Genomic DNA, 72089 nt, shown 5'->3' on the forward strand with positions numbered 1-72089 from the left:
ATTGGTTGTGATCCCTTGTTTTTCATTCCTGATTTTATTAATTAGAGTCTTTTCTCTTTTGTTGTTAATAAGGCTGGCTAATGGTTTATCTTATTCTTTCAAAGAACCAACTCCTGGTTTTATTGATCTGTTCTACAGTTCTTCTGGTCTCTATTTCATTAAGTTCTGCTCGAATCTTTATCAACTCACTTCTGCTTGGTGTAGGTTTTATTTGCTGTTCTTTCCCCAGTTTCTTTAGGTGCAAGGTTAGCTTGTGTATTTGAGTTTTTCCCAATTTTTTGAGGGATGCTTGTATTGCAATGTATTTCCCTCTTAGGACGGCTTTTGCTGTATCCCAAAGATTTTGAACAGTTGTATCTTCATTCTTATAGTTTCTATGAATATTTTTAATTCTTCTCTAATTTCATGATTGACCCATTCATCTTTTAGCAGGATGCTCTTTCACCTCCACGTGTTTGAGTTTCTTCCAAATTTCTTCTTGTGATTGAGTTCTAGTTTCAAAGCATTATGGTCTGAAAACATGCAGGGGACAATCCCAGTCTTTTGCTATAGGTTGAGACCTCATTTGTGACCCAGTATGTGGTCTATTCTGGAGAAAGTACCATGGGCACTTGAGAAGAATGTGTATTCAGTTGCGTTTGGATGTAAAGTTCTGTAAATATCTGTGAAATCCATTTGGTCCAGGGTATCATTTAAAGCTCTTGTTTCTTTGGAGATGTTGTGCTTAGAAGATCTCTCATTTGCAGAAGGCACCATGTTGAAGTCTCCTACTATTAGTATATTATTATCTAAGTATGTCTTTACTTTAGTTATTAATTGATTGATATACTTGGCAGCTCCCACATTTGGGGCATAAATATTCATGATTGTTAGGTCCTCTTGTTGGATAGATCCTTTAAGTATGATATAGTGTCCCTTTTCATCTGTTACTACAGTCTTTGGGATAAAATTTAATTTATCTGATATGAGGATTGCTACCCCAGCTTTCTTTTGAGGACCATTTGAATGGTAAATGGTTCTCCAACCTTTCATTTTCAGGCTGTAGGTGTCCTTAGATCTAAAACGAGTCTCTTGTAGACAGCAAATAGATGGGTCTTGCTTTTTTATCCAGTCTGAAACCCTGCATCTTTTGATGGGATCATTAAGCCCATTCACATTCAGAGTTACTATTGAAAGATATGAATTTAGTGTCATCGTAATACCTATTCAGTCCCTTTTTTTTGTGGATTGTTTCTTTGGGCTCCCTCTTTCTTTTATAGGGTTCCCCTTAATATTTCTTGCAGAGCTTGTTTGGTGGTCACATATTCTTTCAGTTTTTGCCTATCTTGGAAGCTCTTTATATCTCCTTCTATTCTGAATGAGAGCCTTGCTGGATAAAGTATTCTTGGCTGCATGTTCTTCTCATTTAGGACCCTGAATATATCCTGCCAGCCCTTTCTGGCCTGCCAGGTCTCTGTGGAGAGGTCTGCTGTTAATCTAATATTTCTCCCTATATAAGTTAGGGATCTCTTGTCTCTTGCTACTTTAAGGATTTTCTCTTTATCTTTGGAATTTGCAAGTTTCACTATTAAATGTTGGGGTGTTGAACAGTTTTTATTGATTTTAGGGGGGAATCTCTCTATCTCCTGGATCTGAATGCCTGTTTCCCTCCCCAAATTAGGGAAGTTCTCAGCTATGATTTGTTCAAATATGCTTTCTGGTCCTCTGTCCCTCTTCGGCACCCTCTGGAACCCCAATTAAACATAGATTTTTCCTTCTGAGGCTGTCATTTATTTCCCTTAACCTTTCCTCATGGTCTTTTTTGTCTTTTTTCCTCAGCTTCCTTCTTTGCCATCAACTTGTCTTCATGTCACTCACTCTTTCTTCTACCTCATTAACCCTCATTGTTAGGACCTCCAGTTTGGATTGCATCTCATTTAATTGATTTTTAATTTCAGCCTGATTAGATCTAAATTCTGCAGTCATGAAGTCTCTTGAATCCTTTATGCTTTTCTCCAGAGCCACCAGTAGCTTTATAATTGTGCTTCTGAATTGGCTTTCTGACATCAAATTGTAATCCAAATTCTGTAACTCTGTGGCAGAGAGTACTATTTCTGATTCTTTTGCGGTGAGTTCTTCTTTCTAGTCATTTTTCTCAGTGCAGAGTGGCTAAAAATGAATTGTACTTGTTAGGAGTACAAACTCTTCTCTCTTTAGCATTCCAGCTGTTCTCTCTTTAAATCTCAGGTCGAAGTCGTGGTTTTCAGGATGATTTGAAAGTTATCTAGGTAAGTTGGTGGGGACAGGTGACTTGGGGACCTATTCCTCTGCCATCTTGCCCCTAGAATCTCTTTGTTCATTCTTATTGTGGCATATAACTTAACACAATCTCCCTCTCCCTCTCCTGTTCCCTTGGCCTTTGGATTTTTGGTTCCCCTCTCCACTTTATTAGCAGTGTCTCAGCAGTGTGGCATGGCTGGCTTTATCATAGGTGCTCTTTTGTCTTGTAACTTCCATACCATGTTTCTAGTTAGATCATTAAACTTACTTTCCTCTCCTAAATGTATACTGTAGGAGACTGACCTGGCTTGTTCACCCTATGCCTTATTACTTCTCAGATGTCCTTATGCCTGAAAAAATACAGGCTCTAAGTCTACCCAAAGAACCAAGTTCGAATTTGTCTTAAAGAATAAACAGTTACATATTGTCAACATTATGAAATAGAACTGTAGATTCACTTTACTCACAGTTACACTGAAATTGTGCATGTGTGGAATAGTTTGAAAAGAAGATTTTTTTTAAAAAGTACCATAAATTTGTCTGTTTTTTTTGCAGAAAACATTATTTTTTAGGGTTTGTTCTTATGGGCATTATGATCATCATTGCCTTCAATTTTTAACTATGTAGTTAATCAGTAAAAGTATTCACAGGTTTAGACCAAAAATTGAAAGTTAAAGAATTAGTCCTCTGGGAGGATATTTTGGGGGAAAAATACAGTGACCACAAAGTAAGTATGAAAACATGAGAGGGGAATTTCTAATAGTGGGCCATATAAAGACCTTGGAATAATCTCAAATTTTCTTAGTTTGAATGTATATTTGCTGTTCACATTTGAGTTCCCCATTGCAACCTGATTAATATTGAGAAATAGAGTAACATGTGTCTCAGGAGAAGAGAAATATGCATATACTATATGTATATATATAAAATATATATTTTCATGATTTGGAGAAACATTAGGAAGATAGTCTTGATGAAAATATCTCTCAAAATTTAGCCACAAAATCCTGAAAATTCACCATTGGGGAACTCTTCTTGTGGGAGTTCCAGCTCTCCAGGAGGAAGACATTATTAAGCTGCTGTCAGTCAAGGACACATGTACAAGCCAGATAGGATTGTCACAAAACACAGGCTCTGGAGTCAGATGGAGCTAGATTGAATTTAGCTTTGACACTAGCTCTGAGATTCTGGGCAAACTTTTTACCTTCTCTGAGTCCCAATTGCTTCATCTGTAAAATAGGGTTAATAATGACTATGACATGAAAGACTCAATGTAAATGAGCTGGTATATTTAAAGACCCAATACAATACTTAAACTAGGCTCTTGATCAGGAGTGCCTGGGTGGCTCAATAGGTTAAGCATCCGACTCTTGATTTTGGCTCAGGTCATGATCTCAGGGTTGTGAGATGGAGCTCCTGTGTTAGGCTCCATGCTGAGAGTGGAGCCTGCTTAAGATCCTCTCTCTCCCTCTCCCTCTGCCTCTCCCTTCCCCCCATGCATGCTCTTTCTCTCTCAAAAAATTAAATAAACAAACAAAGTAGGTACATAGCAATGATAATTATTAGCGATAGCAGTAATATTTAATTCAGACTGGGTTTTGTTTAGTTTGGAGGTAAAGACATTAAAGAGGTAGACAGATTCAGATCATTTTAAGGAAGATAATTTCCAGATTCTACATTTCTATTCATCTGCTTGCAAATATGCCTGCATCAGGTTGCTTCTCCTTTTTCATCTTTCCTTTTATAATTTCCCCTCATCTGCCTTTCAAAAGAGAGACAAATTTCTCATCCAACTCAAATCATACTATGGTGCATTGCCATGGATATAGAAAGCCCTCGGATACAAAACAAAGGCAACTTAGTCTATAGAGATTTGGGAGCCTCCTTTATTCAAAATGACACCATGAACCAAACATAATAAGGCATCATCATGTCTTTCCTTGTCTTATGCGTATCTCTGTTGGGGCAAAGCATAACTAACTGTTAAGAACTGAATGTTTCTCTCTCCATTCATCCACTGAGTGAATTAATTCAATGAATGTCATTCATTGACACTTTAACATCCAAAGTTATTGTATTAGGAGGCAGGGATTTTGGGAGATAATTAGGTCATGAGAGTGGAATCCTCATGAATGGGATAAACACCTTGTAAGAAGAGATACATATGGGAGCCTGCTCCCTTTGGGCTGTCTGCCACATGGGGGATACAATGAGAAGATGGACATCTGGAAATCGAGAAGAGGACTCTCATCAGAAACCAGATCTTCCAGCACCTGATCACCTGATCTTGGACTTCCTGACCTTCAGGACTGTGAGAAATTAGTATTTGTTGTTTAAGCCAGCTGTCTGGTAATTTGTTATAGCATCCTGAACTAAGACAAATATGTAAACAGATGTGCTGACACATATTTAGATGTTTGGTTTTCAAGTATACTACGGATTAGGCAGGGGATGAGGTGAATAATGATAGCTCTGTGTGTGTGTGTGTGTGTGTGTCTTCACTACTAGCAAAGAAGATATTGTTCTTGAGGAAAGAATCCTTTGAGAACGGAGTTAAAAAGAACATCTCCTGAAAATATTGATGATAGCAGCACGTTATTCGACAAACTCATGGTAGGTTTCTGTACTTCAGCTGGCTAGCTATCTTGAAATGTTCAGGATTTTTAGAAGCATCCTGGAAAATGCCAGTCTGCCATGAGCTCTACTTTCTCTGCAATTTTACCATCCCAGTAATGAGGATGAGTTCTTTGAGTGCTTTCATTTATCTGCATTTTAGTCTCATCTCAGTGGTATAATTTGCATGATTTCAAGATGAAAAGACCCACAAGTTCTTCCAACATATCAATGTTGTATTTTATTTTATTTTATTTTATTTTTTTAATAATAAATTTATTTTTTTTGGTGTTCAATTTGCCAACATACAGAATAACACCCAGTGCTCATTCCGTCAAGTGCACCCCTCAGTGTCCACCACCCAGTCACCCCCAACCCCACCGTCCTCCCCTTCCACCACCCCTAGTTCGTTTCTCAGAGTTAGGAGTCTTCCATGTTCTGTCTCCCTTTCTGATATTTCCTACCCATTTCTTCTCCTTTCCCCTCTATTCCTTTTCACTATTATTTATATTCCCCAAATGAATGAGACCATATAATGTTTGTCCTTCTCCAATTGACTTATTTCACTCAGCATAATACCCTCCAGTTCCATCCACGTCGAAGCAAATGGTGGGTATTTGTCATTTCTAATGGCTGAGGAATATCCCATTGTATACATAGACCACATCTTCTTTATCCATCATCTTTCGATGGACACTGAGGCTCCTTCCACAGTTTGGCTATTGTGGACATTGCTGCTAGAAACATCGGGGTGCAGGTGTCCCAGCGTTTCATTGCATCTGAATCTTTGGGGTAAATCCCCAACAGTGCAATTGCTGGGTCATAGGGCAGATCTATTTTTAACTCTTTGAGGAACCTCCACACAGTTTTCCAGAGTGGCTGCACCAGTTCGCATTCCCACCAACAGTGTAAGAGGGTTCCCTTTTCTCCGCATCCTCTCCAATATTTGTGGTTTCCTGCCTTGTTAATTTTCCCCATTCTCACTGGTGAGAGATGGTATCTCACTGTGGTTTTGATTTGTATTTCCCTGATGGCAAGTGATGCAGAGTATTTTCTCATGTGCTTGTTGGCCATGTCTATGTCTTCCTCTGAATGGATGAAAGTTCTAAATGTGAGACAAGATTCCATCAAAGTCCTAGAGGAGAACACAGGCAACACTCTTTTTGAACTCGGCACAGCAACTTCTTGCAAGATACATCCACGAAGGCAAAAGAAACAAAAGCAAAAATGAACTATTGGGACTTCATCAAGATAAGAAGCTTTTGCAGAGCAAAGGATACAGTCCACAAAACTAAAAGACAACCTACAGAATGGGAGAAGATATTTGCAAATGACGTAGCAGATAAAGGGCTAGTTTCCAAGATCTATAAAGAACTTATTAAACTCAACAGCAAAGAAACAATCCAATCATGAAATGGGCAAAAGACATGAACAGAAATCTCACAATGTTGTATTTTATAATAAACATATATTAGAGGTAAGTTAATATTTTGCAGTTTTTCAGTATTTATTCAAATTTACAAGAGAAACCTTGCATTAATGTTTGCTAAAAGTTAGCAAAATATTAAATCCATGATCATTTTTGTGAAGGTACCAGTCTCCTGCTCACTGTCACTCACCAATGACTTTTCTGCTCAGATATCAAATCCTACCATGTGCTTATTAGGAGTATTAGACTGCTCTGACTGCTCTAACAAAATACCACATACAGGATGGCTTAGCCAACAGAAATTGGTTTTCTCACAGTTCTGGAAGCAAAGGTCAAGATCAGGGTTACAGGCATAGTTCTAATGAGGGCTCTTTCTGGCTTGCGGGCAGCCACCTCCTCTCAATGTCCTTACATGGTGGAAAGAACTCTGGGGTCTTTCTCTTTTCTTACAAAGGCACCCTTTGGGTTAGAACTCCACCTTTATGATGTCATTTAACTTTTATCACCTCCTCACAGGCCCTGTGTCTAAATATTGGCGGTTAGGGCTTTGATATAGGAATATTGAGGGCGGAGGACACAATTCAGTCCATAACATTGGGTTTAACTTAACACCAATGTGTTGCAAATTATACTCTAAATAATGTGCTCAACCATCCTTAATGTACTTTTTGTAAGCTTCTACTTATTAATGATTGGGTTTTTTCTCTTCCTATCAATTTACATAAGATATTTTAACTAGTTTTTTAAAATCAGAACACCTATTTAGTTTCAAAAACAAGTCACAATTTTTCCCAGGTGCAAAGCAAATATAGAATGACTTAAGATTTAGAAAACCTGTTTAATTAGCATTAATTTCTCCCTTTCAGATGTTAACATATTGCCAATTCTGTGACATGTATAATTATATAAACATAACTGACCTCAGCCAACTTTGGGAAGAAGTCACTAATATAGGCATAAATATCATCCAGCATCTGTGTCTGTCTTTTTGTTGTGTCTTTACTACATACTTTGAGATGTCCATAAAAAATGAAATGTGACATTAGGCATTGGTCTTTGTTCATAGTCAAGGAGAAAAGTCCTAACATGCACAATTTATATAATTTTGCTTTTAACCCTAGTTTTATCTATGTTAGCTCCATGAGCAAGATGCCTCTAAAAAAGATGAATAGTATAATCAATAGTCACGTGATAAGTTTTGGTTAAAATTTTTTTGGGGGATCCCTGGGTGGTGCAGCGGTTTGGCGCCTGCCTTTGGCCCAGGGCGCGATCCTGGAGACCCAGGATCAAATCCCACATCAGGCTCCCGGTGCATGGAGCCTGCTTCTCCCTCTGCCTATGTCTCTGCCTCTCTCTCTCTCTCTCTCTCTCTCTCTCTGTGACTATCATAAATAAATAAAAAAATGTTTAAAAAAATTTTTTTGGTCATACTTCCTAAAAACTGAAAAAATGCAGAACTCTAGAGACTGGATAGCAATGGTTTTGCTTGGTTTTGTTTTTTAATTAGGTGGTTTCCAGTTCTCCGTTTTCAAAAAAAATTAGAGGAGGACCTAACCAAGTTGACCACAGATAGATAATGAAAATACTTTTTTGATAATAGATTACTGTACATTTTTTGACTTATAATTATGAAGGTATTAAAATAGAAGAGTGACATTTCCATGAGAAAATGCCTAACATTCTCATTACTTATTTAATTGAACAAGATTTCTCAGGGCTTATGTATATAAAATTGAAAAATGGGAACAGAATTGCTGCCAAATCCTGTCTTATTCTAACACGATAACAGGTAACAGCCTAGATAAATGAACTTATTAAAAAATATTCACTTATTCATTTGTATTGATTTTCCGATAAAGCTTTACTTGATATGCTTGAGAATTATTTCTCAAAATATGCTATGTATGTATGCTACTTTGGTCAACTGTGTACTAAAAATCATTGTACAGATAACCCAGAAAACTTTAAAAATACTTAGAACATTATGGTCATACAAAATTACAATGTTTTAATTTCAACCCAAAGACAATTATTTTTGTAATGGTAGTGAAGTTAATAGAGTGATCAGACAAAATCTATCAAATATAAAAATATATTAAATTAATGAGATCCTTTTTTTGGGAAATATGAGATCAAGGAGAAAAAAGAATGATATACATTTTCCATTTGTCAAAAAAGAGTTTGTGAATTTTTTTTAACATTTTATTTATTTATTCATGAGGGATGAGAGAGAGAGAGAGAGACAGAGAGAGGCAGAGAGAGAAGCAGGCTTCATGGAGAGAGCCTGGCGTGGGACTCGATCCTGGGTCTCCAGGGTCACACCCTGGGCTGGAGGTGGTGCTAAACCGCGGAGCCTGTCTGTGAATTTTTTAAATGAGTGAGAATAGGTATCAAATTACTTTGGCATTTAGAATCCATTGGGTAGAAACTGTGATATAAGTTTTGTTTAAAAATCAATATTTAGAAGTGCGTGGATGGCTCAGTTGGTTAAGTGGCTGCCTTCAGCTCAGTTCATAATCCCAGGGTCCTGGGATCAAGCCCCATGCCAGGCTCACTGCTCAGTGGGGAGTCATCTTCTCCCTCTGCCCCTCTTTACCCCTTTTCATGCTCACTTGCACTCTCTCTCTCTTTCAAATAAATAAATAAAATATTTTTTTAAAAAATCGATATTTATAATGTGTCTGGGTGGCTCAGTCAGTTGAACATCCAATTCTTGATCTCCGCTCAGGTCTCAGTCTCGGGGTTGTGAGTTCGAGCCCCACATTGGGCTCCACACTGTGCATGGAGCCTGCTTAAAAGTAAAAATGAAAATAAAGAAATAAAATAAAAAAATCAATATTCCCAACATGATAGTACATATTTTAAAGATATTCAAGTTTGTGATGAAAAATTTTATGTGTCTACTTGAAAATGTGCAAGAGGATACACAACTTTTCAAAATTCTTTTAGGAGGTATGCGAGAAAAAAATTTGAAGACCACTGATTTGACGTGTCAAATCTTAACAATTGATGATGATGGACTTTATGGGGGAAAAGGGGACAGAGAAACCTAGAGCATAGAGAAAGGCAGACTTGGGTGTGCTGTTGATAGGAGCTCTTGTGACAGAAAAGTAGAGTTGGGGAAATAATTAAGAAAAAAACCCAAGATTATACACAATTCCCAAAGTTCTGAATTTTTGGCTGGCATCCTTAAGGCATGGCCTCATCCATTATTGATGAGCTTTTGCAAAGCAGATTTATGTTAAAATTGGTTCTCTTTTCTGATGGATTTAATTAGGTTGGAGACCAAGACTCCATTATCATATCCGTGATTCCTCCGTACCTGGCACTGTGCTAGGTGCTGGAGACACAAAGAAGGGCATGATGAGAAGATCTCTTGAGGAGTGTATGGCATAGAAGGAAACTGGAGGTTAATATAATCTTGAGTTGGAAGTCACTGAACATGTGCTCTGAGTACTTTTCATTTATATCCCATGTTTCTCTGCATAAAATCTTTGAAGTACATGCCATTTGAGTTATTTTTAAAGAAGGTGGTGATGGATTTGTCATAATTATAGCAGCTCCATATACATGTGTAGTGTTTTATAGTTTTTAAGGTGATTTCACATAAAATAGCTTATTTGGTCTCAACAACAATCCTTTGTGGCAGACAAGACCTGTGTTATTACTCTCACTTCAGAGATGAGAACATTATGGCCTAGAAGGATTCGGTAGGTTTGATCATATCATAGGGCTAAATGGCAGAATGGGATAGAACCCAGGATGACCTTGAAGCTCCTACTTTGAACTTTGCCCCTAAGACCGTGTTAGAGCTTGAGGCACTGAGTTTCCTCTCCCACGCGATGGGAAAGACAGCCCCGTTCGAGCCCCTTCTGTTCTGACACATCATGCCATTATACCAGTCTGCAAAGCCCTGACCACTCTTTCACCTGGACCATTTCTCAAGGTTGTTTATGGAGCTGGTAACCTCGAGAAGATCTGATACCAAGCACTCCGAGCTGTAAATCTACCTTACTGTTTGCTATAAAAGTATGGATCCTTCCAAGACAGTTATGATGGAAAGCCACTGCATGCCTATCATCGATCTGGGCCCATGACGTTGCCCTATGGGTTTTGAGGGTAATTGTAACCAAGGCAAGTATACTGATAAATATAAACTCAGATATAGATGGGCAAATAGGAACTCATGCTTCTGACTATGCTGAGAGTAATCAAGCCCTTTGTCTTTGGCCTACAAACCTCATGTCTTTTGCCAGCATCCGTGAATGGTAACAGAGTCACTGATTCACTTGTACACAGAGTAAAATCCAGTCTCAGACCTGACATGACAGTGACATGCACTGGTTAGGCATTTGAGGACAGTGTGTGAGGATGTGTAAGGTACGACAGGGCTCATATAGGGCTTCAGAGGACGTGTACTTCCAGAATCTGAATTCAGGAATCTGAGAGTCAGGAAAAGACCTCACGAAAGGAAGTTGGCAAAAATTGACATGCACTGGTCTAGAAACAGCCACACACTGAACCAACGAGGTCCAAGAAATCTGTTGCTTCTCTGGCAGGTTTGGTATTTTACATGTTACGGTGTCAGGCTGTGTGACCCCAGTGTGCAAAAACGTAATCGTATTATTCTGTAATGAAATTTAACTTTGCTTTCTGGTTCTAATCTCTGCCAATGGTAGATGATGGAAATTGACAAAGGTGACAATTGCTTCAAGTTTGAACGGATTCCTTTCCTCCTCGTTCTTCTTCAGCAAGGGGCTCTAGCATGAGGGTGGGGTGGAAAGAGGTAAATTTAGGCTAAGGTACTTTCTGTCTCTGCTGGCCTCTGCCAAGATATGACTCATCCTACTGGATCTTGGGCATTTTGTCTCTTGCTGCACGGATGGTGACATTACTGGCGCCATCATGGCCTTCAGTTGTTACGTTCATATATTCCATGTTCTTCTCTCTCAGGGACCACATCTGGTCCGAGAACCCTTTTCCAGCATGTAGTACCTCTTAATTCCATTTTTTTTTTTTGGTGCCCTGCTGGGGTATGCAAGGCTCTCTGAGACTCATCTGCTTGGCTATGTGCTTCCACCATTGTTCATCTATCATTCACATGCCATGTTGGTTCCTCTGGGAGGCTTGCATCTCACTAGGATGCCAGGCTCTGGCCTTTCTCCTTTAGAGTCCTCCATGAACTTATCTCGGGTTTCTATCTGCTTGTCTAACTTGCTATTCCTCACGTTCCCTTTAGAGCTTGCATGTTGGGGATGGAGAAGTAGGGACACTCTCAGGGCCTTACCAGTGTCTGAATTCCAGTTATATCTTCTGTGATATAGGCACATATCTCCCCATTTGTTAAATTTCTATCTACGTTTAATCTAATTTACATTCTTCTCCCATCAATGGTCCATGGCATAAGGTTCTCTGAATCCTCGGTGTTTGGATCTTGATATTTAGAGTTCAGGTTTGGGATGCCTGGGTGACTCAGTGGTTGAGCATCTGCCTTTAGCTCAGGTCATGATCCCAGAATCTTGGATCAAGTTCCACATTGGGCTTCCCATGGGGAGCCTGTTTCTCCTTCTGCCTCTGTCTCTTCCTCTCTCTCTGTGTCTCTCATGAATAAATAAATAAAATCTTTAAAGAAAAATAAAGTTAAGCCTTTTTTTTTTAAAGAAAAAAAAAAAGAAACCTTCTATTCTCTTGAACACCTGCCACTTACAATAGAAAGCCATGGCCTGCAGAACATAGTCTCTGCTATAGATTTAGCTCCTAACCCATGGTTCGTACTCTGCCTGGATTTTCCTACTCTGAGGGTGGCATGTACAGAAAGTGCCCACTGGCTGCTGAATAGTAGGTGAAAGAAAGGGTAACAGGAATTTAAAAGTACATAGCTTAATAATAATAATAAAAATTGCCACACTACAATTGGGAAACCATGCCTATTTCCAGGATCTTCATCAAGAGACCATGATGTTCCCAGGAAGTTGGCTAACTGCAACTGGTATGAAGAAGCTGCAACCTACTCAAATTACATTGCAACTTGCCAGGAATTAAGTAATGGTTTCCTGGAATTAGAGAGTACCATGTACGCAGCAATGTTTATCTAACACCATGCTGAAGAGTCTGGCCTCAGCTTCTGGAGGGCCAGCGAGGTTATTGAGATCGCAATGTCTCTAGAAGGGAGGGCAGTTTATCAGTTCATTCAGGGGCCCAGCTTTTGGGGGATAGAGTTGATGACTCAGCATGAAAGGCAGATTCCTTTGCTCTAACCTCTAGCTGTTTGGAAACTCCAGCTAGATAATCTGATTATAGGTCTGGATTGGGATTAAAGAATTTTTATATTATTATAAATTTATATATATAAATTTTAAAATATTTATTTATTGAGAGAGAGAGCGTGAGCAGGGGGAGTAGCAAAGGGGGAGGGGCAAGCAGATTCTGTGCTGAGCTTGGAGCCCCATGTGGGGCAAGCTTGATCTCATGACCCTGAGACCAAGACCTGAGCCGAAACAGTGTCAGGCACTTAACTGACTGAGCCACCCAGTTGCCCCAGGACTTTATATTTTAACAGGCTTCTTCTGGACCACATTTTGACAAGATTAGATGAATTGAAGTGCTTAAGATAAAAATTAAACATTCAGTGACAATACCATCCTTCGATCCAGGCCAGAGGATCTAATTTGGCCTCAGTTGGGTGGAGGACCTGCTCTGGTCACGTCCCTCCCCATGCGATGGGGTCTGTGGGCTCAAGGGGATATACCAACCTATAACCTGGGACTGAGCATTTAGATGATCATCAGGGTACTGGGCCCCTGGAAGATTCTGCTCAAATGGCCCTGAGCTGGCCAGGTTTGGCACAGGCTTTTACGCTACTGTAGACAGCCTTAGGCCTCAGCAGAGGCTGGGGGCAGCCGTTTGTGGGGATGGCGATGAAGCGCCACTGTTGGGAACTGCGGTGTCTACTAGTGGCTGGAGGAAGCCCCACTTGGAAGCCAGGCTGTAGGGGAGCTGGAGTGTAGACTTGGGGTCAGTCTCTCCCACTGTAGCCCTGCATTCTTACACCTGGTGTTCCAGGTGCCTTTTTTTTTTTTTTTTTAAATGAGAGACAGAGAGAGCGAGGCAGAGACACAGGCAGAGGGAGAAGCAGGCTCCATGCAGGGAGCCCTACATGGGACTCGATCCAGGGTCTCCAGGATCATGCCCTGGGCCGAAGGCAGTGCTAAACCGCCGAGCCACCCAGGGATCCCCTCCAGGTGCTTTTTTAAGGCACATTTATGAGGTAGGAGAACAGAACATGTTTCATTCAGAAGCTCTTTAGCTTTGATTTATAACTTCTAAATATGTAGACATCTGGTTTCTGGGCCTTCATCGTATTCTTGCCTCACGTCCCACAAATGTTTGGGGCAGATCTGATCAGTGTGTTCAATTATTAGTGTCTTAGAATTGATTTCTTCTGATTAAGAAATTGTCCTTCAAGCCCAGCCTGGGAGAAGGAAAAACAGATAAGAAGAAAAGAAAAATGTGGCCTTGGGCTCAGCCTTGCTGGGTGGCCCAGTGAGGGAGCGAATCAGGCCTGTAGGGCAGGGGGAGGCTCGGGGCAGCCTTTGCAAGCCTGTCTGCTATCCTCTCCTCTGGGGGGTGGGGCTGGGGGGCATAATTCTCTTCTGCTGAACTGACCATTTCAGCTATTTTCGATGGGCAAAAACTCTGATTGTCTAACCTCCTTCTTTCTGGGATTCCAGCCTCTCCCACATCAGTCAAGTGGCTCTGACTTATTCTTGGAGGAAGACAGGGTCGGGAAATGTGAACATTTTTCAGAATGACTTTAAAATATTTTGCACCAAAGTTGAATGTTAAAAAAAAGAAGAAGAAAAAAGACTTGTTCAGGGTTGTATCAACTACTTTATAAGTGGATTAACAAAGCAAATCTGATTTATTTTTTATGTTTGGAATAGACTAGAAGGTGTAAAAGGACTTGTTACATGACACTCACCCTTCTTGTTGTCATGTACCACATCCTTTTTAGGAAATATTCCTTTTTACACCCAATTACTTCTGTTTTAATTCTCTGCTTCCATTGGGTCTGCTATATACAGTTGTCCAGGTTGTTTACTGCATAAGAACACCAACCCTATAAATCGTGGGGTTTGAAATCCAGGCTAGCTTCTCCTTGTCAAGCTGAGTGGCTCTCATGAACCTGATCCACCACGAGGGAGTCTCTAATCACAAAAGTCACAGCCTGCTCATCAAGTACGGACCTCCAGGCCTGGATCCATGCAGGAGGGTCCTTAAGGATTGTCATGATAGCCAAACATTTAAATAAGGTACATTATTTTTTTTTTTCCAAGAGGACTTCTCTGCCAGAATGACATGGCTGAGCAGGGAGCAGAGCCTGGCTATCTGGTCAGATATGGCTCCTATTATAGGTCAAGAAATAAACATTCTGGTTTAAAAAGTATTTCCCATTGTATGGTTAACGGGAGTCAGCTCCCCAGAGTCTTTCCTCCTGGGTGAACTGACAACGTTGGATTTCTAAATCAGCAAAGTTGAAGGTACTACACTTGTGGTGACCTTTTGCAGCCTCATAATGTCCAGAGCAGAACAGCAGGCCGGTTGCATGCAATCCTTTGAAACCGCTTGAAATCGATTGCAGCGTACTAGGGGTTTACCTTGTAGACACGAAGAGAGGAAAACTGGTACTAACCATGGCATTCCCTGTGTGCATTTTCTTTCCTCTTACTCTGCTTTATTTTTCTTCATATTACTTTTCACTACTGGATCCTCTGTTACCTATCAGTTTGTTTATTTGCTATATATTTAACGAGTTTTTGCCACGGTCTACATATTTGTTGAATGAATAAATGAATGACCCACAAGGATGCAACTATCAGCCTTTGCTGTATTGTCAGTGTACTGTTAGGAATGAAGACTGCACTTCCATGGCCCACCCTAAATGAGCATGAAATCAATCCCCTCTGGGCTGGAAGGGGAAAGGGCAGGTGTGCGGGGGAGACCCTCAAGGTAACCAAACAGTAGAGGATACCAGGATGATGCCATATGTTGAAAAAATGGTGGGAGCCTCTTAGGAGATGCTCAGCTGGGAATTTGGGTTCTTTTCCCTTGCTATCTCCCATCTCCTTGCAGCAAAGAATGCCTTTCTAGAAGGAATAGAAATTCGTGCAGCAGCCATGATTTCTGTGGGTCCCAGAAAAAAGCCACGCTTCATTACCGCTTTGAACTGTGTAGTAATGTGGAACAGAACTAGCTAGAGCCAGAAAATGGAGATTTGATGAGTCCTCTAAGATAAAGTGAGTAACTGCAGCTGGAGACTGAATATTTATTGCTATTCATATATCGGTTTTGAGCAAAGAAGGTAATTAGTCCAATCCGGATCAGCATTGCTCAAGAGCATGGAGGAGGGACATTTCTTCCCCTGTCTCAGCCCTGCCAGTCCTTTGCTAGCAAAACTCAATATCCCTAGCCTCGCCCTTGAATGCTCATCACCATCTTGCTCTAATGAAAACCCAGCTCCTCACTGAGAACACCGTCTTCCTCTTCTCCTGCAGCCCTGTCACGTGGTGGCTGTGGTTTTCTCCCTCACGGTTTTGTGCTAGTAGACCTGGAGGTGGGATGCAATTCCTTTTTGCTCCTCCTTGTCACTTCTGCATTAGTCTCTTTCCTCCCTAAAGCTGTCTTGTATTGAAACTCAGGTAGTCAGGTCATGCCACTTGGTCCTCTCACTTCATTGACATCTGTCATGTCTAGCTGGTTCCTTGGTGCTCTGGCCTCACCGTCGTGGTCCAATTCCAGTCTCTGTTCTTGGCAATTTCAATCTATAGATAGATAGTCCCTCCATTCCGCTGGTCTCTCAGTTCCCTGTCTACCTCTCTTCTCATAGTCTGGTCTGTCACTTTCTGTCACTCCCAAGGTCATACCAGACCCTGTCATTAACCCTTGTGTATGCCATCTGTGATTGTGACATATGGGTCCTACTCTCTGACTCGTCCCTACCCCCTACCCCGGTGCACTCCCACAAGCACTCTTTCTAGGGCTGTGTAACAAAGTACCATAGACTGGGGGGCTTAAGCAACAGGCATTTATTCTCACACAGTTCTGGAGGTTAGAAGTCCAAGATCAAGGTGTGGGTAGGTTGATTCCTCTTGAGGGCTATGAGGGAGAATCTGTTCCATGCCTCTCCCCTGTCTTCGGGTGGTTTGCTGGCCATCTCTGGTATTCCTTGGCTTGTAGATACATCACTCCAATCTCTGCCTTCGTCTTCACATGGCGTCCTCCCTCTGTGTGTGGTCTTGTCCAAATCTCCCATTTCTATAAAGACATTGGTTATATTGGATTTAGGAGCCACCATATTCCAATATGGCTTCATCTTAATGCAAGTAATGACTTCTGCACTGACTCTGTTACCAAGTAAGGTCATATTTGGAGGTACTGGGGACTTCAACATATAGATTTTTGAGAGGACACAAATTTAGCCCATAACACTATCTCCAGCAATCCTTCAACTCCACTGGGACTTATACTCTTATCTTGTGTGCTTCCCTGTTGCCTTCCCCTCCCTCCTTACCAATACCTTATATCTCATTAAAATCGTTCCCTTGCCTGTCCCCTTACAGATCTCACTTTGTTGAACTTTCTTGGCTAAGCCACAACTTTGGTAAAATCCAGCTTTCCACCTACTCAGTGCTTGAACCCATGCAGCTGAATGTGACTGGAGAAAAATAACCATGCTGACTCTTCTCATTTTAAATTTATGAATATAAATCCTAAATGGACTCTTAATGCTGCTTGGCAAACATACTCTCTCCTATATCATCAGTTTCCTCCTCTCTATTGAATCGTTGCTCTCACCATACAAACATATTCATATTTCTCTTGTATTAATGGTATAAAAAAAACTTCCTTGACCCCACATCTGCCAGTAGCTCTCTCTCCCAAGCTCTTCCAACTGCCACTTTTCACGGCACAGTTCTAAAATTGTCTACACCTATTATATCCAGTTCCTCTCTTTTTATTCTCTTAAGTCCTTTCCAATCAAATTTATGTACCCCTCCCCAAAATTCTCATGTCAAGGTTACCAAAGATCTTCAAATTATGATGTCTAATGGCCCGTTTTAGTCTTCATTTTATATGATCTATTAGTGACACTCAACATAGCTGATCACTCTCTTCTGGAAGCAGCTTTCTTCCCTTGGCTTCCAGGATGCTCCTTTGTTTCCTCTTATCTCACTGGCCCATTTCTCTCAGTGTCCTTTGCTGGTACCTCCCCTACTCCCAGCCTCTGCAGAACCCGGGGTTTTGACTTTGGGCCTCTTGCCTTTTCCATCTTCACTCACTTCGGGTGATCTCAGCCAGTCTCATGGGTTTAGATGTGACCCAAATCAAGTTTATGTCTCCAGCCTGGATCTTTCCTTTGGGCTATAGGCTGATATGCATTTGCTTCTTCAGCTTCCCTACTTGGGTATCTAATATGTCTCCCAACTCAATATATCCAGATGTGCACTCCCGATCTCACCCACACCCCTGCTGCTCCATCCTTCACTTGTTCAGGCCACTACCCCGGAGTCAGCCTCCTTTCCCTCACAGCTCATAGGGACTGGTGCTGACTCTCCCTTCAGAATGTGTCTAGAGTTCGATGCCTTCTCACCATGCCCACTGCGACCACCTGGCCCCCACCACCATCACTCCCATGATGGCCTCAGTCTCTGACTAGCCTCTCATCTCTGCAGTCTGTTGCAGGGCAGCAGCCAGAATGATCTGTGTGACACTCCAGCCAGATCAGTCCCTCCTCTCCTCAAACCTTACAATGGCTCTCCGCGTCATTTTGGAATAAGAGCTGAAGTCCTTACTAGGTCCTCCCAGATCTGGGAACCACCATGACTTTCCTGCCCGTCCCTCTTCCTCTTCCCTGGCTTTCCTTCTCCTCCCAGGCTGCTCTCCCTCCTCTTCCTTGATCGCATCAAGAACACACCCTGCCTCTAGCCTCAGCCCTGTGTATTCCCTCTGCCTGAACTGCCCTCCCCTCAAGTAATGCTGTGTCTTCTTTGCTCACTGCCTTCCATCTTTGCTCAGATGTCACCTTCTCAGTGAAGCATCCCTGACCTCTGTTTAAATTCCAGACCCTGCCCATCGTCCTGGGCCTCCTTCACCCTGATGCATTTTCTCCATAACATGTTTTACATCCTCATATACTATGTGAGATACTTATATATTATGTTTGTTGGTTATTCTGTGTGTCACCCAGTAGAATTCAAGTTCCATGATTTTTTTTAATAATAAATTTATTTTTATTGGTGTTCAATTTGCCAACATACAGAATAACACCCAGTGCTCATCCCGTCAAGTGCCCCCCTCAGCGCCCATCACCCAGTCACCCCCACCCCCCGCCCTCCTCCCCTTCCACCTCCCCTAGTTTGTTTCCCAGAGTTAGGAGTCTTCCATGTTCTGTCTCCCTTTCTGATATTTCCTACCCATTTCTTCTCCCTTCCCCTCTATTCCCTTTCACTATTATTTATATTCCCCAAATGAATGAGATTTTTTAAAAAAGATTTATTTATTGGGGCACCTGGGTGGCTCAGTGGTTAAGCATCTGCCTTTGGCTCAGATTGTGATCCTGGGGTCCTGGGATCGAGTTCCGCATCCTGTTTCTCCCTCTGCCTGTGTCTCTGCCTCTCTCTGTGTGTCTCTCATGAATAAATAAATAATATCTTAAAAATATACTTATTTATTTTAGAGAAAGAGCATGGTGCGGAGGGGTGGAGGAGGAGGGAGAGAGAAACTCAAGCAGGCTCTGTGCTGAGCATGGAGCTACAGAAGCAGGGTCTTATCTTAAGACCCTGAGATCATGACCTGAGCCAAAACCAAGAGTTGGATGTTAACTGATTGTGCCCCAGTGAGTTCCATGTTTATTGGTGCTTCTTTTTATCCCTAAGCCCAGAACACTGTCGATGCCTAGTATGTATTCAGCAAATATTTGGTGAACAAATGGAGAGTTACCCAGAACTTGGCAATAAAAGAGAATGGACTGGCAAAAGGAGGATGGTGGCCTTGGCTAGGAGTGCTGTGAAAGAAGTGAGCCAGTTCACACCAGAACCACTCTGCAGTTTTATCTGGATGCTACTTGAAAGCTGTGGTATAAAGGTTGATGTGTGATTTAATAGGTGATTAAATTGGCTTATTCCTAAGCACAATTTGGCGAGTACTCTTTTGTTGCCTTTAGAAAGTACTGAGTGATACATGCTACCTCCTTCCCAACAAAGGCCCGTTTGGGAGCCTCACATTAAAGTGAAGAAGCTGCGGCGCAGGCCGGCCTGGCTATGTTGTTCTACAGACCCAATCAGGGTCTGTGCAAGTCAGGGTCTGTCTGTGTCCAAAGGCTTTTAAAAAATACCTTTAAAAATCCACGTGCCCTCGTCCCACAGTAGTGATGCAATAGACTGCAGGTGCTGTGGTGACGGGTTTCACTGCCGATATTCCAATGTCCCTGCTGGCTTGGCCACTGATTACCGTCCCACAGGATAATAGGCCACAATTTAGGGTGAGAGGGAAGCAAAAAATTGTCCATTTATTTGTTATAGGAACACTTCTTGGGAAGAGTGAGCTGTTAGAAAAAAAGCAGTGTTGATTTTTGTATTTACAGAATGTTATTTACATATATGCATATTATTTGAAATTCTGTAAAAGCCCACATTGGTACCAGGCAACATCTAAAACGGGGGCATAGATAGCAGCACTAAAGAGGAGAGGGGCCCTCCAACAGGACAGTTGCATCCCTGCGTCTGACGTCCGAAATTGTTGAATCCGACAAGTAGAAGGCCTCTTATGTGTGTGTGTTTGTGTGTGCACGTGTGTTTTGCTTAGCTTTCACTCTAATTAGTGGCATATCTTTTTAGTTTGTTTCCTAGTGTTAGTGAATTTCTTCTCTAATCTTGGTTACCTTCAGCAAATACAAAGATGGGCCAGTGAACGAACTTCAGTTTATTGGATGTGTTAGGTGACCAGGTTTGCCCAAGTTCAGGAGACAACAATGGAAAAATGGAATCATGACTGGTGGAAATATTGGAAGGACAAATATGGAGTGAACAAATTGTTGAGAAGAAGAAAATTCTTTTACAAATTTGGCTGTTTTGTGGAGATTTGGATTTTAGCATTTTACATTAACGTTTGTCAGCCAATTCCCTCACTCACTTGGACCATATGAATGGATTTACAGGAACCACTCTGTCTTTCCAGGGTCTCTGTGTAATCTTTCCTGACCACCCCCTACATATGGAATCCCAGGAATTTTCTTGGATTATTATACAGTCCTGGGGCAACCCCTTTAGGGATCCATAGGAGGGGAACGAGGACAAGGCGGTTAAAAGGGAGACAGGATCAATTTAATGCAACAAAGGGAGAAGAGAGGGAAGAGGAAATAGGGAAAAAGGACCACATGTGTAACATGGGTTCTGACTATAATAAAATTAATGAACTGTTCTGTAGCTGTTGGAAATAAATTTTAGTGACATGCTTACTCTTTTTGTAAATGAACAGATGACTGTCAAGGTGGTTGATTGTGTAGTTCTGACACGTTGTATGTGAGAAAAAGTCCATTTCAATATTTTCTGGGTACACTTTGAGCTCAGATCTCTACAATTCTTCAGAAACAGCTGGTAGAGTAGAAAGGGGGAATTCTTGGTGTGGCTGTGATTCACTTCCCTGCCCCGTGATTCACTACTCTGTTGCGAATGGCGGACACATGGCAAGGGTAGAATAACTGGTTTTGAGGCTTCATGAGTGGATTCAACACTGTGTCTTTATGTTTTGACACCATTTGAGTCAAAGCTTTGAGGTGTTTTGACATCACAAAGGAGCAGAGAGGTGAAGGATCAAAAGATGAACACAGTCAACATGTGTAAGAGCTTGGTATCTAAAAGCATCCATTTCTTGCATGACACCAGCAAGTGAGATTAGGCAGCCACCGATGGGATGAGTGATGAAAGCAAAACTGCTTTCTTTTTTTAAACAGAAAGATCCAACCACCTGCTCTCATATGGCATTTTTTATATAAGGTTTTATTTATTTATTTGACAGAGAGAGCGAGAGAGCAAGGGAACAAGCAGGGGGAGCAGGAAAGGGAGAAGCAGGCTCCCTGCTAAGGGACCCCATGCAGGGCTCAATCCAGGACCCTGGGATCATGACCTGAGCCAAAAGAGATGCTCAGCTGACTGAGCTACCCAGAAGCCCCCGACACTCTTTTAACTGAAATATTTACAGTGAATAAAGAAAGGCAGCTAAGTAAACATTCTTGGGCTCCCACTCACCCAAACTCCCTCCCTTCTCAAAAATTGTCACTAATAATTGTGAAAATTCAGCCAAAGAAACACTGGTAATGTTACAATATACTTAAAAGCTTATATCTAATATACAAATAAACAAGTTATGCAGTCATTGGTTACCTAAATTAAGGTGCTAAAAATTTCTGACTGCTGAATTTGTATTCGTATTTATGGTAGCAATTCAAAATGTGAAAAGAAAAATTAATTCTACTAGGTCATGAAATTATGAAAGTTTTCCTTAGAAAGATGTCCTCATTTGAACACCCAACTGGATAGTGAAACTTGAGTATTCTTGTTGGTGGAGAATTAGATGTAATGTGATGAATGCACCGTCTCTACTTTTGGTTTGTTTTTCTTTTAAGAAACTGAAAGTCCAAGGTTGGTAACATATATTTAACTACAGAGATTTTTTTTTTTATTTTGTTTTTCTGTTTGTTTGTTTTTGTTTTTTGCAAAAACAATACTGCTTTATTATCAAGACCCTGCCCAGGGGAGTAGGGGCCCACTCTGCTCCCAGAGGGACAATGGATGATGGGTATGTGGGATCCATCAGGGAGTTAGGTCAGTGCTGTGAGAATAGCCCCAGCCACCACGGGAGCCTGGACATCTGAGATAGGATCTGGGGGAAATTTTGGGGAGTAAGATCCCCCAGGAGACTGAGGAGCTGAGGCTGAGCTCTCCCTTGGCTCCTCTGCAGGAGGCCAGTGAGAGCTGTGAGCTCAGGTCCACTGACCCAGGTGGTGAGGCAGCCAGAGCATGGGGTGGAGAATGATAGGGGGCTTTGTTTTCATCTAGGTTATTGTATTTCAGCCTAGCACACCATTTTATATCATTACCCAGCAGTTAATCTCATTAGAAACCCACCCATTTGCTTGGTAGTGAGTGTGAAGGGGCTGAGGGAAATGGAGACATTTGAGAAGCCACCAGCTGAGAGCCAATAGCTAGACTCGAGATGCATCTATATCTTTCTCAGATTGGAACTGTGGCCGACTATTTATGGGTGCCAAAACATGAAGTCTGGCATTAAATCCCCCACGAGTCTCTAGTGTGACAGCATATTTTAACATCGCTTAATACAGGCAAGGCGGGGAGGAGGGAAGAAGAAGCATATTGCTGAACCAAAATAGTAGTAGTATGGTCGAGAGTTATAAAGTTATAGTCTCTTTAAAAAAATTTTATCCCCAATTGAGCGAATCAAAAAATAATTGCTTGGTTAAGTTTTTTAGATATTTTAAAAATATTGCACAAATCAGGCTAAACATACCTGTGAGCCATCCTGCTGACCTGAGCTGGCTCCAACACATTGCAAATCAAGGCTGTGGGAGAGGGGGGAGCTCTCATGAGCAAACCAGGTTTCCCCATAGGTGATGACTTAGAGATGTTGCAAGTCGGGGATCGGTATAGTTGAGGCTGATCAGTATCGTTGATAGTTTAGACAGTACAGAAGTTGATCAGGGTAGTTGAATCAATTTTAGAAAGCGAGAAGTTCAGGTGCAGAGTGTTGACTTGATTCACCCAAGGTCACATGGCTCAGAGCCAGACTAGAATATGATTCCGGATTTCCAGTACGGAGCTTCTTTTGCAAGGGCAGTCCTGGAATTTTGGCGCTGGCCTGCCTTTCCAGGGCAGTCTTTGCAAAATCACATCTAAACATGGCTCTTATTTACTAGCTTCTAATGATTTTGCCTGGAACCACGTGGATGGAGAGATTCAAGTCACATGATTAAATGTCTGACAAAGTGGTATCGAATGACCGGAAGCCTTAAATAAATATTGACTTCCAGTCTTTTTGGAGTGGTAACTCCCGATCAGTTTTTTCTTTTCTCGAATGTGTTTCTTATCCATATCATGTATGTATGTAAATATGTATACGTTTTAAAGAGAATACGTATTTTTGTTTTGATTTTAGAAAATCTTGGCAACATTTGCTGAGATAACTGGTAGCTGGGAAAACAGTGATGTCGTAGGAAGATTACCAGATGCCTTCAGGAACTGACTTTTCATCCTGCCTGGCCATGTGGGAATCGCTTAACTGGGGAGTCACTTTGATTTTCTGGTCAATAAAGCAGGGTTATTGATGACTGCTTTACCTGCAAGAAGCACTCTAAGAATAGATGAAACAAAGTAGGGGAAGTGCTCCAAGGGTTTCATACATTCCTAATAGAATTGAAGTAGGTGGATTATGCTCTAGGCTACAATTTCTTTAACTTGGAATGCCGATGGCCTCAAGTTTTCCTGTAGCTTTAAGAGTCAATGATTCTCAGGAATCCTTTTTCACATCATTGAACCTTTAAGACGCTTGCTTTATTTAATCTTAGATTCAGAAAACTCTGTAAAGTCACCTAGTGATATTTCTTCCCAGTTCAAACAAAAGCTTCAAGTATATTTTTTCATAGGAACATATGCATTCTTGTGTGTGTGTGGGGGGATGCATGTCAAGAACACGATCATAAGAGTACAGTATGTCTTGTTCAAAAGGGAATGATTCATTGAGTGGAAAGTATAGGAAGACTATATGCGTTCTTGACATCGTTTCCCCACCCTATCCTTTCAAATGAAACATTCTGTTCGAACAAGGCATACTATGCTCTTTTAGTGCTGTTTCTAGGCATGCATCTCATCAATACATCTTCATGATTCTGAGACAGTATTTACCTTTTCTTATCTAAAAATCTTAAATATAGGGATGGCTGGGTGGCTTAGTGGTTGAGCATCTGCCTTTGGCTCAGGTCGTGATCCCCGGGTCCTGGAATTGAGTCCCACATCAAGCTCCCCTCAGGGAGCCTGCCTCTCCCTCTGCCTGTGTCTCTGCCTCTCTCTGTGTCTCTCATAAATAAAAAAATAATACAATCTTTAAAAAAAATTTTAAGTATATACATGCTGTGTGCATTGACATATACACATTTGAGTCCTAGAGTTTCTTCCTGACCTACTTATACGAGATGTCCTCCTGAGAAGGTTTCTATTCCATGGCCTTTGCAGCCTTCCACTGTGTCTGGTTTTAAGTAATTTATGTCTGATTTATTTACTTTTATGAGATTTGCTCTTCTCATTCTTGTACTGGGCTGGTCTCTCCACACTCCCTCCAACCTCAGCCCCCTCAGACAGCGGATTGGAAGGAACATAGTCTTCTTCAAATTTTCCTTTGGTAGATTTTCTATTGTCATGCAATTTTGTCGTCAGACAGACATTACCCTGAGTTAAAATATCATTCTGTGATTAAAAAAAAAATCAACAGAAGACTTTCTTTTTTCCTCACAGCCTAGAAAACAAGATCTGAGTAGGACATATGCTTTTTCCCCTCTCAAATATGAGGGATTGTCAATGTGGAAAAGGAATGAGATTCATTCTACATAGACCCATGGGTGGGAATCACAGAGGCAGATGTAATTAGAATATAATAATATGATAATAATAATAATAATAATAAATATAACTTTCTCATTATCACAACTGTCCAAAAACAGAGGGGCATGCTTCATAGGGTTGTCAGTTCCATTCATGGAAAAGTTGAAGGAGAGTGTCTTAGGTCATGTTCTCTAGAAGGAGAGCCCAAACTGGGGATTTTTGTGCAAGTGAATCATTGACAGAGTACTCTCAGAAGAAACTTGTAGAGAAGTAAGGGAACCAGGATAGGGCAGGGGAAGAAGCTGGTTAAAGATGAAAGTTCAGCTAAAGTCTAACCTCAACCTGACCCCATGGAATTCTGGAGTATGAGTGGTATCACAGAGTTGTCCTGCTTGAGACAAGGGAAGTGGGTCTTCTGTGCCCCTACATCAGTCCATTACTGCTTGTAAGATGCCTGTGTGTGTGTGTGTGTGAAGTGTGAGGTGTAACCTTCAGAGGATTTCCAGACAAGGCAGCTCTTTTGGAGGCAATTCTCAGGTGAGGAGTACATCTGTGAGCTGGTTGCAGCCCATAGAGCAGTTGAAGGATCAAAGTATTGGCCAGGTAAATGGGATCTGGGTAGGGCACCATTGGCACCATCTACAAAAGAATGACTGGTCATATTCCAGAATAAAAATGAAATAAAGAAGACATCTGACATCTAACTTTAGTTTTGCTACTGATTGTTTTCTAATACTCCATTTCTAATAATCTTTAAAATAAAAATATTTATTGAATTCCCTTTCTCCGCCCAAATTAGTCTATGATGGCATGCTGTAGAGGAGTAGTTCTCAGCATATGGGCTGAAGACCCTTGGGGTGGGGTTGGTGAGAGGGTAAAGACACTGGTTACTGCAGTGAGTCTGTGAGATCATATATACCCAAAGTACTGTATTCTCTTTAATACTGTGAATTATTTACTATTTTTCAAATACATGCATTAAGTAAAATAGATTTGAATATTAAAAGCATTATGCAATTCATACTGGTTGTTTCGTGTCATATATTTTCTCAATCATCACATTCTAAAGGGATGACTTTTTGTTCTAAAAGGGCAGTATGGAGAGTCCTCTAAAGTTATATTGATGAAAAAGGAATGCACATACCACATTAAATGGGATGATGAAGTAGATAAGCTCTAAGGATTCACGTGGATTTGTTCACCTTATCTGGATTTTACCCGCTTAGGTTGTGATTTCCATTCATGATAATTTTCAGGCATGAATGGTTCGTTTAGGTTATGACTATTCATCAATTAATAATGGGAATATATTAAAATGAATTAAATTTCCTTCTCTGAAGACTGCACTAGTGTTTGAGGGCTGGAAAACTTGACACAGGTTGTGTAGCCTCTCATTTTACTGGTGGGGAAACTAAGACTCAAAATCATTCTGAGAAGACATCCAATAATGTTCCCTGACTTCCCAGTTCAATTATTATTTCCATCTCACCACCAAGGCAAATGACAATTCAGAATGTAAAAAATTGAAGGCGATTTGTCAGAACCATATGTCCTCAGTCAAAAGTAGAATTAGCTGATGACGTATGGAATCTTGAATTTTAGGAAACGTTTTTTTGTATGGATCCCTGATCCCCATTTCCATAGTATGATTACCATACTGCGGTTCTCTGTTTTTAGATTTCTGTTTTTAATTGATTCCTTCTTCCCTTCCATATGGTTTCAGCAAATTCATTTCCCATCATTCTCCAGCAAAGATGTATAACAGGTACTTTCATTTTAAACACTTTTCAAATAAAGAGAATCCCCCCCCCCCACTCCCCTTGGCTGTCAAGACATTCAAGAGCAAAATAACTATTGTAGTATGCTGAGGTTATTTCTGTAACAACCATGTGAATCCAATGCCATGGAAATAATGCTAATATTTTTATTCTCATACTCTTTGTGGCTCAAGTGATTGCATGTGGCTAACAGCTGGGCTTGTAATGTTGCAAGGCTGCGAGATGGAGAATAGCAAAAGGAGAACTATACACTGCTGGCATCATGTTCCTTATTCCAAATCAAGCTATGGTTCTCTTTTGAAACTCTCTTATGAAGAGGGAGAAAACACTCTTTTTCCTCCTTATCAATGTGAGATAAGATATCAGTGGTGAGTCTGTAGATTGTGGGTTTTTTTTTTTTTTGAAAGCTTGATAAATAGAATTGTGTGGGGGGACAGTTCTTCATCGATCTTGCTACAGACTGAATGCTTGTGCCACTCTGGCCCAATCGTGTGTTTAAATCTTATCTCCAGTGTAATGATATTTGGAGGTGGGCTTTTAGGAGGTACTTAGTTTATGATGATGGAGCCATTATGAGTGTAATTAGTGACCTTGCAAGAGACTCCAGAAATGTCCCTCACCCCTTCTGCCACATAAGAACACCTTTAAAAGATGACCATCAGTGAACCAGGAAGTGGGCCTTTGCCAGACATGGAACTTGTGGCACCTTGATCTTAAACTTCTCAGCTTCCAGAACTGTGAGAAATAAATATGTTAAGCCAACCAATATATGCTATTTTTGTTTTAGTGGCCTCAACTGACTAAGACAAGTCTCTAACAGTTTTGCACATTTTGCATGCAGAGGCACTGTTTGTCTTTGTTCTGGATTATCTTTCTTTTTCCCCCGTGGGATTTGTCCTTTTGTCTCTTCTTTCATTTCCCTGTGTGTGTGTGTGTGTGTGTTTTTAAATTGAGGTAATAGTTGACATATCACATTGTGTTAGTTTTAGGGGTACATTTTGTAGATTATCTTTTCAAGGATGTTTGTACAGTGAACAGCATTAGAAGAATAAGTAAGATAGTGTCTCTCTATGGAGCTGAGGGCAGTTTTGTTGACTACCCAATGTAATAAAGAAAATTTCTCCTTGCAGGCAAAAATTAGACAGGTTTGCTGGCAGCCCATTATAAAAGATCAGGGTTCTTCTAATTTGGAATTTTCATCTGTAATGCAAATCTGCGTGTGCAGCACCCACCCAGGGTGCTCTGTAGGACTGGGGAGCAGGAGAACAGTTGCCTTTTATGCTCTGAGTGATTAGAGTCTTTTGTGTCCAACCTAGAAGTCCTGTCCCTTCTTCCAGTATCCATGAAATGATAACAGCTAATTTGCTAGCTTGCAAGTAGAGAAAAATCTCAGACTTTTCACAGATCTTGGCAGGTTGACCGTTTACCAGTAAGGAATCACTTCCCCAGGGTAATTGGCTGTGCTCACAGAATGAAACACATTCTTGGTTTCCAGAGAAATAAAATAAGGAACTTTGATCCCTTTGACTAAAATTTCTTATTAAAGTTTTTGTAAACCCATCGTATTTGGGGACATTATTGATGAACCAGAAAACAGGTCAACATGGAGATTGGCCAATCTTGGGCATTTATAGGGGCTTTTCTCACATCTCTGACATCAGAGCTGTGGGAAGCCATCTTTTCCACCTTCTTTGGAGGTAAAAACTGCATCTAAATCCCATTTTCTATTTTGTGCCTCAGGAGGGCTGAGGGCAACCAAGAACTGTATGTCTGTCAATGCTTCAGAAAGATGATAGAGCCCACAGCCGCAGAGGCCCTTTAGGATCAATCCCAGTACTCACTCTTCCTGGGTGGGGACTGCCAACTCCAGCTGACCTGACCGTTGCCCTCCAAACCGGTTTTCAACTCCACCTCCTACCCCAGGGGCTTTTTGTCACAAAAGAGCACAAGAGAGGAGTGATCTGGGTTCGGTTTGGGATGTCACATGGGTCACTGATTGCTCAAGGAAAAGAACAAAAGAGTTAAATTGAAGCCACCTTAATAGAACTTAGTTATTAAATTGTTAAAATATGTTCTGGGATTTGGGGGTGGGGAATCACTCTCACAAAACCAGAGATCAGGAAATGCCAATTTGTACACCATTTACTTTGTATTAAGCAATCTGCAGAAACTGTCTGTCTAACCGTGATCCAAACAGTTTGGGAAATTCTCTCTTGAGTTCATATTTAATGTATGCAATGGTCATTATAGGTCCTGAGAGATTTTCTTTGTTAGCTATATTATTGTGTTTGGCCTCATTGACTTGAAATATTTGTGACTTTCTTGCTTTTAGAATACCCCAACTTGGCCCCTAGCTCACTATTCCAATATCAACATACCCAGCATTCCCTCATGAGATCCAACAGTTTATAGAAGGCTTTTAATATCTAAAGCTAACTTTATACGTGTAGCTCCTGCTTCTTGCTGGAATATGATCTTGGAAACCAAATTAAGTGGATAGTCAAAAAGCAGACTGTACTTTTCCATAGAAACATTACATATAAGAATTATGTTCATGAGCCAGCATTTGGCATCAGATACATTTAGGTTCAATTAATAATTTATCATGAAAACAATGATACAACCATTATAAGTTCTATGATTATTCGGAATATGAAATTTGCATTACAAATTTTATACCATGTTCATAAAATGATCATACCTAATGAAGGCTCAGGAATGTAATGATCAATATATAATACTATATGTATACAACTTGGAAATAACATAAACCAGCAAAAATAGGCATGCATTAAATATTTAGCTCACAGTTGGATTTGCCTACTTAAGTACAAGAAAGCTTTTGGGGATAACATGGTTGAATCACATATCATTTACAAAAGCATTTTAATTGTTCTTGAAGCTCTAGCCAATATAGGGCAAAAAATGATATAATAAATAACACATAATTATTGGAAAGATAAAATTATTATTTACAGTGTATACGATTGTCTGTAGAAAGCAGAAAAGAGGAATACACAAACCAGTAAAAGCATCAATAGAGGTCAGATAGACTATACATACTAAAAAAATTATTTTTTCTCTATTAACAACAACTAATTAAGCAGTATAGTGAAAAATAAGCCAGATGAGAAAAAATACATAGAATACTAAGGAACAAATTTAGTAAGGATTGTGCAGGGCTTGTAGGACAACACTATGAATTCTACTGAGGGAAATAAAGAAAGACCTAATCAAAGGGGGTAAAAAACCTGGACAAGAAGTTTCTGTAGTATCAATGGCTTAATTTAGTGGAACTTGTCATAATAACTTAATGCAATCTCTTAAGAATCCTAATGGGTTTTTGTAACTTGTAGAAAATTATTTAAAAAATCTACCCCGAATAATATGCATATAAGATTCACTAGGAATGTTTGAAGAAGAGTTATGAGGGGAAACTAAACCCTACCACATATTAAAATATATTTTAGAGCTTTAGGAATGAGAACTGAGGTGCAGAGCTAGAAAGATCCATAAAATTCAAGAGCGCAGAAATGGGTCAAAGTATTTTGGTTACATAACCTCTGTGTATCTTAACTTTTTCATTGTCTGTAAAATAGGGGTAACTACCATGCCTACTTCAGAGGCTTATTATGAGGCATTGCTTACATAAAAAGTTATTAGAACAATACCTGGCACTCAGTAAGTGCTATGGAATAATTTGGTATGTTGTTAACCAGTGAGAACTTTACCAGCCCAAACTGATTTGGTTCAAAATTGGATTCAATTTCCTAGAATATTTATTTATTGTAGTTCTTTTTATCTATACCATGTTCTCCCAAGCAATTCCCTGTTTTCTATGAGACCCTGCACTTGATAACTGTGATTTGGTCAACTATGGCAATTCACAGGAATATAAATGCTGTATTAGAAATACCATGGCTGGAGAGAGACAATCTTCCATGTAGATTGTTTAGCAAATGGTTCTGGGACAACAGATTGCTATTTCAATAAAAACAAAGTTAAACATCTTCCCTACGTACGATAGCTCAGTAAACCCAGATAAATCTAAAGATTGAAATATAACAAGCAAAACAGTATAAAATCTAAGAGAAAATATAGATTTCTTAAACTCTTTAATGTCTGTAAAAATGGATACCCTGGCACTTTTAATTGACTATATAATCATGGATTTGTTTCTGAGCTCTCTATTCTGTTCTATTGATCTATGTGTCTATTTTTGTGCCAGTGCCATACTGTTTTGATTTCTACAGCTTTGCAGTAGACTTGAAATCTGGAATGAGATCCTAGTTTTGCTTTTCATTTTCAAGATTTCTTTGGTTATTCAGGATCTTTTGTGGTTCCACACGAATTTTAGGATTATTTGTTCTAGTTCTGTGAAAAACACGGTTGGTATTTTGATAGGATTGCATTAAATGTGTGGGAAAAATTAGAGAGGGCGATAAACCAGAGAGACTCCTAACTCTGGGAAACAAAGGGTTGCAGAAGGGGAGGTGGGTGGGGAGTGGGGTAGCTGCGTGATGGGCACTGAGGAGGGCGCTTGCTGGGATGAGCACTGGGTGTTATACTATATGTTGGCAAATTGAATTTAAATTAAATAAATAAATAAATAAGTTTAAAAATGTGTAGATTGCTTTGGATACTATGGACATTTTAACAATATCTGTTCTTCCAATCCATGAGCATGGAATATCTTTCCATTTGTTTGTGTCATCTTCAATTTCTTTCATCAGCGTATTGTAGTTTTAAAGTAGGTCTTGGTTAAGTTTATTCCTAGGTATCTTACTATTTTTGGTGCAACTGTAAATGGGATTGTTTTCTTACTTTCTTTTTCTGCTGCTTCATTATTAGTGTACAGAAATTTCTGTACATTCATTTTGTACCCTGCAACCTTACTGAATTCATTTATCAGTTCTAGCAGTTTTTTGGTAGAGTTTTTTGGGTTTTCTATGTATAGTTTCATGTCATCTGCAAATAGTGAAAGTTTTACTTCCTCCTTTCCAACTTGGATGATTTTTATTCCTTTTTATTTGTCATATGTCTTTTCTGCATCTACTCAAATGATGATAGGAGTTTTTTTAATACTTTCTCTTATTGACGTGATGTATCACAGTTATTGATTTGTGAATATTGAGTCATCCTTGCATCCCAGGAATAAACACCACTTGATGGTGGTGAATGATTTTTTTTATGTATTTTTTATTTAGTTTGATAATATTTTGTTGAGGATTTTTGAGATATTGGCCTATAGTTCTCTTTTTTAGTGGTGTATTTATCTGGTTTTGAGATTAGGGTAATGGCAGGCCTGGTAGAATGAATTTGGAAGTTTTCCTTCCTTTTTGATATTTTGGAATGGTTGGAGTAGAATAGGTATTAACTCTTCTTTAAATGTTTTGTAGAATTTGCCCATGAAGCTGTCTGGTGCTGGACTTGTTTGTTTTGAGTTTTTTGATTCTGTTAAACTGGTGGTGAAATTGCTATAAATTTCCCTCTTAGAACATCTTTTGCTGCATACCAAAAATTTTGGATCATTATCCATTGCTTTCATTTTCATTTGTCTCTATGTATTTTTTGATTTCCTTTTTGATTTCTTGGCTGACCCACTCATTGTTTAGCAGCAGGTTATTTAACCTCCAAATTTTTGTGTGCTTTTCAGTTTTTTTCTTCTGGCTGATTTCTAGTTTCATAGTGTGGCGGTCAGAAAAGATGCATGGTATGATTTTGATTTTTTGACTTGTTGAGACTTGTTTTGTGGGCTAATATGTGATCTATTCTGGAGAATGTTCCATGTACACTTGAAAGGAATGTATATTCTGCTTTTTTAAGGATAATATGTTCCAAGTTTATCTGTTAAATCCATCTGGTCCAATGTATCATTCAGAGCTACTGTTTCCCTATTGATTTTCTGTTTGGATAATCTTCCCATTGGTGTAAGTGGGGTGTTAAAGTCCTCTATTATTAATGTATTACTACTGATTAGTTCCTTTATGTTTGCCATTAACTGTTTTATGTATTTGGGTACTCCCATATAAATAGTTACAATGATTATATCTCCTTGCTGAATTGTCCCTTTTATGATTATATAATGTCCTTCTTTGTCTCTTTTTATAGTCTTTGTTTTCAAGTCTATTTTGTCCGATGTAAGTATTACTACCTTGGCTTTCTTTTCATATCCATTTGCATGATAAATACTTCTCTATCCCTTTACTTTCTTTCTTTTTTATCCCTTTACTTTCAATCTGCATGTGTCTTAGGACTGAAATGAGTCTCTTGTAGGCATATAGATGGGTCTTGGTTTTTTTTTTTTTAAAATCTATCTCATCACCCTATGTCTTTTGATTAGAGTGTTTAGTCCATTTGTATTAAAAGTAGTTTTTGATAGATGTATATTTATTGCCATTTTGTTACTTGTTTTATGGCTATTTTTATAGTTCTTTTCCTTTCTTCCCATGCTCTCTTCTCTCCTATTAAGTTGACTTTATTTAGTTATATACTTGGATTTTTTTCTCTTTATTTTTTGCACATTTATTGCTGGTTTTTATTTGTGGTTACCATTAGGTTTGTATATAACTTCTGCATATGGAAGTCTATATTAAGTTGATGGTTGCCTAAGTTTGGATACATTCTTTACTTCTCTCCCCTCTCTCCCATGTTTTAGGTATATGGTGTTATACTTTACATCCTTTTATTTTGTGACTCCCTTGACTGATTTTTAAGATATACTTATTTTTACTGCTTTTATGCTTCCTACTTTTCTTAGTTTTACTTATGGTCTTTCCTTTCCATGCTTAGTTTTACTTATAGTCTTTCCTTTCCTTTAACATTTCTTGTAGGTCTCATTTAGTAGTCATGAATTTCTTTAACTTCTGTTTGCCTGGGAAACTCTTTATCTCTCCTTCTATTCTGATGATAGTCTTGCTGGATAGAGTATTCTTGGCTGCAGATTTCTTCCCTTCAGCACTTTGAATGTACCATGCCACTCCTTCTGACCTTCAAATTTTCTGCTGAAAAGACTGCTGACAGCTTTATGGGGGTTTCCCTCATATATAGCCATTTTCTTTTCTCTTGCTGCTTTTATAATTCTCTCTTTATCACTACTTTTGCCATTTTAATTACTATGTGCCTTGGTGTGGTCCTCTTGGGTTGATTTTTGAGAGGGATCTCTGTGTCTCCTGGATTTCTGTTTTCTTCCACAGATTCAGGAAGTTTTCAGCCATTATTTTCTCAAATAAATTTTGTGTCCCCTTTTCTCTCTCTTCTCCTTCTGGGATACCTATAATGTGAATGTTATTAAGTTTGGTGGTGCCACTAAGTTTTCTAAATCTATTCCTTTTTGGATAATTTTTTTTTCTATCACCTGCTCTGCTTGACTACTTTCCATTACTCTGTCTTCCAGGTCACTGATTCATTCTTCTGCTTCTTCTAATGTGCTATTTATTCCATATAGCATATTTAAATGTCATTTATTGTGTTCTTCATGTATGATTGGTTTTTAAAAATAATTCAAAAGTAACTAACAAGCAAAAGCCTCCCAAGATTGTAATGCTGATCAATACCCAAATATAGTTCTATAAAAGACCAGTAAAGTAGACAAACCCATGACAAGTCTGATGAAGAAAAGAGAGAAATAACTAATAAATATTATGAATGATAAAGATAACTATAGATACAGAGGGTTTTTTTTTAAATTGTGAGAGATTATCTAGTACATTGTGTGGCAACCAATATGAATATGTAAACAAAATGAGATGCTTTTCTAGCAAAAATTGCATAATTAAAATTGACTGAAGAACTAAAAAGTGGAATAATAGTTCAAGAACTATAAAAGGAATTGAAAGTACCGTTACAGAGAGTTTAACTGTGAAACTCACTCATACCTATAAGAAAAAAAATTCTTGTACTATGGAAACTCAGATTATACAAAATGTAGAGAAGCTTTCTAATTCATTCCATACTACCATAGTCTTAATAGCAAAACCATGCAATAAATAGCACAAAAAGACTACAATTTATTTTCACTTACAAAATAAAAACCCTAAATAAAATTTTGGAAAACAGAATTCAGCAGGATATTAAAAGACTAATAAATCATGATGTAGTAGAATTTATTATTTGCACACGGAAGATTCAATATCAGCTTATGAATATAATAATAGATTAAAGGAAAAAGAATATAATTATCTGAATAGATGGCCAAAAAAGCATTTGGAAAAAATCAACATGAATTCATAATAATGACAACAACAAAAATAATCACTTATAAGCCAGGGCTATAAGGAAATTTCTTGACCTGATAAATACCATCTACTGGAAAAGTGCAGTGAAATCAGTATTAATTGTGAAGCCCTCACCCATTTTCACTAGAGTGACAGCAAGCTTACTATCTCTACTTATAATTAACATTATTTTGGGGCTCTTAGTGTCATAAAACATAAATAGAAGAGGAATCAATCTTGGAAAGAAAGAGTCAAATGGTTACTATTTTCAGGTGATATTTTCCTCCCTAGAAAATTCAAGAGAATCAATGGCAGAATTACTTGAACTGGGAGTTCAAAGTAAAAGAGAAAGGCTCAAGATCAAGGTACAAAACTCAGTAATTTCCCTACACATTAGCATTGAACAATTCAAAAAATGTGATGAGAAAAAAGATATCACGATGGCATTACACCCCATAAAAGACCTAGAAAATAAACTTAATAAATATGACAGTCTTTTATGAAGAGAACTATAAAACTTTCTTGGAGGATTTGAAAAAACACCTAAATATATGGAGAGACATACCCATGCTCCCAGATGGGAAGATCCAATCTTGTATAGTTGTCCAATATCTCAAACTTAATCTCTAAAATCAGTGTAGTCTCAGTCTCAATCCCAAGAGGGTTCTTTGTGGAATTTGCAAGGTGAATTTTGAAGTTCATAAAATGAGAAGATATTGCTTAAAAACTGTTGTGGGGGGTGGTGGCAGAACTAAGCTTTAGTGGAAGACTTGCTCTATGAAATACTAAGATGCATTATAAAAACAATAGGCACTACTTATCTATCACTGTGTCACCGAGTGCCCCCACATTTGGCATTTTAAAACAACAAATTTTGATTGTCTCACACAGTTTCTGAGGATCAGGAATACAGAGTGGATTAAGTTACAGTCAAGATGTGGGCCAGCACCACAGTTATCAGAAGGGGCTGGAGAATTGATTTCCAAGCTCACACCATTGGCAGGACGCTTCTGTTCTTTGCTATAGTGGCCTCCGTATGGGGCCGCCTATAGGACATGGCATCTGTTTTTTTTCCCCACAGCAAATGATGATTCTGTCCTATGCTTTTGATTACACAGACCAGCCTGGGTACAACAGGGGAGACTATACAAGATTGTGGACACCAGGAGGCAGGAATCATTGGGGGCCATCTTAGCAGCTGCCACCACATGGTGGTTATATAAACAGTGTGCTATTGTCACGAGAATAGACAAAGAGATCAAGAGAAGAGCATAGAGATTCAGAAACCAACCTGGGGATTTAGTTTATATCAAAAGGGTGAATTTAAATCAACGAGGAAAAGAACTGACAATTCAGTACACCATGTTATGAAATTCACTATCCATTTTTAAAAAGTATCACATTAGATTCACACCTCATATCATACTCCCAAGTAAATTTCAGAAAAGGAGCTCAAAAGCACATGCATATGTATCTGAAGCAAATATAGGAGAATATTTTTTCATGAGCTAAAGGTGGGGATGGCTTTCCCAAATAATGTACAAAAATCACAAGTTTTCAAACAACATACTGACATATATGTACTCATTGTAGTAACAACAAACAAAATCTTGCAAAAACAAATTATCTGTTTACACAAAACAAATTTAAAGTGGAAAGCTGTGAAAAAATAGCTAACATATATTTTTATATAAAACATATATAGCCTAGATTATATCAGTAGCTCCCATAATCAATGAGGTATGAGGACAATATTGTTAATAAAACAAGCAAAGAATGTAAATAAAACAATTTGTGGAAGAAGAACTATACATGGCAAATGACCGTAAGTTTTAAGGGGCATTTGGGTGGTGCAGTTAAGTGTTGGACTCTTGGTTTTGGCTCAGGTTGTGTTCTCAGGGTTCTGGGATCCAGTCCTGCATTGGGCTCTGTGCTTGATGTGGAGTCTGCTTAAGACTCTCTCTCTCCCTTTGTCCCCTGCCACCCAAATAAATAAATATTACAAAAGACATGTTTCATTAGCAATCAGGGCAATACAACCTTTTAAAAAAAGATTTATTTATTTATTCACGAGAGACACAGAGAGAGGCAGAGACATAGGCAGAGGGACATAGGTAGAGACACAGGCTCCCTATGGGGAGCCTGATGTCGGACTTGATCCCAGGACCCCAGGATTACGACCTGAGCCAAAGGCAGACACTCAACCACTGAGCCACCCAGGTACCCCCAAGGCAATACAACCTTAAAAGGAGATCATTTTATCTCTAAGAATGGCAAAAATTTAATACATGGCTTTGATCAAGATATAGGGAAAAGAACATTTCTATTATCAGAGGGATATATATTCGTGGGATCTTTTTGGATGGCAGTTTGGTAATATCCATCAAATTTTTTAATGTGAGTAATTCTGAGTCAACATTACATCTCTAGAAATTTATCCTCTGGAAAAACTTACATGGGTACAAAGATGTATGTGCAAGGATGTGCATTGTGTAACATTGTTTTAATTTTTAATTTTAATTTTTATTTATTTATTTATGATAGTCACAGAGAGAGAGAGAGAGAGAGAGGGAGAGGCAGAAACACAGGCAGAGGGAGAAGCAGGCTCCATGCACCAGGAGCCCGACATGGGATTCGATCCCAGGTCTCCAGGATCGCGCCCTGGGCCAAAGACAGGCGCTAAACCACTGTGCCACCCAGGGATCCCTGTAACATTGTTTTAATTTAATAACAAAATAACTGAAAATAACCAATTAATGTAGGTGGGGCTTAACACACTATGGCAAATTTATAATATGGAACACAATGCAGTTATTAAAAAATGAGATAAATATATATGCATTGAATGAAAATACCCATAGGAAGTACTGTCAGTGAAAAAAGTTTGTTACAGAACAGTTCTTCCAGTGAGTCCCCTCTTACTACCTATGAATGCTTCACATGTATGAACTTTAAAGTTCAGGCTGCCCACTGAACTTTAAAAGTTGTAATCTCCTAAGAAGGGTTTGGGGGTGAGGATAGATGGGGAAAGGGATAAGTTCATATTCTAGTTTATGTCATTACATATTATAAAACTTTTACAATAAGTACATTCATATATTATATATGCATTTTTAAGAAAAAATTTAAAAAACTCAATAGGTCACAATATATCAAATTCAAGATGGCAGACTGATGATATTCATTAACTCCCCTTTCCTATGATTAAAAGTATAGAAAATTAAAATTTTAAAAAAGGAGTGAAATGATAATAACATTGCAAAACAAGAGAATGTGCCACTGGCAGAACAGAAAATTTGGGAAACTCTAGGAGATAAAAATTTGATAGGATCGATATATAAAGGAATAGAGAAAACCAGAACAACAGCAACAACACCAGAGCCAAAACATCTGAGATACTTCTACCTAAGAATCACCGAGAAGCTCTAATGTCAGAATCAGTGACTATGAAAAACAGGCATGGCTTGTAATGTACTAAAGAGGTCAATTATCAGGCACTAACAGGGCATCAGGAACACAGGATCAACCAGATTCCAGAGCTTCCTCAACAGTGCATACGGAATGGGTACTGGGGCCAAACACAGATACTGCTGGGTGATGGACTGGTTGGGACAGGGGAGGGCTCCTTGGATAGACGCGGGGCCTGATGACTACACAGAACTGAGCTTGAGCAGATTCCAGGTGTCCATATCAGAGACTAAGGAAGAAAACAATCAACTGCAGGAGAACTTTGGCCAGTGTTCCGCCAACTTTGGTTGTTCTCCCTGTAGATCTTAGAGGAGTCAGTCACCCGGATGAAGCACCTGCCGCTCAAGTGGAGTCTGCAATCAGCCCTCCTGTAGGGGAAGCAGGCCGACCTACCGGACTCCAGGGAAACCCAGACCAGCAGGTGGTCTGAATTCACTGTGAGCAGCAACAAAGGGGAGCTCTCAAGCAGGTGTTTAAAGTCTGGGTGCGGGGATGGGCATTGCAGAATCGTTTGTACCAGCAGAAATGAATAAATAGATGAAGGAAGGAAGGGAGAAGACAATCTACACCCATAGGGCAATGCTTGGAGAAGATCCGGTATGCTCTCTTTTCTTTTCTTTTCTTTTTTTTTTTAAGATTTTATTAATTTATTCATGAGAGACACAGAGAGAGGCAGAGACAGGCAGAGGAAGAAGCAGGCTCCCTGCAGGGACCCTGATGCAGGACTGGATCCCAGGATCCTGGGCTCACGACCTGAGCCAAAGGCCGACACTCAACCACTGAGTCACCCAGGTGCCTGAATCCATATGTTCTTATTATGAATCTCTAAAGTAATTAAAAGACCCACACAAATCTATATGTATTGACATGGAAATATACCTCTACTATTTTACTGAGTGAAAACCAGGTGGTGAAACAGTATACATGATGCAGTCTTTGGTTATGAAAAAAAGTCTACCCTTCTCTCCGGGAAGGTTCTAGAAGACTATCCCACAAACTGTCAGACAGTGGTTACACTAGGGAGTAGGAGTTTGAAGCTGAAGGGGGGAGGACTTGAGGGTAGGTCTTTTCACCTCCCTGATGTTGTTTGAAATTTGTATCCCTGGGCAAATACTACTCTGTAAATAAGTATTTACAATTAAGTTAAAAAGTACTTATTTTACAGTAAGTATTGTTTCGTAAAAATAATTGCAGCAGGAAAAGGTGGTTACGAAGCACACACCTGAACACGCACGTGGGTGCAGGAGCCACATAAAAAAAAAAAAATACCAGCAGAGCTGATCTCCAAGGCAGGTAAGATTTGTCTATCTTTTGTACTGTTCTGCGTGATCTAATATTGTCCCAGCGATATCGTAAGAGGATGGATAAAAACTATTTCAGTTAAATACTGGAACTGTTTGAAAGGGAAGTGTCCCTCTTGCTACCTTTTCCTAAAGAGTCATCGTGTATCCAAGAGGCTTGAGCTTGAGTCTGGGCTCATGCTTTCGGAATTAGCTAGGAGGACTTTTTTCTTTTTTCTTTTTTTAAGATTTTATTTATTTACTTATTCATGAGAGAGAGAGTGAGAGAGAGAGAGAGAGAGAGAGAGAGAGAGAGAGAGAGGCAGAGACCCAGGCAGAGGGAGAAGCAGGCTCCATTGCAGGGAGCCCGATGCGGGACTTGATCCCGGGTCTCCAGGATCACGCCCTGGGCCCAAGGCAGGTGCTCAACCCCTAAGCCACCCGGGGAGCCCCGCATCTGGACTTTTGAAAGCATCAGCCAGAGGTTAGGGTGGAGGACAACCGAGTCCGGGCCAGGTGTTTGACCACGCGCTGTCCCCCGCCCCCGGGACCGTCCCCCCCCCGTGTAAATGCACCGGGTGCGGAGCTGCGGGTGCGCCAGGGGCTCTCACCTGCGCTCTGAGCCGCCTTCTGCACGGCCCCTGCGGGGACAGCTGGTGGGCTGCGAGTTTTGACTCAGATCCTCTGGCCTCCCTCCCTCCCCTGTCCCCCGTGCCGGCCACCTGGCGAGCAGGCCCCCAAGAGACGGCGCGGGCGGGGGGCCGCAGCCAGGTGAGCGGCCAGGTGAGCCGCCAGGTGAGCGTGGAAGGCCCGGGAGGCGTTGGCGTGAATGTTCCCCGGGGGCCCTGTTGCACATTCGAGCCTCCGTTTTGGTTTTTTAAAAATGGGTGGGTGATGTCGCCTCCCTGCCCTGGCTCCCGAGCTTCAGCAGCAGGGGCCTGCGGCAGGCACCCTTCTGTGGCGGGGCTCAGGTGGAGGTGTGCATTCGAGGTGTGCACAGGCACGAGTGAAAGCCAACGGGGGGACCACTTGTGTCCAGTAAAGCCTGGAATCCGTGTCTCAGTGGCTCCTCTTTTATAATGATGTCAGCGTCCGGGGCTCTCCACGGTGTTCTGGCCCTGCCTAACCTTTGGGGCTACCTTTTGTTTAGAAAGAAAAGGAAAATAGGCTAAAGTCAGGCTGTCTGTCCCCTTCCAAACAAACAGGAGAGAAATTAGGGGCCGTTCCCCTCTCCCTGCATGCCTGTTCATTGGCACCCCCTCCCCCTGTGGAAATCTCCTTTTGCGCTGACTTTGCACCTCTGGGGACATCCTGTCCATGGAGAAGCATAAGCATCACCTCTGTTTTTGTTGTTGGGAAAATTGAGCCCTGACCCCCCCCTCCTCCAACCACCTGGATTCCTTCCCGAGTGGAACAGTGCTTTTGCCCCTCCTGCTCACCGTCTGCATTGCTCCTGTGCGCTCCCCACGGAGCCCAACCAAAGGTGGGACATAGAAAGGTCCTTGGTCACAAAGCAGAGGTGGGGAAGGGGTAGCCTGGACTCCAATTATTTCCACATAAGGAAACCACGGGAGGGGGGGAATGTGTTTTTGGTTAACTTCCAGGGTGTTATTGTTTTAGACTAGGATGAACAAAAGCTTTGCATTTTACAACACCCAGATTACATTTATTTATTTTCTAAAAGATTTTTATTTATTTGTTTTAGAGAGGGGTGGGGGAGGAGCAGAGGGGGAGTGACAAGCAAGCTCCATGTCCTGTGAGAAACCCAATATGGGGCCCTGAGATCATGACCTGAGCTGAGATCCAGTAGGACACTTAACCGATTTGAGCCACCCAAGCACCCCCTAGATTATATTTAAAAATACTTTATTTGGGTCAGTAACAGTTGGTGTTAATTTTTATAGCTTTTTACAGTTAATTTTTAATTAACAACAGCTTTGCTTTTTAAGAGAAGCATATATGCAAAGTTGATAGGTTGCTAAACATGTATATGCGTTTATATAAGTAGCAACATTTTTATCTACATACATATTATATAGCCATATGAATATGTTTATATATAAGTGAATTTTTCCCCTAATTTTTAATTTAGATTTGAATAAATTCATCATCACTGAATAGGGTGGGGGGCGTCAAGATGTTTTTGTGGTTTAAAAATGGAATTCTGGAGAACAGCTGTATTTCCTTGATAGACACAGTAGACCATTTCTGAAATGTTATGGTAAAAATAACACAGTAAATTCTGAGCCAGTAGTTCTCATCCTACTTTTCTCCTGAGCAGGCAGGGAAAGTATGACACCAACCCTCCAGAATATTGGGTCACCATGACAAGGGACCCTCAGGGGGTGGTGCATGGGCTGGGCCTAATAGTCTTGCCTAAGGAAGCTTAATAGAATAAGATGGGGTGACGAGAAAGGGGAATATTAGAACTTTTATCCCAAAATGAAAAAATATTTATTAATACTACATATGGATTGATAGGTATGCATGAAAAGAATTATAAATGTGGATATATTAATTTAAGACCTATTTATTGATGGCCTGCTATGTACATCAGTGGACAAAATGGCGGACAAGGTACCATACAGCTTACATCCTAGTTGGGTGGGAATGAAGTTTGTCAGATTGTGTGAGATTATGGAGCACAATCCCTCAGGATAAGGGGGATTATTCTTCTAGGTAGGGTGGTCGGGAAAGCCTTTCTGATAATGCAATGAATTTGAACAGAGATGTCAAAAACAGGCACCAAAGCATGAAGGCATCCAGGGAAAGAGAAGTGTAGGTGGAGGAAGCAGCAAAAGCAAAGGCCTTGTCCTGGAGTGTGCTTGCCACATTCAAAGTCTAGCAGGGAGGTCAGGGTGGCTGGGGCAGGGGCTGGGGCAGGGGTGGAGGTGGGGTGGTGCAGAGTGTGTGGTAGGAGCTGAGGTCGGAGGAGTAGCTAGCCTCACATCATGTGTTCATGTCTGCCGTTAGGCCACTGCCAGGGCTTTGGCTTTTGCTTGGAGTAGAGGGGAAGTCAGTGGAGGGCCTTGAGAGAAGAGTGACCTCAAGTGACTTACAATGAAAAAGAATTAGGTCTGCCCTGTTGAGAATAGTCAGCCAGGGTGGTGAAGTCGAAGGACCAGCTGGTTCACTAGCTACAGGAGCTGTTGTCCTGGTTTAAATGAGGCCAAGGTCCCCAGCAGTAGAGGTGGTAGGAAGTAGCCAAGGCCGCATACATTTTTAAGGTGGTGCCAGTAGGTGGAGCCAGGACTCGGTGAGGCAAGCAGAAGAGCGTGGGTGCAGAATTTAAGAAGGCACCCACTTGGAGACACGTCATGGAGTAGGTGAGAGGGGGCCAGTTGGTTTATCCGAGCACCCAATGCATTCCTTGTAACTAGAGGGAAAGCAGAATATAGGGCGGAGAGTGGGTGTGTTGGTGGATGTGGGGATGGAGGAAGTGGAGGTTTTCTTTAGACTGCTGTGTTTTTTCAATGAATTAAAAAGGCAAGGTCAACAGCTGACTGAGCTTGGGGAGAAGTGGAGATTTAAGGAGAATGAAGAAGGGGTGAACATAATCCCCGAGGATAGGAAAAGTGAATAAACTGATGATATGCATGCGGTAGGGTTGGCAGGTGTTACTAAAGGCCCCTCTGAAATTAGCAGTTGTAAGGCCGGGTCTGGGGTTGCATGCTCACAATTACTGAGGCTGCTTGCTCAGAATTATTTAGCTATTTATTTATCCTCTTGATAAGGAAGTCTGAAGACCGCAGCTCTAGACCATATAAGATCTATCAAACTGGCTTTAAGATCCATACTTGAAGATGTAAATTTTAGAAATTTCACAATCACTGCCACACTGTCTGATAAATCGGAGCCCAGAATAATCATCTGAAAATCATTAGTCAGCACTAATGACATCTCTATACAGATTTGGGCTTCAGATTAAAAATAAACCACAGGATCCCTGAACACACTGCTCTCTCAGTTGCTAGGACAGCCTTCTGAAAGCTTCTATAAATTTCCAGCAGCACTCATTTTCCTTTGGGACCAAGACTTGCTCAAAGTACCTCTGTCAGCATATTTGCCACCGAGCGTCCCAAAGTGTCCAACAAAATGTACAATTAAGAATCATCACATTATTACTGAGTTATACGATTCAGCACTATTTTTAGGTTCCTACGTATCTACTAAGAATGATCGCAATCTGCCAATCTCAGGCATGTAACGCCCCCATTACTAAATTTAGTCTTACCTCAAGCCCCCATTTCTGCTGACAGAGTGTAACCCAGTCGTTTCCAGTCAGATTCAATCACTTCAGAGATTTCCCAGTTAATTCAGAGCACCATCTCCCCCAGTCTCCTTGGAGTTCTGGCTATTTCGAGAGAGGGGCAAGTGAGAGGAGGAGCTTAAGACACCCATGGGAAGGAGTGTCAGGTGCTGGCTGCTTCTCTGTCCTCTCCAGTTTCTGCTGAGATGTAAGTTGTCTGTATGGCCATTGGTGGGGCAGCCTCTATTCTGGTGCAAAAAAGACAGGTCCGTCTGTGGATGCCAGCCTGTGTCATCTAAGCCACTCCCTCTGATGGCATCCTCTCCTCATGGACCCAGAGCTCCTTCTCATCCATCACTCCTCTTTCTGCCACCTTTGAAATCCTCCTGTATGCATGGAAAACCTTGGGAAGTCTTGTCCCTCTGGGTCTAAGGGAGACTTAGAAGATTAGCTGACACACTGGATGCCATTTCTGTCACTTGGCTGCTGTTCTTTGTTGAAGACAAGGACGACTCTGAGAAGTCTGCTACCTCCTCAAGAGTCCCTGGGATAGGACTCAAACCTATTGGGTTTCCCTTGGGTCCCCTCTTGCCCTGTGCTGAGCGGAGGTGTGGCACAAGGTCCCAGTAATTAAATCCTTCCATTTCTTATGCTAGACTAATTCTTTTGAAGTAGGAGCACTGGATCTTCCTCAATCAAGGAATCTCCCCAGCTATTTGGCTTAAGGCATAAACCCTGTGCACCAAGTCCTTACCTTTTCAGATCTGAATAGACCCCAAAAGAACAGACTCTTACTATTGAATTCCTTGGCTTTTCAATCTATTCAAGAGCCTCTTTTAGAAACGAAGAGCCCAAATCTGTCTTTTGTTCTCCATGATCTGCCTTTCTTAGTGTCACTCAGCCTTATAATCTAGTTTCAATGGTGGAAAGGCCATGGGGTCAAGTAAATTACGCCAAAATTAAATATTTTAGTATATCTGCCCCTGTATAAAGGAAAACTAATTTCGGGGGCTTAAGGGGATGAGATTCAATGGGGCAGATGGGTTCTGAAAGACAATCAGGGAAAAGACAAAGGTTGGAACACAGGTTTCTAGCTCTATACCTGTCATCAGAAATCTCTGAAGTCCTTTTATTTTATTATTATTTTTTAAGCATAGCCATATATATTTATTAATGGAGACACAATATAGATTGAAGTAAAATTTGAAAATAATTACACAAAAAATATGTATGAGGAGTAAAATATATAGTTTCCATTTAAAAACCTATTTTTTTAGGTTTATTTATTTTTTTGTATATATTTTTTTTATTGGAGTTCGATTTGCCAACATCTGGTATAACACCTTTTAACAAGACACATTCCTGAGCCCCATACCTGGAACAACAAAGGGACTCAAAATGAGTAGTTTGGCTCTGGGACAACGGTGACAGGTAGGATATATAGTGCTGAGTGAGGAGCCCATTTTAAGCATACAGTTCAGTAGTGTTAAATATAGTCACAATGTTGTGCAACCAATATCTATTATCTTATTATCTTGCAAAACTAAAACTCTATAGCCATTGAACAACTCCCCATTCCTCCCTCCTTTCAACCCCTGGCAACTACTTTTCATCTCTAATAATTTGATGTCTCTGGATACCTTATATAAATGAAATGGAGTATTTGTCTTTTTGTGACTGGCTTATTTAACTTAGTATAATGTCCTTAAAGTTCATTTGTATTATGGAATGTAATCAGAATGAAATCAGAATTTCTTTTAAAGACTGAATGATATTGCATTGTGTGTATACGCCACGTTTGGTTTATGGATTCATCCATTGATGGGCCTTTGAGTTGCTTCCAATTCTGGCTATTGTGAATAATGCTGCTATGAACATGGGTGTGCAAATATTTTTCAAGACTTTTAGTTCTTTTGGAACCCAGGAATACTACTGCTGGATCATATGGGGATTCTATTTCTAATTTTTTGAGGAACTGTAACACTGTTTTGCACAGCGGATGATTTTACATTCCTACCAGCAGTGCACAAGGGTTTCCTTTCTCTACAGCCTCACCAACAGTTGTTACTTTCTGCTCTTTTTCTTTTCCTGATAGCAGCTCTCCTAATGGGTATGAGGTGATATCTCATGGTTTTGATCTGCATTTTCCTACGTGTGTTGAACATCTCTTTATATACTCGTTGATCATTTGTTTGTCTTTTGAGAAATGTCTGTTCAGGTCCTCTGCTTATTTTTTAACTGGATTGTTTTTAGTTTTGAATTGTAGAAATTCTTTATGTATTCTGGATATTAACCCCTTATCAGATATATGACTTACAAATATTCTATTTTGAAGGTTGCCTTGTCAGGCTATTGACAGTGTCCTTTGAAGTACAGAAGTTTTAAATTGTGATATAGTGCAATTTTTCACTTTTGTTGCCTATTCTTTTGGTGTCCTATCTAAGAAATCATTGCCATATCCAATGTAATAAAGGTTTTCTTCTATGTTTTCTTCTAAGGGTTTTATAGTTGCAGATCTTTGATCTGTTTTGAGTTAAATTTTTAAATTGGCATAGGGCCCAAATTTATTCTTTTGCATATGGATATCTAGTTCCCAACATTTATTGAAAAGAACTATCCTTTCCCCCATTGGCATCCTTGATAAAAATCATTTGATTGTATCTGTGGATCTTAAAAACAGCTTTATTGAGATATAACTCACATACCATATAATTCACCCACTTAGGGTATACAATTCAATGGCTATTTAGTATAGTCATTAAATACTAAATGGAGTCATGCACATCCATCACCAAAATCAGTTTTAAAATATTTTTATCACCTCAAAAAGAAACCCAGACTTCTAATCAGAAGGTAACCTTGTTACCTTCTAACCTGCAAACCACCCCCAACCTCAGCCCTAGGCAACCGTTAATATACCCTTAGTCACTGTAGATTTACCTATTCTGAACAATTCTTACAAATGGAATTCTGTAACATGTGGCCCTTTGTGGCTGGCTTCTTTCACTTACTACAGCGTTTACAAGTGTCGTCCACATTGTAGCGCATATTAGTACCTCATTCCTTTTTTTATACCTGAATAATATTCCATTGCATGGATATGCCACATTTTATTTATTCATTCATCTGTGATGGACATTTGGGTTGTTTCCACCTTTTGGCTGTTATGAATAATACTGCTATATGTGTTTTTAAACAAGTTTGTAGGGAATCCCTGGGTGGCGCAGCGGTTTGGCGCCTGCCTTTGGCCCAGGGAGCGATCCTGGAGACCCGGAATCGAATCCCACATCGGGCTCCTGGTGCGTGGAGCCTGCTTCTCCCTCTGCCTATGTCTCTGCCTCTCTCTCTCTCTCTCTCTGTGACTATCATAAGTAAATAAATAAAAAATTAAGAAAAAAAAAGTGAATCTCTAAAAAAAAATAAAAAATAAAAAAATAAACAAGTTCATAAATAGCCAAATGTTTTCATTCCTTTTGGATATATACCTAATAGTGAAATTACTGAAACATAGGGCAACAATGCTTCTTATGTGGATTTTGAATATAAAAAATAACTGATTTCCAAAGAATAAAGAACAATCTACTGATAAAGTATGGTGAAGAAAATAATGCAACTGTGGGTCTCATAAGGTGAGTGATGACTAAGCTTGAGTAAGGTGCCAGGAATGATTAGTTACAAACCATTTTAAATTCATATCCAGCAATATTAGCTTATCAGGTTCACATTCCTAGGATATGTTACAATAGAGAGAGACAAGGCTAGAGATGATGTGATATGAGAATTTCAGAGACAGGAAATAACTGATGTGGGGAATTCCATAATAAAAATAAGGGAAATAAGAGTGCATGTATCATGATAAGCACCAGGTGACGTAGGCACATCTGAAACTAAGGTAGCATTGTATGTGGACTATACTGGAATTAAGAATTAAAAACATAGGGGCATCTGGGTGGCTCATTTGGTTAAGCATCTGCCTTTGGCTCAGGTCATGATCTCAGGGTCTTGGGATCAGCCTTATATTGGGCTCCCTGCTCAGCGGGGAGTCCTTTTCCCTCACCCTCTGTCCTTCCCTCTTGTTCGTGCTCTCTCTCTCTCTCTCAAATAAATAAATAAAAATCTTTTAAAAAGGGATTAAAAAAATAAAGTACCAAATGCAAAACTTAAAAAAAAAAAGGGAAATAAATTGAAAGGAATTGTTCAACAGCAGCACTTTGGTCCCTTTACAGTGGAAGATGGTAAACTCTTCAACCCTGAAGGGATTCCAGCAGGTGTAAGAAAAAGGGCCTTTGCTTGATTCACAGACTCATATCTTCATAAAGGTCAGGGAAGTATTAATGCAAATTAGTGAAGTATTAATGCAGTGGGGAGGGTGTAAGACTATAGGGCTTGGTGGGGAATGTGGTGCCCTCAAGAACATGTGCTTATCTAAAGGCATTCAAATTCAAATTTTCTTAAAATAATATGATAGCTGATCAAAACATGTGAGTTCCGGCCCTGTTTGTAAACCCCAAAATAAAGAAATAGGAAAGAGAGAAGAGAGCATGAGAGAGAGAGAGAGAGAGAGGGTAAGGGAGATGTAAGGGCAGAAGAGAAAAAAATCATGCTTGTTGAAACAAATCATAGAGAAGGCTGGTGGAGTGAGCACAGAAAAAGCCTGGAATTGAACCCTAGCAAATTCCAGTGACACCTTGTTGTCTTATATTGCTATGCTCACCACAGGGGCAGGATCCCAGGAAACTGACTGACTCCAGATAGGTTCCGCGAAGCCCTCTTACAGAGAAGGGTGAGTTGAGTGGGGGAGAGGGTAGGGGTGCTGCTGCTTCCACTACTTCTAGATCCGGAGGTAGATGTCTGACTTTGGAACAAAGGCTTCTTGTTAAAATGTGGGTTCTGATTCAGGAGGTCTGACGTCAGGCCTGAGATCCCACATTTCAGTAAACTCCCAAGTAATGCTCATGATCCCCACAGAGCATACTTGGAATAGCAAGCTTTTTTTTTTTTTTAAGATTTTATAATTTATTTAAATCTTTTTTTTTTAAAGATTTTATTTATTTATTCATAGAGACAGAGAGAGAGAGGCAGAGGGAGAAGCAGGCTCCATGCAGGGAGCCTGATGTGGGACTCAATCCTGGGTCTCCAGGATCACACCCCAGGCTGCAGGCGGCGCCAAACCGCTTAGCCACCGGGGCTGCCCTTATAATTTATTTGAGAGAGAGAGAGAGAGAGAGAGAGAGAGATAGTGACAGAGATCACAAGCAAGGAGGAGAGGGAGAAGCAGGCTCCCTGTGGAGCCTGAGACAGGCTGGATCCCAGGACCCTGGGATCACAACTCCAGCCAAAGACAGATGCTTAACTGACTGAGCCACCCAGGTGCTCTGGAATAGCAAGGTTATAAATAACTCTTGGATGAAAGAAGAGATGAAAACTACTACCTCAACATATTTAGAAAATAATAAGCAGGAAAGGATGTGGCACAATTAAGGATATTTCCTCTTTCTAGGCCAGGCCACTTTTTTTTTTGAGATTTATTATCATAATAAGATATGTCAACATATCAAGAGGCAGAAACCAGTGTAAAAGAGGTCACTGTTCCCAGCAACCAGGTACAGCCATGTGATACAGTTCTGGCCAGTGGGACGTGAGCATCTTTTGGATTATGCCTTTAGAAGGAAGGATGTCCTCTGCCCGCCCCCCCCCCCCCATTCTTTCTCTTTTCTCTGGCTGGACACAGAGGTGAGCTGCTTTGGACCAGGTGGACAAGGGCAAGAACAGAGGGACATCAGAGCAAAAAGCTAGAAAGGGCCTAAACTTTGCAGAACAAAACAGCCATACTAGCTCAGACATTTATACTAGAGAGAAACATAATTTGAATTTTTTTCAAAGATTCTATTTATTCATTCATGAGAGACACAGAGAAAGGCAGAGACACAGACAGAGGGAGAAGCAGGCTCCATGCAGGGAGCCCAACATGGGACTCGATCCCAGGACCCCGGGATCACAACCCGAGCTGAAGGCAGATGCTCAACCCCTGAGCCATCCAGGTGCCCCTAGTTCAAATTTTTTAAAGTCATTGCTACTTTGTGCCTGTCAAGTGCAACGGATCTCACGTCATAAGTAGTGTGAAGCCACAGTGCTAATTTCATTTATTGTATTAGTCAAGGTTCCGTTACGGAGAACAGAATTCATTCAGGTCAGTGTAGGAAGGGAATTATCAAAGGGAATTATGTGGCTTGTAGAAATGTTAAGAGTCTGCTGAAGACCAGATGCTAGGTTGAGCTTTCAAGAAATGACTTTGAAAACCACATTGCAAATGGTGTCCTCAAAGCAGCTGCTGTATCTGTAGCTCCCCCTAAACCACTGCTACAGAAACCTACTGTCCTGTTGAGGAGGCACCCACAAACAGGAAACCATCATTACCGCTACAGGCTCTAGAACCAGACAGTTTCTGCTGTGATCTGCACCAGTCAAATGATGCCCTGTGCCTGCCATGTGACATTCAGAAAGCTAGTGACTAGCACTGGGGCCTCTGCTAATTCAGCTGCAGACAAATTAATCACTCCCAGCAATGCCCAACAGCAGAAGCAGCCTGTGCCTTTCTTCTGTCTTCCCAGACTTGCATGGATACCTCTGATTGGCCAAATCTACATCCCCTTCACACTCTATCTTCTAGGGAATCTGGGAAGTGGAGTTTTTAGCTTTCCAGGTTCTGCAGTGCAGGAAAGCACATCCTAAGAAGCACAGTCGGATGAATATTGAGATCCAGTTTACCTTACGCACTTTTCCTCTCGCTTCCTAAAAATGGTGCCTGTCGAAATTTAGGGAGATACACTAAAACCATACTCCTAGGGAAAATCCTAGCCTTAAGGATGTGGATGAGTAATGAAAAGAAATAAATTATTCAACCCAAGAAGCTTTACAAAGAAAACCCTTAACTTAAATAATAGAATGACTTTTTTTTTTTTTGGATAAAAGCTTACTTAACTTTTAAAGCAGAAAGTTAGTAAACAAATTTAAAAACTTGCTCTCTGAAAGCATAACAAAATGAAAATATCTCTAGAAGATTGATCTGGAAGACAGGGAGAAAACCTAAATAACAGAATGATGAAAAGGTTGATCCATAAATACAGAGGGAAAAAATTTAGACATGTCAGATATTTTAAATAATGCAGTGAACTGCCATGTACCTATCAGTCATGTCAACAATTATTGACATATTATCATTCTCATTATTTATTACTCTTTCTTTCTCCTCTCTGCACTTCTTTTTCCCTTGGAGTGTTTTAGGAAAATTCATGCAACATAGCATTTTACCTATATCCATGTCAGTATGTGTATATATATATCTTTAACAACTTAGGACTTTGAAAATGACATCCTTACATTGAACAAATTCCTAATTTCTTAATACCATCTAATACCCAGTTGGTGTTTAACTTTCCCTGATGGTTTCAAACTTTTTTTAAACAATTGCTTTATTCCAATCCATGTCTAAACAAGTTTCACACATTACATTTAGTTATTCTATGGCTCAGCTCTACCATAGTTATTCCATCCCTTTCCTCCCCAGACACTATTTGTTAAAGACACAAAGTTCTATGTCCCCTGAATTTCCCACATTCTTAATGTGGCTGCTTGCAAACTCATTAAAAAGACAATATTTAAAATAGTAGATAAAATGCTGTGTTGATAAATTTGAAAATAAAACGTTCTAAATTTTACTGAAAGAGAAGTGCAAAATGTGAGTATGTTCAGAAAAGACATTGGACATACTTAAATAATGATACACTTATGCTTGGTGACTTCAATCTAGCACTTTCTACACTTGATAGGTCTTCTAAGCACAACATCTCCAAAGAAACAAGAGCTTTAAATGATACACTGGACCAGATGGAGTTCACAGATATCTACAGAACTTTACATCCAAACGCAACTGAATACACATTCTTCTCAAGTGCACATGGAACTTTCTCCAGAATAGACCACATACTGGGTCACAAATCAGGTCTGAACCGATACCAAAAGATTGGGATCATCCCCTGCATATTCTCAGACCATAATGCTTTGAAATTAGAACTAAATCACAAGAAGAATTTTGGAAGGATTTCAAACACGTGGAGGTTATAACAGGACCATCCTGATAAAAGATGAAAGGGTCAACAAGGAAATTAAGGAAGAAATAAAAAGATCCATGGAAACTAATGAGAATGAAGATACAACCATTCAAAATCTTTGGGATAAAAAAAAATCTTTGGGATACAGCAAAAGTAGTCCTGAGGGGGAAATACATCGCAATACAAGCATCCATCCAAAAACTGGAAAGAACTCAAATACAAAAGCTAACCTTACACCTAAAGGAGCTGGAGAAAAAACTCAAGTTATATATGAAAAGCAAATAGATCCTACACCCAGCGGAAGAGGAGAGTTAATAAAGATTCGAGCACAACTCAATGATATAGAGACCAGAAGAACTGTGGAACAGATCAACAAAACCAGGAGTTTGTTCTTTGAAAGAATTAATAAGATAATAAACCATTAGCATTATTAAAAAGAAGAGAGAGAAAGCTCAAATTAATAAAATCATGAATGAGAAAGGAGAGATCACTACCAACATCAAGGAAATACAAACGATTTTAAAAACATATTATGAACAGCTATACACCAATAAATTAGGCAATCTAGAAGAAATGGACGCATTTCTGGAAAGCCACAAACTACCAAAACTGGAACTGGAAGAAATAGAAAACGTGAACAGGCCAATAACCAGGGAGGAAATTGAAGCAGTCATCAAAAACCTCCCAAGACACAGAAGTCCAGGCCCAGATGGCTTCCCTGGGGAACTCTATCAAACGCTTAAAGAAGAAACCATACCTATTCTACTAAAGCTGTTTAGAAAGATAGAAAGAGATGGAGTACTTCCAAATTCATTCTATGAGGCCAGCATCACCTTAATTCCAAAACCAGACAAAGACCCCACCAAAAAGGAGAATTATAGACCAATATCCCTGATGAACATGGATGCAAAAATTCTCAACAAGATACTAGCCAATAGGATACAACAATACATTAAGAATAGTATTCACCATGACCAAGCGGGATTTATCCCTGGGACACAAGGCTGGTTCAACACTCGTAAAGCAATCAGTGTGATTCATCATATCAGCAAGAGAAAAAACAAGAACCATATGATCCTCTCAATAGATGCAGAGAAAGCATTTGACAAAATACAGCATCCATTCCTGATCAAAACTCTTCAGAGTGTAGGGATAGAGAGAACATTCCGGAACATCTTAAAAGCCATCTACGAAAAGCCCAGAGCAAATATTCTCAATGGGGAAGCACTGGGAGCCTTTCCCCTAAGATCAGGAACAAGATAGGGATGTCCACTCTCACCACTGCTATTCAACATAGTACTAGAAGTCCTAGCCTCAGCAATCAGACAACAGAAAGAAATAAAAGGCATTCAAATTGACATTAGAAAAATTTAAAGATTTATCCCCACGATGCCTCCATGTTCAGAAGGTTTTATAGGTAAATTCCAAATATTCAGGAAGCAAATAAAAAAAAAAACAAAACCAGTTAAGCTCTTTGAGAGTATGGACAGAAAGTTATCATTAAAATGATTCCAAAATTTGAGAAAACAGTATAAAGACAAAAACTACTTACTAATTTCTTATGAAATTATATAAATAATATATACAAATTAAAAATTAGAAAAGATAATAGCAAAACATTAAAGGAATTATATATGAAAAGCATGTAAGTTTTATTCAAACCATTTAGATATGGTTCAGTATTAGCATAATGTCTTCAAGGTGTGTCTATGTGACAGGAGTTCCTACTTTTTAAAGGATGAATAATATTTTATTTTATACCATATTCTATTGTAGACCACATTTTCTTTATCCATTCATCTCTTGATGGACATTTGGGTTGCCTCCACCTCTTGACTATTGTGAATAATGCTGCAGTAAGCATGAGTGGGCAAATATCTTTTTGAGATCCTGCTATGAGTTCTTTTGGAAAAAAAGTGTTTTGTTTTTTTTTAAGCCCTCTTCAGGCCAAATAAAATAAAACTTCTAGCCAGAATCAGACTATAAGTTGCCAGTTTGCAGTCCCTGTTATCTTTTATTTATTTTACCCTTGTGGTGGGGACAATGGCAGGACAGTCTTAGCTGGCAAAGAAGAGAGAGCTTAGAACAGAGTCTAGGAGGATGGGAAGGAGTTATCCAATTAAAGATATAAAAGCAATTTATTCCAGGCAAAATGAGCAGTATCAAGAAGAAACTATGGAAGAAGACAGGAGGCTGGAAAGGTCTGAATTTGGGCTGGCAGTGAAGGATAACTATGATGTAAGGCAGGATGTTGGTATTAGTTGTTTGTAGGTAAATGCCATTGGAATTGAATGTGTCTGAACTTTGGGGGTAGCATCACTCGTGCTCCCAGTTTGAAAGAGTCTTGAGGTGAGGTGAAGGTGCTAAACCAGGCATCAAGCTCCCGAAGAAGAACAGATGACAGAAGCAAGTGATTGTGAATGAAATCATCCATTAAGAGAGTTTTACACGGGCAAGAGGCATTCATCTGGATTTGGCAATGGGGAGAAAGGTAATGTGGTCCCTGGGAGGAAATGCTCTGGAAGACACATTCCTGGGCAAAGCAGAGCCCAGGTTAATTGGAACTTGATGCAATCGTGTCTTGTAGAGAGGTCAATCCCCCTCTTAGGACAGAGACATCATTCCGCCATGAAGGTGTCTGTAGGGAGGAACCAAGGACCACTGGAAAGCAAGGATGGGGTTCAGAAATATAGGGTGTAGGAGGGTTGTGGTGTGTGGTGGTAGGGTGGAGTACCTTGTGCTCATCCCTTGGGACAAGACGGACCTCCCACCAAAACTTGGTTCTGATGTCAAGACTGATGATGCCATATGCAGACCAAGAGGGTATGAAAGATTTATTATTCACATGATGTAGCTTTTTTTTTTGTGGGGGAGGAGAGCAAGGCAGGCTCCCAAGTAGGTCTGAAGAGAGAGCAGAGAGGCGTGCCTGGCTTCGGTTTGTAATGGTTAGAATGTGAGGCTGGCATGAGGGATCCCTCCCTTCACACTAGCCAAGATTTGCGTGGTCTGAACTTCTTCCCAGTGCCAAAGAAGGGAGCACATGGGTTTGCTTATCAGCTGCCCAGATGTGGGGCCAAAGGGAAGGGGGAGTAGGGCTTGAATGTTGTCAGCCATCAAATATCAAAAATGGCGTCAGGCTCTTTATTACAGCGTACCAGAGAGCCTTGTTGGACTTGGACCTTCAGAGTATTAAAAGCACAGGGCTGGGACACCTGGGTGGCTCAGTGGTTGAGCATCTGCCTTTGGTTCAGGTGATGATCCCAGGGTCCTGGAATCGAGTCCCACATCAGGCTCCCCTCAGAGAGCTTGCTTCTCCCTCTGCCTCTCTCTCTGTGGGTCTTTCATGAATAAATAAATATAAAATCTTTAAAAACATAAAAGCACAGGGCTGTTCATCAGATATTTCCTTAATCCGTTAGAGGAGATCAATAACCAGGGACTCTAGAGCCTAGGACTCAGTTGCTCATGTGAAATGTTGGAACTTTCATAATTTTCCATGGTTTTAATTTATTTTTCCAGTACGTTTCCTGTGACAGTTGTCAGAAACATCCACATAACAGAAAGGGTCAGTAATCTCACCATCATGGGTAGTGTGTGTGTGTGTGTGTGTGTGTGCATGTGTGGTGCATGTGTGGTGTGTGCCTGCGGGCGTAGGTGTGAGTTGTACATGGCTCAATGGCACTCAGCATCCATTTCCATCTCATTTTGGTGTCTTCCAGTACTGCAGAGACTGAAAAGCAGGAAGCTACATTTGCCTGGACTCTTCTGGATGTATTTTATTATATACATTTTGGTTTCCATGTAGAAAGCAGAAGTGAAACAGAAGCCATCTCCCTTCTGGTTTTTGGCTATTTTTCTGCTGGTGGACAAGAGCTTGCAGGTTTTTCTGAAATGGTGCTCTAATGTGCAGCCACCAGCTTCATGGGTGCTGAGAGGCAGTTGTAGTGTGGTGACAATAGCTTCCTGATTCTTCCCTTCTGATCCCTGCATCACAATGATGGTTGTGAGCCATTTGGTTCATGGAATCAATAGTTCCAGTATCTGCTTGCTGATTGCTCCCCATCCCGATTGTTGTAGAGCTAGTAGCTTGCTGGCTGGTCAGTTCTGCGTTGTTCTGGGAGTTAGTCCTAGAGGCTCAGCCTAGAGCCTGCTCCTCCAACCATTCTAGTTAACTTGTTGACATTCAATTACCTTTAGTAAGTTCCTTTATGCTTAATATAACTAGACTGGTTTCTCTTGAAACCTTGAGCTCTTATTGTCATTGGTTGTTTGTGTTGACAAGGGAGGGGGGATGCTAGGTGCAAGGGAAGTGTGGACATTATGTCAACTCTAAGCCATATTTTGAGATGGGGGAGTGTAGGGACCTCACAGGTGAGAGGGAATGGTGCTCTCTATGGAAAGAAACCTGGCTCATCCCAGGGATCTGAAGATCAGCTGGGACCTGAGACGATGCTCTGGATTTAGGGGCAAAGTGAAGGGGGAAAGCCTTTAGAGCTCCCAGACATCTTCTTCTAACTCTTTTTACCTTGGAGGGATAAAGGAAGAGGGTCCCAGGTGACCTTCCCTCATCAGTAGATGAAGGTGTGTTTATTTTATTTATTGTTTTGAGGATGTGTTGTTTTGCCTGTCATTATCTGGATGCTTATTCTCCTAAGTAGCTTTTGAATCTTTTGTGCAATCAGTGCACTTGAAAAACCTTTTTTGCCCTGCTCCGTAAGAGAAAGATAACTTGAGTATGGCCTCCATTTGAACTCCTACAACCATCTCTGAATTTAGTAAATGGAAATGAGATTTTCCTAGAGCAAATGTAGTGACAATTTCTAAGATTTTTAAGGCTATATTGACACTTTAATGCTGTCTCATACTCGGGCTAACAGAGGACATAATTTTTGATTCAAACACATACTTTCAAGGTGAATTAAGCCTTGGGTCTTCCTGGGCCCCCACACCTATCTCTTCACTCCACCTCAGTCACTCACTCTCATGACACACATTGAAACTTGATTTCAAGAAGACTGGACCACCCCTGTCATCTTTATCTTGGACATCTTATAAACTCCTTAGCAGGTGGCTTTGCCTTCTATTTCAACAAGAACCCTGAGGTTTTCAGTTAGGAATTTCAGTTTTTTGACCCCGACCAATGAACTTATTTATACTTACAACTTCTTTCACTTCTTTTATTCAGTTTCAGAAGTTCACTATTGAAATATAAATCACATACCATATGATTCACCCACTTAAACTGTACAATTCAGTGGTTTTTAATATATTCACAGAATTGTGCAACTGTCACCACAATCAATTTTCAGAAATTTTCATCACCACAGAAAGAAACTCCTTAGCCATCACCCCCTTGTTCTCCCCTTGTTCCAACCCTGGGAAACCACTAATTTACTTTCTTTCTCTATAAATTTGCCTATTCTGGCCATTTCATATAAATAGAATCATGCAGTGTGTGGCCCTGTGTGACTGGTTTCTTTCACTTAGCTCAATGTTTTCAAGGGTCATCTACATTTTAACAAGTATCAGTACTTCATACATTTTTAATGGTCTAATACTATTTTAATATATGAATAGACTTCATTTTTTATTTATTCATCACTTAATGGCCATTTGGATTACATCCACCTTATTATGAATAATGCTACTATGCACATTCATGTGCGAGCTTTTGTGTAGACGTATGTTCTTACTTGGGTATATATACCTAAGAGTGGAATTGCTGGGTCACATGAGAACTCTGTTTAACTGAGGGAGTGACTGTACTATTTTACATTTCCATCAGCAGTTGTATGAAGCTTCCAATTTCTTCACTTCCTTGTCAACACTTGTTATTTTCTGACTTTTTGATTATAGACATTATAATAGGTATGAAATTATGATGTCTATAGTTCTTAATGCAATCACAGCATACTTGAAAAACCTTTTCTCACTGTGGTTTTTCTCTGGTGGGGAATGATATTGAGCATTTTTTCATGTGCATTTTGGCCATTTGTACCTCTCTTTTCTTGAGAAATGTCTATTCAGATCCTTTGCCCTTTTGAAAATTGGGTTATCTAACATTGAATTTTAAGAGTTCTTTATATATCCAAATCCAAGTCCTTTGTCATATATATGGGAGTCACAGTTCTCTCTAGTGGAAACTGGGTTTAAAGCACTCATATCCACCTTGCTCACACTTGAACCCAAGCTCTTTTATTCTGTATCTTCAGAGATCAGTGGTGACTAAAAGAGGAGAGCCTCAGCAAGCTTCTGGCTGAAATCATGAGACTCTGCATCTGACAGCAAATATGGGATGAGAGCAAGAGTGGTACAGCCTCCTAAGGGATGAGATGGATTTTTGTCAGGGAGGTGAGTTGAGTTACCAAACTGAGAACCGTGGAGGGGAGACTGGGTCATGGGGGATGGGAAATTGAAGTGAGGAGGAAGGTTGGGGTACAGATTCACAAGGAGAGGGAAGAAGCCTTTTTATGAAACCTGGTCTGGAAGCCACCTTCTTCTTTGGGGAAGTGAAAGGGAATAGCTATGTTTGTTATTAGTTTGATCTTGATTTGCCCTACATTGTTGATGAAGGTGGGATTGTCTAGACGCTGAGACAGGGATAGAGTTTGGGAGGCAAAACATTAATTAATGAGCAACATCTGTGAAAGAAAGAAAGGGAGCCAAAGTAAGATGAGCCAAAAGTGAACTGCAGTGCAGCCCAGGAAAGCTGCATGGAAGCCCTGGACCAAATATTGCATGTCAGGGCTGTTTCATGTCTGACAGAAAAGGCCAGGATTTTATACTCCTGCTTTAATGAGTCACTGGATGCAGGCTGCTTGGGAATGGTGTGAGGTCAGGTGAGGAAACTCTCTGAAGCTGACTCAGACCCTGAAGACTATGTCATCATCTGGTGGCTGTCTGCGGTTGGAATTCTGGCTGCTGGTCAGCAAGGGGAATGAATTGGAGTATCTCTTTATGTGTCGTAACTATCCTATTTAAGGAATTGAATTTACCAATTTATTAGTCTAGAATGACAGGTAGAGTGAAGGCTGTTGGTCAGGCTTCTCCCTGTCCATTTGTTTTGTGAGCTTGTGTGGCAAATGAAGAACCAACTGGAGGAGAGCCGTCATCCACCCTGCAAGGACTATGATGTGGAAGCCATCTTGTTCATGGGCAGTGAGAGTTGCCCCCACTGCTCTGGCGGAGAGACCCTTTCTCTCCCCATCTATGGTTTCTATAGACACTTCCATCCTCCTGAGGATGTGCCATGGAGGAAACACTCATTGTTCTCTCCAACCTTTTCTTGTCTCCTTCTCCTCCTGTTTTCTTGCCAGGCAGGGTCATTGCTCATGTATGGCTTGATCTCCTGATTCTTGCTCTCCTGCTCCTTGCCTCAAAAATGAGGAAAGGGCTGTGGCAGGCAGACCCGGCAGGGTCTAGCTCCTTTCCCTGGCTGGAAGTACAAGTTCAGTTCAGCCTCAAGCCCAAGGTGTTTTCTTCATTCTAGCTTTACCATTAATAAAGTTGATATTTTGACTTATGTAGGTCATGACTTATGGAGAAAGGAGATAGAAGTGATGAGGGGGTGAAGGATTGAGCTCCCCAAATCCCCAAACAGGAGGTACATGGGGAGACCCCAGGTGTAAAAGTGAGGTTATTATTATTATTTTTTAAATTTCCACTATGGTGGTAAAGGCTTGGCCACACTAAGTTACACTTAGAACAAATCCACAAGGCGTGCACAAATCCATTCCACCAGATGAGGAACCTCAGGCTCCCAGAGGTTACTTCATATTTAAGATGAGGCTAAACTCCATGAAGTAACAGTCTGTGCCTTCCATTCACTTTTTAACCCATCTCAAACATTACCCTTAACCAATTCCCTGAAACTCCTCTTGCCACCATCACTAAAGATAACCTTTTTGTTAACTCCATCACTCAATTTTTAGATCTTATCTTGCTGTTCAAACTTTTTACTTCTTAGCAGCCCCTGACACCGTTTACTACTCGTTTCTTCCAAAAATTCCCTTTTCTACTGACTTCCATTGCACTGTGCTCATTATGGCGCTCACCCTTCTGACCATGCCTTCTCTGTCTCCTTACTGGTTTCTCACACTTCCAGTGTTCATTTTCCCCAATGTTCTGTTTTTGATCTTTTGAGTAGGTAATGTGCTTTGGCTTTCTCATCATGTATTTCAGACCAGCCTCCTTCAAACATTTGGAAAGCAAACCAAACCACCCCTACCCCTGAACAAAGAAAATCAACAAAGCAAAGAATTTTTCTTATGCTGTCGAGTTCTGTTTGTAATTTAAGTTCATACACTTGTGTGAGATTTGGATTCGGAACTAATTTGAGTGTAGAAAGTCAGGGCACGAGGGCATGTTTTCGCTGGTACGGGTTCGAAGGGTCATAATGTGTGTGGTTTTGGAGCAAGTACTTGTAACAGTAGTTTCTGATGTAGCAGACAATGTCCTGATTTTATAGAGCTCTGATCCTGTTAAAGGCAGCAGCTTCTTTAGTTGCCCAGTTCTGCAGTGTGGCTTGGGATAAAGTCTTTTCCATTAGTCTTCCTAAGTAGGCCACTTGCTATTTTGTAATAAATTCCTTTCCTCTTAAACTGATCACAGTGAATTCTTTGCTTTATATATACTTTGTAAATAATGACTAATATAGTATTGGGTCTTTGGTTTTGTAAGCTGCAGATTTATATTCCCAACTGCCTACTGGACATCTCTATCTAGAATGTCAAATAAAACCTCAAATTCAGTGTACCCAAAAATTGAACTTTTCCCCCCTCTCATAGCCTTTTTTTTTTTTTGCTTCCTATCCAGGTGCATAACCTAGGGCCTTTGAGTCATCCTCTGTTCCTCTCCTGCTCTTATCCTCAACTTTCCATCAGCATCAAGACTTGTCGATTCCAGTTTCTAAATATGCCTTGAATGCAGTGTCATCTCTCTATCCCCACTTCTTTGGCCTTAGTTCTTGTCTGGATTCTTAGAATGGTCTTGTCTTCTCCCTCTTTTTCTTCACTTTCCTCTTTTTCTTCTTCTAAGCTTTAAAATATGTATTGAAGGTAATTGTGTTTTTGGTATGTTCTTATACTTTCATATATCTGAAATTGGGATTACATCCTACAGTTGTCAACATGTCCTACCTGAGGTCAGCCACGAAGATGTTCCAATGTGGAGATCATCATCTGTTTGCACACACTTGAATGTTATTTGGGGTGATATCACTGGACAACTGCAGCTCCCTGTGTTTTATTCAACAATCATTCAAGGGCCATTTGAGGAAGGAAAATGAGTCCTGACTGTTGTATAATAAACTTTTATTGACACCTTCTGGTAAAATCAAGTCATGACAGCATCAAAAGCTACAGAATGGGTGTCAGCAGCTTTGAAGAAAACCCAAAGACAGTATTAAAGTATTAAGTAGCTTACTGAGGAAGGCAAAGCTAGCACTCTTTTAATAGATGCTGTATGTTGCTAATATTCTGGGTAGCACAGAGATCAATCATGTCTGGCAAAATACAGAGATCAACCATTTTGAGTCCAAGAGAACTGAGAAGAGTTAGAAATACTATGTAGGGGGAAGCTTTAGAAATACTATAGCTAATTTGTTTCATTTGCATTTTCTTTTTATGTATGTATAAAATATGATAAAAAGATCTACAGAAAGCCCCAAATAGCTCTTTCAATCAATATAAAAAATTCTAAGCTGTAGGAGAGCATTTTGTCTTAATTTTTTGGCTTCTTTCTTAGTGGTACATAAAATAGTGCTTCTTAGTACACTGAGATCCAGTGAAGTGTCATAATTCTCTAAGTATTTTGGCTTCTTTAAGAATAAAAATCAGGTTTTGTCTGGGCATACACCCCCATTTCTGCTTCTCGACAGCTACTTTGAAATCTTTTTAGGTGTTTCTGGTAGTATTTGCTTCTTTTTCTCAAAGTAGCACCCTTATACTGCTTTCTTCTGATTTTTTTTCCACACTTAGAAGACCTGTTGAATTCTGATTATAAAAAATAAGTATTTCATGCTCTCTTACCTTCTTTCACCCCTCAGGACATCATACACATCCTCCTCACTTTTCTTCTGATATGGTTACATTTTTAGCAAGATCGGTATTCACCATTTACAATATTATGGCTGCATTGCCAGTATTCCCACCTGAGCCATGCAGTGTACTATTAACTCACTTCCTTTCTTGTACAATTCTTTGTTTTAAGCTCCCCCACTTTTGGTTTACTTTTATGTTTCACTATTTCATGTTCGAGCTGTCTGGAAGATCTGTTTCTTTTCTCAATACACTCAGACACTCAGATATTCTGTTTTACTTTTGGGGGGAGGCGAGTATTTCTTTCAGTGTGATTCATTTTGTTCTTGTCTGGCCTGGCTGCTCTCTGGGCCTGCATCAACTGCCATCCTGAAATTTCCATTCACTATCACCCTGTGGCTTCACAGTCACCTCTTTCCTATAGGATCTCTAGTAAGATCTCTTGCCTTCCCCTTTCTTGACTCACACTTCTGTTTCAGTGGAGCACATGTTCCAGTACCAGCCTCAGAAAGGATTCTAGAGAAGTAAAGAACCTGTTTTTGAGAACTTGAATGTCTTAAAATGTCTCTAGTCCCTACCACTTGATATTTTGTCTGAGTATAGAATTCTAGGTTGAAGTAAATTTTCCTTCACATTTTGGAAGCATTGTCCTTCACATTTTGGGAGCATTTTCCATTTGTTGTCTTTTTGCTACTAGTTTTGCAATACAAATCTGATGTCATCTTGATTCTGGACCACTTGAAAGTAATTGTCTTTCACTTATACCCCAAGGACTTTAGAACTTCTGAAATTTTTGGTATTTTGCTGGGCTTTCCATGGACATATTTTGGAAGTTTTACCTTTAAATTCTGGAATTATTTCACTGATACTTTCCTTCCTTTTTTGTCTTTTTTGTATTCTTTTTCTGGAGCTCATATGATTGAAAATTGGATCATCTATAGTCATCCTCTTTTGATTTTACTTTCTAGGAGATTTCCCCAATTTTGTCATTCACCTCTTCTAGTGAGTTTTACATTTCTTTTTTTTTCATTTTTGAAGATTTTATTTATTTAAGAGTTTTACAATTCTAATATAACTTTTAAATTTATTTTATTATCTGAATGTCCCTCTCCATAACCTTCTATCTCCGACTTTGAATGCATAATCTTTTCTGATATTTTACTAAGAATACCCATTGTGATATTTAAAAATTATCTCTCCTTAATGTGTATTTCTTCTCAAATTGTTCTTGAGTTGTTGTGGATTGTTTTGGATTCCATCTTTCACATTGGAGGCTTTCCTCAAATGTCTGGTGATCTTTGACTGTCTTCCCCCATTTGTGAGAAGGCACTAAAACCTGATTGGAGGCTCTGTGTGTAGAGGCTGGGTTTTTTGTTGGAGGTCTTTGCTATAGGGTAATCAGAGAGGACCCAGACCTTTTTACTGTGGGACTCTCAAATATCTCACTAGTATCTAGTTGTCTCTTCTCTCAGTCTGATCACTTTCCTCAGAGAGAAATCTTCCAACCAAATATAGCTTATGACTCCACTCTTTCCTGACCCATTGGACATTTCTGCATAGGTAGCACTCTGTGTATCCTTTACCAATTTCTTTTTTTTCCTTTATCAATTTCTGACACCACATCTATAAAACCTAAGTGTTAATGTATAGAATACATCATGAAACTGTTTTTTTTTTTTTTTGTATTAGCCCATATACTGACTAATACAAAGTAGGTGCTTCCTTATTCCTATGTCCCCATTTCCTAGTAAATGCCTGGCATGCAAAAAAATGCTCAATAAATATTTCTGGAATAAATGTACATCAGGCACTGTGTTAGATTGTGGAGTGGGCAAGATAGAATGGAAGTGGGATTTTAAAAGTAGGCCAAAAGACCTTTCCTCTCAGAAAGATTAAGTCTATCCATACCCAAATGATTCTTGAAATGAAAATGTTTATCTTGAGTTAGCTTTGGCTTTTGTTTGTGTGTGGTAAAATTTTTGAAGAATGTTTTCAAGTACTCAGGCAGAGTATCTCCAAATTGATGTACATTAATTTGTTGGGGATCTTTCTTTCTTTCTTTCTTTCTTTCTTTCTTTCTTTCTTTCTTTCTTTCTTTCTTTCTTCTTTCTTTCTTTCTCTTTCTTTTTTAAAGATTTATTCATTCATGACAGACAGAGAGAGAGATTGAGGCAAAGACAACAGGCAGAGAGAGAAGCAGGCTTCATGCCGGGATCCCGATGTGGGACTCGATCCCGGGACTCCAGGATCACGCCCTGGGCCAAAGGCAGGCGCTAAACCACTGAGCCGCCCAGGGATCCCCCTGTTGGGGATTTTTCAACAATGATGGTTTTCTTTTTTTCATCTCTAAAAGATCTGACATGGTAACTCAACTACTGGAGTTGTGATATTTAAAAAATGATAATGAAATGATAATATACTCTCTCGTATAGTAAAGGCAGAGGGTGTTAAATATTTTTAATGGTGCAAAAGTATTTATCGCCAGTTGCCTATTCTCATGCTTGGTAATTTCCTCTCTGCTCTTGCTCTGCTCAGATACCCCTAAAATAATATAACAAGCTTCATAACCCATTAGGAAGCTGAACACAACAGTATAGAAAATGCTACTTCCTGAATCCTAGGTGGTTTTTAAAATGTAATTTTGAAAAACATGCGCTTATTTTTTTTCAACTTCTACCCAGCTCTGTACCCTTCCCCCACAAATGACTACTAACTAAGTCAGAGTCAATCTTCCTATTGCTTCCTGCTCAGCTGAATCAACACTTCTGGAGGCCGTGACTAATAAAAGCCACAGCCCATGGTTACACTTGACTTTTGAAAATCCTGGTTAGCTTTAAGGACATAATTATAAGTACCCATGCTTACAGAATGAGTAAGTTGGTATGAAAACAAGTCATACTTCATCAGTGATTGTTAACTTGGCTTTTTTTGGGATGAGGGAGATTGACCTATTACTTAGATATTCTGAGATCATGATAATGTAACTAAAAATATTTGGCTTATAGGTTCCTTGATGGCCCTTTGCTTTCTTTCATGGCTTAAAATAATGGCAAATATGGAAAAGGAAAGATGTGATCTCTGAAGGGCAATCCAACAGTTACTATATCTCTGAATATATATCTTGGAGATCAGTTAATCCTTAAGAAAAAGGGGAGGATTTCTCCAAAAACATAAGAATCTCTCCAGTAGTTTTGCTGTGCAACTGTCATTGAACCATGAGTGGACTTTTAATTGTCTGCAGAAAAGGGTTCATCAAGACAAAGCAAACATGAAGTACTTTGGGTGCCCCACCTTGATTGATATCTGTGCCTGTAAAGTTTGCTTCCCTTGACTAGGGCCCACCCCCAGTCCCATAAGCAAGGCAAGGTTGGTAGTATACTGGCCGCTCATGGAGACCAGCAGAGATAATAGACAGGTTTATTTATTTATTTCTAAAAAGATTTTATTTATTTATTCATGAGAGAGAAGAAGAGAGAGGCAGAGACATAGAGGGAGAAGCAGGCTCCCTGCAGGGAGCCTGATGCGGGACTTGATCCCAGGACCCCAGGATCATGACCTGAGCCAAAGGCAGACACTTAACCACTGAGCCACCCAGGTGCCCAATAGACAGGTTTAGTACATTTACCTATTCCAATCACAGCTAAGTATCTTGAAAACCTAATCTTAAACTTGGTGTTTTCAGTTCCCCATGTTCCCTTTAGATCTCGACTCCTTGCACTCTTGCTTCTGCCTCTAAGACTCCACCTTTCTCAATAAAAGCCATTACTGGTGTCTTAGTTGACAAATCCAGGAAGCTATTTACTGCCTTTAAGTTTTATCAGTTCTTAAAAGCAATTGGTTGACAACATCATCCCATAGACTGCTGGTTTTCCCTCTAATGCTTCAGGTACTCCTTCTTAGCCTCTACTCTCATTTTTTTTTTCAATGTCTCTATCTATCACTTTTGACTTCTTCTCTGTAGCCTTTTACCATGCTTAAGCTTCTACTATATTAAGGGAAAATTGTCTTCCCCAAACTTGTAATCTCTTAGAGATCACTCTGTATTTCTGTTTTCACTTCATTATTAAACCTCAGAAAAGAATATAAAACATTCCCTGCACTTCTTCATTGTTCATTCACTTTACGGCTCATCATACTATGGCTTATCCTCCATCAATCCAGTGAAATGGCTCTGGTAAAGTCGTTAATGACTTTCTAACCCTTTAAAATCCTTACGTTGTTTAACATCTTTTCTAGCACGAGGCCATGTTGATCGTTTCCTTCTTGAAAATCTCTTCCTGGGGGGATCCTGGGTGGCTCAGCGGTTAAGTGCCTGCCTTCGGCCCAGGGTGTGATCCTGGAGTCCTGCGATCGAATCCCATGTCAGGCTCCCTGCATGGAGCCTGCTTCTCCCTCTGCCTGTGTCTCTGCCTCTCTCTCTCCATGTCTCTCATGAATAAATAAATACAATCTTAAAAAAAAAAGAAACTCTCTTCCTTGCTTCCATCACATTGTTCTTTGCCTCTCTGGATGTTCTTTTTCAGACTCTTCCTTTTCCACTGCCAATTCTTAAAACACTGATGTTTCCCATTATGTTGGCCTTTTTCTCCTCTCACTGTAAGTAGACCTAAAGTAAAGCTCACCCTTTTCCATGGTTTTAACTACCTTACACATGCTGATGACCAGTATGATGACCAGTGAAATCTGTAGATTTATAGAGATCAGCATCTTTGGCCAAGTTCAAAAAGGGTGTTGCCTGTGTTCTCCTCTAGGATTTTGATGGAATCTTGTCTCACATTTAGATCTTTCATCCATTTTGAGTTTATCTTTGTGTATGGTGAAAGAGAGTGGTCTAGTTTCATTCTTCTGCATGTGTTTTGAACTTGGCCACAGTAACTTCTTGCAAGATACAACCACGAAAGCAAAAGAAACAAAAGCAAAGATGAACTATTGGGACTTCATCAAGATAAGAAGCTTTTGCACAGCAAAGGATACAGTCAACAAAACTCAAAGACAACCTACAGAATGGGAGAAGAGATTTGCAAATGACCTATCAGATAAAGGGCTAGTTTCCAAAATCTATAAAGAACTTATTAAACTCAACACCAAAGAAACAAACAATCCAATCATGAAATGGGCAAAAGACATGAAGAGAAATCTCACAGAGGAAGACATGGACATGGCCAACATGCACATGAGAAAATGCTCTGCATCACTTGCCATCAGGGAAATACAAATCAAAACCACAATGAGATACCACCTCACACCAGTGAGAATGGGGAAAATTAACAAGGCAGGAAACAACAAATGTTGGAGAGGATGTGGAGAAAAGGGAACCCTCTTACACTGTTGGTGGGAATGTGAACTGGTGCAGCCACTCTGGAAAACTGTGTGGAGGTTCCTCAAAGAGTTAAAAATAGACCTGCCCTACGACCCAGCAATTGCACTGTTAGGGATTTACCCCAAAGATTCAGAAGCAATGAAACGCCGGGACACCTGCACCCCGATGTTTATAGCAGGAATGTCCACAATAGCCAAACTGTGGAAGGAGCCTCGGTGTCCATCGAAAGATGAATGAATAAAGAAGATGTGGTTTATGTATACAATGGAATATTACTCAGCCACTAGAAACGACAAATACCCACCATTTGCTTCAACGTGGATGGAACTGGAGGGTATTATGCTGAGTGAAGTAAGTCAATCGGAGAAGGACAAACAGTGTATGTTCTCATTCATTTGGAGAATATGAATAATAGTGAAAGGGAATATAAGGGAAGGGAGAAGAAATGTGTGGGAAATATCAGAAAGGGAGACAGAACATAAAGACTTCTAACTCTGGGAAATGAACTAGGGGTGGTGGAGGGGGAGGAGGACAGGGGGTGGGGGTGAATGGGTGACGGGCACTGAGGGGGACACTCGACGGGATGAGCACTGGGTGTTATTCTGTATGTTGGTAAATTGAACACCAATAAAAATTAATTTATTAAAAAAAGATCAGCATCTTTGACTTTATTTTCTGCTCTATAGTCTTGCTTTTGACTACTGTCAGCTGCTCTGAGAGAGAGAGAGAGAGAGAGTAGTGCACCTCCTAGCATCACTCTTTATTTTACAGAATTTACCTCAGAATTTGCCTTTTCCTCCTCTTGAATGCCATGGCACTTCATGTTCATCTCCTCTTTCAACCCTCAAGGCTGTATTCTCCTTTGGAAGTATAGGTCTATCACTCCTATAGATTAAAGCTTTGAAAACAAAACCCTCTTAACTTTTCTCTAAGGCAAGGCAATATGGGGTCTCCAGAATGTTCTGCTGGATTTCTGGGTATTTGGGGCTACAAAAGGAAAAAGATCTTTCTAATTGGATTTTCTACCACCACTTCCAATCTAACATGTCCCAAATGAGTTTTCCTACCTTCTCCCATTGCACCATGCCCTCTGTCTGCTTCTTTTCTTTATTTCCAAAGCTGGTAAATGCCATCTGTCAGTGAAACAGACAGCAAAACCAAAAACCAAAGCCTCTTCTTCCCTTCACCTGTCCTCCCCTGTAGCCTCTATCAACTCATCACCGAAAACCAGAATCAGTTACCATGACATATCTACCAGAATGGCTAAATTAAGAGGATTTACAATAGTGAGAGTTCGTGAGGATGTGAAGTTACTGAAACACAAATGCGTTGCTGGTAAGACAATAAATTGTCTCAATCAGTTTCAACTTTTTTTTTTTCTTTTCCAATTTCCCCTTTGGAAAACAGGTATCTATGAAGGCTAAACATATTCAAAACCATTCAAGAATCAGAATTCTGATTCCTGCTAGAAAGAGTTGGCTTCTAATCCATGGCCCCACAGCATTTTATTATAGCATTCATCTCACTTTATTGTACTTGTATATTTTCATATTAGTTTTTCCCACTAGACTGCCAGATAGTTCAGCAACAGGGTCTGTCTTTTCATGTGTATCCTGAGAGATAAGTACAAGTCTGGCACATAATAGATATTAAATTAATGCTTGTTGAATAAATTTCATGTATACTTAAAAAGAAATGGAAATTCTCGGTGATAGATCTAAGTCAAGTTTATGTTTATGAACTTGTATAATTTCTTCTGATAGGAAGTGAAAGCTGCGTAGTTCCATGTGTAGCTCCCTTTGCATTAGTTTTCAGAAAACTCTCAACTTTGAAAATCAGACTTTCAACTCTCAGCACCCACTCACTTATAAAGGGAGAACATGAAGTTAAATGAAATCATCACGTCACACCACTCACCTAGGAAGAATTGTCAGAGGGCAGAATAAAGCATCAAGAGCCATCTAGAGAAAGGTCAGCCTAAATTGGTGACAGTTTATAGAGATGTCAATGGCAGAAAAATTATTTTAGATTCACATGCGATGACTTTATCTGGCTTAAAATAGAAATATAAAATGAGACACTGGCAATCAGACATAGTAAAGATCATTTAAGGAAACAAAGGGAAGAGACTGCCAGCTACCTGAAATGAGTCATCTGGTACAATGGAGTGATGGATTTAGCTCCACGTTTTCTGGAAACCAAGGCAAAGAAGGAAGCAATTAAGTTACATAGCTTTCTGTTTCTGTTGAAAGGACACATAAATTCACACTCAACCAAAATCAACCAGCTCATAAATGACTGAGCCAGAGTTTGAATGCATCTACTCCCGGAGCTGGTGCTCCTTCTAGCACTCCAGGACCCCGTCCTCCAACACACACAGTGGGGTAGAGGGGGTACATGAATGCCACTCACAGTTTACCCAGTCTGGGGAGCAAGGCTGACTCCCAGAATAGTGGGTCCATTAGACAAATTTCGGACTTCATCTGGGACAAGAAGTGTTTGTCGAGAAGCTTAAGGGAATCTCAGAAATGAATAGTAGTTTATCAAGTTTACTTCAAGTACTTCTATAGCTTTTGGTGAAAAAGTAGAATCAGGGAATGCTTAATTCCTTGGTGCTCTGAAGTATAAGGGTGAATGAAGGATATGGGTAAGAGACTTTCCCAAGTCCACGGAGGAGATTTTCTGTCTAGGCAATGCACCTGTAATCTAAAAAGAGGAAAAGAAAGAGAAAGAACAATTTGACAAGAGATGTGTTTTCTCATCTCATTTTCCATTATGGAAAACTATTTTCTATTCTGGTCACTGATATTTTGCCCCGATCTTTTCATGGCATCCAGGAGGTTGCAATGAATAGGTAGTTCAGACACTGAGACAGGTAAATCCTTTCCACCTTGCTTGCTTGCTCATTCTTCTTGCATAGCACTCTGTGCCCAATGGCAGGGTTTTTTTCAATGCCACTTAAATATAAGTACAATGAGAAAAGGAAGCCAGTAAAGCAACTGAATGTTCTCTTCTGATACAAAAAGTACATACAGGTTGTGAAGCAGGCATTACCAAATAAATAAAATCATTGGACAATTTGTTTTCTGCTTTGCTGTCATCTGCATTCTTCAGGTCCCAAGTTATGCTTGGAAACAAAGTATCTGTGTGATGTGTCTGTGGCTCAGTGCCTTGGGGAAGGAGTAGGGAGGGAAATGAAAACTATACCCTTCCATGTAATGCTGATTTCCACTTTTGAGAATCAAACAGAACTGTCTAGTTTAACATAAACTAATTCTCTAATACATTAGATTAAAAAATGCTATATTGATAATCCAAAACCAAACTGCATTTAAAGATACAACTGTTAGGCTAGTTTAATCTCTTTCCCATTCTAAATGTATTGCATAGCATTGGAATTTATGATTGAAAATTGATGTGAAAATGGTCTATAAGCCATGGTATTATGTGTAATTTTTTAAAGAAGGTAAGAAACCATGGCATCTATTAACCCATGCTAGTGCTACCAAAATAAAAATTTAAAGGCATAAACCCACAAAAGACGAGTGAAAGAGAAGACAGCTGCAACAAAATTTGAGGAGTGCAAAAAACAAATGGTGAGACCACATAAAGCTAAAGACTAATTTAACTCTGAAGAATGCCCAAGGACAGGTAAGATTTTGCTGCAGAACCTCAGAAAGATCTAGATATTGGATCTGAAAGTGAATTAGGTTGAAACTCCAAAGAATTAGTTAGGCTCCTAGGTCTCTCTCCCATACCCCGGTACCAGGAAACCACTCCTCTCCCAGCCTGGAGGAAGATGGAAAGTGACTCTTTGAATCAGGACTCTGGCCTCAAGGACTACCAGCACACCTGCGGGTGGAACACTGCCATGAAAACAGGGTGCTTCTATGCATGAAATAGCTGGAATTCTTTCTTCCTTCAGCCTTACAGCCCCAAGAAAATGTAGACAGAAGGGTTCCTGGTTGGCTCAGTTGGTAGAGCATGTGACTCTTGATCTCAGGGCCATGAGATCAAGCCCCATACTAGGTGTGCAGCCTACTTAACAAACAAACAAGCAAACAAACAAAATCCAGGCCCTCCAAGTACCCAGCCTATGAAGAAGATCTTGACAAGGTGGCTCACATACCCCAGGCAGGAACTTGGAGTATTTTTTTTTTTTTGGAGTCTCATCAATCAAGAGAAAGAAAGATGCTGTTGGTTGGTTTGGGATTTCCAACAAATGTCTCTGTCTCTGTCCAAAGTTGAAACGCCATGTCTACTCAGTGTCTAATTTTCCGTACTTCAGCCTTAAATATGATTGAAGACCCAAGGATCACCAGAAAATTGAAGAACCTCTCCAATATGAAATAGAGTATCCAGAACTGAAGGAAAAATATTTTTTAAAGGAACTGGAACCGGTCATAATGGTTAAAATTAACACAGGAAACAACATGTTGGCGAGGATGCAGAGAAAAAGGAACCCTCGTACACTGTTGGTGGGAATGCAAGCTCGTGTAACCACTCTGGAAAACAGTATGGAGATTCCTCTAGAAGTTAAAAATAGAGCTACCCTGTGACCCAGCTATCACACTACTGGGTATTTACCCAAAGGAAACAAAAATACTAACTTGAAGGGATACATGCACTCCAATGTTTATAGCAGCATTATGTATAATAGC

The 72089-nt window shown here is 40.1% G+C and overlaps 1 long non-coding RNA gene across 1 annotated transcript; it reads right to left on the bottom strand.

The window, feature by feature from the left end:
• Positions 1–16371: 16371 nt before the first annotated feature.
• On the bottom strand, positions 16372–44206 carry LOC129494294 (uncharacterized). Its single transcript, XR_008661320.1, has 2 exons — positions 43946–44206; positions 16372–16615 (listed from the first exon to the last, which is right to left on the bottom strand). It is a non-coding gene; the product is annotated as an uncharacterized LOC129494294 (long non-coding RNA).
• Positions 44207–72089: the final 27883 nt, after the last annotated feature.

The sequence above is a fragment of the Nyctereutes procyonoides genome, unplaced genomic scaffold (assembly GCF_905146905.1).
Source record: "Nyctereutes procyonoides isolate TBG_1078 unplaced genomic scaffold, NYPRO_anot_genome, whole genome shotgun sequence".
Taxonomy (NCBI): Eukaryota; Metazoa; Chordata; class Mammalia; order Carnivora; family Canidae; genus Nyctereutes; species Nyctereutes procyonoides.